Source organism: Dermacentor andersoni, chromosome 9 (genome assembly GCF_023375885.2).
Source record: "Dermacentor andersoni chromosome 9, qqDerAnde1_hic_scaffold, whole genome shotgun sequence".
Lineage (NCBI taxonomy): Eukaryota > Metazoa > Arthropoda > Arachnida > Ixodida > Ixodidae > Dermacentor > Dermacentor andersoni.
Genome location: NC_092822.1, coordinates 8198670 through 8270758, shown reverse-complemented (window position 1 = coordinate 8270758; position 72089 = coordinate 8198670). Strand labels below are relative to the sequence as shown.

The window sequence follows — 72089 nt, the reverse complement described above, 5'->3', positions numbered from 1 at the left end:
ACTAAAAATTGGCTAAAATCGCAAATGTTCATAAAACGAAGCTATCAAGTTTAGAGCTCTGTAACTCAGCAATAAAAAATTATATCAGAGTTCTGTGAATTGCATCCAATAGCACATATAACGCGGACACAACTGATATGTTACACACGAATCCCAGAAAATTTATTAATATGGAAATACAAGTTTTGTAGAATCCTTGAACACAACGTAAAAAAATCATGTTATATATAAATTGACATATTAAATTTGTCCGCTTTGAATGATTTAATGGACGCCGTTTACAGAATCGCGATATCTGAGCTATTAATTTGTAAACTTCGTGCTTCTATTTTTTTCGAACTTTCGAATTTTTGAAAATTCTTTGAACAATATTCAGGCCCTAAATCGAAAATACGCTTCCAGCAGTCACTAGAATTTAGCTTTATCTCTAAAATGCAACAAATGTTATTAAAATCGGTTCAGGGGTTACCTCAGAAAAGCGTTTTTCCGCGTTTTACATGTAGTTGGGCCAGAGCCCACAATTCGGCTCCATCAACTGTAGGCAGAAATACAGAATGACTGCTAGCGAATGCAGTGTTTGGGAGATTACTGGTGTGCCCACATTTGTGATGTTATTTACCGACTCTATAAAGTGGTTGTTAAAATCATTCGCTATCTGGGCAGTGGGTGACTGGGGAAAGGCGTTCGTAAGCATACCATCTATACTCCTCTTTGTAGGTCTCCCTATTATAGAGTTAACCAAATTCCATGTTTTACCGGCATTACTACTACAAGCTGTAATTTTGCTCGTGTGGTAGCGCTTCCTAGCTAGACGTATTTTAGTGTTCACTTTGTTTCTCATTTGCCTAAATTCTTATCTTGCAAGAGTTTCCCCGGGTTTGCTTTGACATTTTCTAAGAAGTTTATTTTTAACACAACAGAGCTCCATTATTTCATTATCGATCCACGGGCCATTTCTATTTCTTCTTTTAAGCTTTCTTTTCTTTTGGGAGTAATGGTAGATCTCGTTAAATGCCTCTGAGAACAGTTCGCAAGCCTTTAGGTGGCTGTGTCATGTTAGATTATCCCAGTTAAAAGCTTTCACACGTTTATGTACTTCATGCGATGCACAATTTGACATTCGAGCTTACGTAATTATGCAAGTAATTTTAAATTCAGGCAGTTTATTTTTGCTAAGTAACTAATCAACGATAACCGAAAAATTCGCCAGTATGCGCAAGGTGATATTGCTAAAATATCGTTCGTCACATCGTCGTATCCCGTGGCCTTTTTCTTTTTTCTTCTTTTTTCAGCTGGAACACACGATGTGATTTATAGCGCTGTACGAACACGACTTGCGAGGCAAACGGACGTTCGTGTCGAGGCTCCCCAGTCGGCTTAGCTTTCGCAGCGCCGCGACGGCAGCAACCGGAATTAAGCCGGAACGAGCTGTCTGGAAGCGACCTACTCCACGAGCGAAGGGGGGGGGGGGGGGGGGGAGAGGCACCCTTTCAGGCCCGGCTCAGCGACGCCGCGCCGTCCTCCCCCCCACCGTGCAACGGTACCCCACCCACTGCATCCGGTCCTGCGGGTGCGTCGGATGCCTCGTTTCTGCCGCGGCCTGATTGGAGGGCGGCGAGGGGACGACGACGTAGGGCTCGCTCGTCCAACAACGCAGCGACGAAAGAGGAGATTCCGGACAGCGTCCGTCCAAAACAAAAGGAGCGCAAGACGAGCCCCGTCACCGCAGCGTCAATTGTGGACGCACTGACTGCTCCGCTGTAAGACATCCGGTACTTGGGCGCATTGCCTCCTCCAGGGCTGACACGCGAGCGAACGGAAATTCCTTGACATTGTTTAAACGAGAGAAGACCGAGGGGCTCGATTTTGTTAATTGTGACCGTATATCGCCAACAGCCAAAAGCAACGGGAAAATTAACTGCGGTTGAAATTGAAATGTAGAAAACACCAAAGGGGGAGGGAAATGAAAGGGGGGATGGAAATGAAAGTGAACGAAAACATGACGCCTCACCGGTGGGAGCCGAACCCACAACCTCCGCATTACCCGTGCGTTGCACTACAAATCGTGCTTGCAATTTGAGGCATTATACGGTATACGTTTGGGGTATCGGAGGGTATGGGTGCTCGCCTGCCTGCATGTGCGCGCGTGCGTGTTTGTGCGTAAGTTCTCCCTATAGCTTTTGATAGAAACATTCTTTTCAATTCTTAAAAACGGTATGGATTCCGTATAAGTTCCTTAGCATTCTTATGCGAACAAAACGGAAACGCAAAGTTATTCGATAGTATACAGAATGTTTCAAAAGACAATCAAGTATGTATACTTACTTTTCTCTTTCCTGCATGCAATCTACGTTTCAGTCGTCAAGCGGCAGTGACACGCAGATATATCAGGTGCGGATCCAGCGTCCTCTCGGAACGTGTTGGCCAGCTCGAATAGGAAGGCTGTAACGTTTCTGACGCGTTTTGTGCCTTGAGACGACTTCGGCTTCTTTTTATTTTTTTCCCCAAGTTTGCAGACAGACCAGTAATGCTTCCACAGCTTAGATCTGGGAAATCAAAATGAGAAGAAAAAATTATGTTGATATGATCTGAGTGCTCCAAACAGAATTCTGACATGCAACCTCGTCCATTTCTGAAAAAAAAGGAAAAGAAATAGAAAACTGTTTAGGATTGCCAAATTTGAATACCTCGAGAAGGCGAGCTCAAGAAGGCTCAAAGTAAACGTGATAAGTGCGTATTTATTTATTTATTTATTTATTTATTTATTTATTTATTTATTTATTTTGCACATACTTCACAGGCTATAACTGGAGTATTGCGTGAAGGGGGTAAGAAAAACAACATTGCAGGTTATTAATTTCAAGAATGCGGCTTGCAAGTTCGTTTCAAGCTGCTATTGCCCGAGGCAATGCAGATTTATTAAATGCGTTTGTGCGGCCGAACACACCTGCGAAGCTGCGTGTGTTATACAAGCGGCGCGATGTACGAAATGGTCGGGAAAGTGGTAGTGCAGTTGCGTGTTGACTGTGAGTGATTTTATGCAGTAAGCAGGGCAGGGCTACCGTTCTTCGTGAGACGGGAATTATAGTGATTTCCTTACAGCAGTAACACTAGAATGCCTGCTGTAATGTTTGGCGATGGAACGTGCAGCCCGGTTTTGAACAGATTCGAGCGAATAGATTAAACATTCCTGATGTGGTAACCAGATCGCGCATGCGAATTCGAGCTGTGGACGAACTGTACGCTCTTTCACGAGTGGTTGAAAGGGTTTCACGTAGGTTTCGTTTTAGGTAACCAAGTGTGCTAGATGCTTTTGCTGTAACATGTTTCATATGCGCCTTCCACGATAAGTTTGTTGTAATATGGATACCGAGATATTTGTACAAGGGGGCGACAGTGAGAGCACTGTTATTGAGCGAGTAAGTGTAAAAAGAGTCTGCTTGCTTTCGCCTGATGGTCATTAATTTGCATTTTTCTGTATTTAGTGAGTTTTGCCATAGCGTGCACCAGTTTATAATTTCATTTATATCGTTTTGAAGACCGAAGTGATCGTCGGGTGTTATAATTTTGTAATAAATTGCGCAATCGGCGGCAAATATTTTGATTGTGGATGTAATGTTGGGCGGAAAATTATTGATGTAGATGAGAAACAATAGCGGACCCAGCACGCTACCTCGAGGTACACCAGATGTCACCTCGGCCAAGGAAGATGAATTATTTTCAGCAAACGTAAACTGTTTTCGGGATGTGAGAAAGTTCCTTATCCAGGTTTTGCAAGGCTGTATAAATGTAATGATGATAGTTTGCTATCAATCTAAAGTGGGGAACGCGATCAAAGGCTTAGGCAAACTCAATAAAGGTGCTATCAATCTGGAATCCATAGTCTATATATGTCACCTAACATAAATATACAATGCCGCCTACGTAACATACATAGACAATGCCACATAGGCAATGCCAATGCCACCTAACAGTCACTTTAATGGGCAACAAATCCACAAATAACGTTACAGTTCACCTGAAATCGTAAACGGTATTTTCAGGGGTATTAATAATGGTACATTGTCCAGCCAAACCTGACACGTAGTTGTTATTTGCCTTCTTGAATGCCGTGATTCGTGCCCAATTCCAATATGTGTTTTTCTTATAAACGTATCGCAATGTTTGACATTTATGACCGCTGAAAACTTAGGACCACAGTAATGGCTCTTATTCTTTCTATTCCTTCACCTTTTTTTTTCTATTTATAAATTCACTCAGCGGTAGCTGATGCCGGGAATAAGCGAAAAAAAATGGTAGGAGACTCCAATCTATGATTTAGGTATCTTTTAGTGGCACTCGCCCCTCGGCCTTAGTGTTCTTTCGATTAAGTGAGCGAACGATTTCGAAGTGAGCGATTTGTTCGATACGCGCTCTGTTCGGTTGCTGCAACGTCACACAGTGGCAATATGCAAAATTTCTGCGAACGGGGCGGAGAGAGCAGCCAATCAGCAAGCAGTGAACTCCCTGGAAGTTTACTTCCCTCCTTTGTCGTCTGCTTGCAGACAGTATATTACAAAACGAAATGTTTCTCGTCTCCCAATTAATGAAATCTTTATCTAAAAAAAGTATTTTTCTTCTTCTCAAGCTTAAACACGTTTTCAAATAGTAATACATGTGACTACTACAATTTATAAGTATTAGTCTCTCCGCGTCGTCCCTAGGTGGTGTCGCGCATTGGGAGAAAAAAAAAAAAGAAAGAAGAAACGATGGGAAGATTGGCACAATTTTCAAGAGGCAGCAGCAACATTCCAGCGGCTCGCTGGCACCTGATTATGGGGTCGATTTCTCTGTACAACCAACGCACTATTTGTTTCGAGAAACGAAAGCGACGCCGTAATTCGCGCTCTGCCATTTTTTCAAACGCGTTTCGCAGCTCCACCCGCTCTCTTCCTCCTCAAGCAACCCCAGCGCAATCAACCGAAGTTCCTAACGCCAGCGCCATTTTTCTTGAATTAAACTACGGATTGGATCCGAACGTGTTAATCAGCTGCCGAAGCCGCCGTTTGGATCCAATCCAATCCACCAGACGCGCCATGCGAAGCCGGTTTCGTAACGAGCGATGATCGCTCCAAACTTCTCAACTCCCGTCGCGTTCGGCGCCTAGCAGACGACATGCTCGGTGGGAGAATGATTGACAGGAGCGTGTCGTCATTTTGACGTCACCAAAAACGTGGCCGCGCCCCGCGGCTGGCGACGTCGGCGCGGAGTAGGCCAATCGCGCGCGCCGGTAACCGAACGAACGCGCCGAACAACCATCCCGGATCGCGCCCCAGTTGAGCGCCGGGAGAGGAGAAGCGAGAGAGGAAGGAGTGACGTCGCATCCGCTCTGCTAGGCAGATGTTCAGTCTATGTCAGGCAACAGTTTTCAATTAATTAGTCGGTTAAATATAATGCCACCTTCTTGTGTGTGACACCATTAGTGAAATAATTACTTCTGCTTTCTACTTCCCGATTTCCAAGAATTTCGCCAAAGTCTTGCTCACGTGGCGGGTCCCTAAAATTTGCGATTCTATGCATTGGTGGGGGGTAATCAGTGATTTCTAATAATTTCTTATTACTCGGGACACTTCAGCAACTCGACTTGTAATTAAACTTACGCTCTGGTATCGTATCTATAATGAAACCCATGAACTTTGTACTGTACTATATTTTTGATTTTTTTCTCATTTATTTTGAATCTCGTTCCTGGTAGTCTCAGGAGGTGAATCGGAAGTGCTGCGCAAGAAGCAAGAGCGTCACTCGACGCTCGTGCCACTAAAAACACGTGCGCAAAGGAAGAGGAGAATTAAGAGCCCAGCGGCAGCCTTATAAGAGCCTTTCTGTTTTATCCACGTGTATGATTAGAAAAGTAGGAGTCCGCCTCAAAACTGTAGATCATAACGGAAATGGCAACTTTAATCGCCGGATTTTCATCAAAATTTGATTATGAAAAGCTTCCGCCAACGTGTATGCTTGTTAAGTGGCAGGACGCGCGTAACTACACTGTTGGCGCATATGCACGTGCTTTTGTAAATGCTGCGAGTGAAAAGGACGCGTGTCGCCTCTTTTTTCTTTCGTCGTCCGTGTGCTTCTGCGGTACTGCGTAAATATTGCCATGCCAACTAGCCCAACAGTCCGTCCTTCTGAAAGAAAAAAAATCGCCGCCCCTTCAAGTCCGTGAAGCTGGTCGAAGAGCGAAGCTGTGTTAGTTACACCGAGTGTTACAACATGCAAATCAAACTTCGCAAGCAGTCTATATGGTAAACCTTGTTTTGCACCATTCTTTCCCCTCAGTTGGGATGGAATGTACGGAACCACTAATACAAAGCTCCATCTATTGGGCGCAAGGCGCACCACTGGAGATGAGGGCGCTGCAACCGTTTTGACGATTGCTTGGATTGGTTTGACGGTTGACGTCAGGCAAGCACCCAGGATTTTTTTCGGGGGAGGGAGGGCAACCCAAGGTAATTTTTCAATGTAAATGAGGGGAGGGGGGGTACCTTTACTAGTACAAATATGAATCACGCCCGTCACTCGCCATAAAGACGCGTAAACCCGCAAAAAAGAAATGAAATAAGGTGAATCTCACAGGTACGCCTGTGAGACAGGTACGCCTGTGATGTGGTACGCCTGTGTACTTGGCAAACAAGGAACCACATCAAATGGACTCGCGCAGGAAAGAAGCGCAGGAAGAACACTGCCAAGAACAATTAAAAAAGCGAAAGTGTAAAATGAAGATTTCCATGGTAGCATACAACTTTAAAAATAACAGCAGTTGGGAACCAAGGCACACGGACCGCGCGGAGTTGTGTTAGTCCTCCAGTCAATCACAGAAGCAAACAAAACCGTCGTCTTGTGGCCTTTTCAAAATGGCGCCGTATACCCCCGGAGCGCCTGCTGTTCTTGAAGAGTGTTTTCATCGACGGAAGCAATGAGGTGTGCAACAGAGTGTATACAAAGTGTATGGAGTCTGAGCATTTCACTCTTTGAAAGTCTACCTGCCGTGGTTGCTTAGTGGATATGGTGTTGGGCTGCTTAGCACGAGGTAGCAGGATCAAATCCCGGCCACGGCAGCCGCATTTTCGATGGGGGCGAAATGCGAAAACACCCATGTACTTAGATTTAGGCGCACGTTAAAGAACCCCAGTTGGTCGAAATTTTCGGAGTCCCCCACCATGGTGTACCTCATAATCTGATCGTGGTTTTGGCATGTAAAACTCCATAATTAATTAATTGAATCTTCAAAAGTCTGCGGTACAGTTCATTTCACTGCTGAACCCGTTTTACTCATAAATTTAACTGCCAACTCAAGTGAAACTTGACAATAAGTAGTTGCAGCGATGCAAGCATTATATTTCAGTTCAATAAAGAATTAGGCTTTCGCCATTCCACTATAATAGGCGAAGGAAAACGTATAAAATTAAGCGCTAATAATTTTATTTTTGTGGTTACCACCTTATTGGAGCAACGGGAAAAGTTTGAAGTACGAATTATTTGCAGCCTCGCTAAGGAACATTGGCTAGTGGTTATGAGGGCGTGGGCGTGGCTTCACTGCAGGCTTAAGTTGTATCCGACTATAGTAGCGTTTTTGAATATTAGCTCTGGAAGAATTATAGAGAACTATATATTTGCGGAACAATCACAGTTGCTTTGGATCCCTCGTTTACTGCTCTATCAAGTGCCAAAACCGACTCGTATCGTTATTTGGGAAATTGCGTAACGATGTGTGGACGCCAGTCCCGTGCAGCCCCGTAGAGCACAGTTCGCTGCGGTTCTAGACGTACTGCGCTCGTCGCGGAAGGTTAGAAAAAACACCTATACATAGGCACAGCAGAGAAGTGGCTACGTCAGGCGGCTCAACTGATAAATATAAACGCGTCATTCAAAACACACAACTATATTCCCCCCCTCCGGTGGCGTTTTCTCTACTTCCTTTAAAAAAAAGAAAAGATGTTGATCCGTAAATATTTTCATAAACAATGGTTAAATTTGTTAATTTTCGCTTTCCCTCTCTGTTTGGCTGTTGCCCTGGCTCTCTCCCTTAGTATATTGCCTAATTTCTCAACTGCTTGCGACTATTGTTTCCAGTTGCCAATTTTGCACGAAAAGTGCTGTACAGTTAGGGAAAAACCAGACGAAGCAACAGGTGACAATCATATTGCTCATGGGTTTAAGGGTTATTGCAGGGTTTGATGATGGACGCTCTTTCGCATTATAATAATTTGCACTTTATTTAACCCATATCGCGTGTATGTGGTTCCGACGATCTGCCAGCGTCGCGGCGAACTGTCACTCGAGGAAATAATGAAGCAAAAGGAAAAGTTAAACGCAACTGGTGCTTTCTCCTATCGCAACTGGTTCCTCGAGCATACAGACCAGCTGACTACGAGCCGAATCCCTTTCCTGGTTCGTGGATCAGTCGAAACAAATCATGTTGAACTAACGAAGCAACAGCGATGCGCGTGACCGTTGAATAGGTGGCGACAACTGAACGCATCTCGAGTTAATCGCGCGGGCACCGAGTCGATGAGAAAACTGGCCTTTACATCCCAGGACATGCCGATAACTACCGCCATCCAGAAGGAGTGAAAAGGGCAGCAAAATGTTCACCGCCGAATAGCTGTCACGTCTGAACATTGATTTGACGGCGCTTTAGGAATGTGTGTGAGGAGTGGTGGCGTGGACACAAAGGGGGGGGGGGGGGACGCCCCCCCTCCCCTCCCCCTGGTTACGTGCCTGGTTGACGTCTTTATGTTTCTTAATGAGGTGACACACACGTTTGGCTGCGATGGAGAGAACGACGTCAGTGACGGTATGCCCGCAGTCCGCAGTTGTCGATTGCGTTCGACGTGTCGCGTTTGATCGGTGGCGTGGTTAGCAGCATCCGCTGGTATTGTCGCTTGCGATTCTTCAAAATTAAATTGCTTCAAAATTAAGTCTGTCCGTTACGTAAGACAATTACGTCCTTAAGCACTGGCTCATCATACCCCCGTAAGCGCGGCCTCCCATGACAACGGCAAAAGCGAAATGCTACGCTGGAATGACGAGAGGCACCTACTAGCCAGCTGTGGAAGAAGACGGCGATGCCCTAGCCATTGCTGATGATGATAGTTTTAGCGGACTCCGACAACGACGGCAGAGGGTCCGCGTAAACAGCTTCGCTGCAAAAGGCTCTTCCGATGGCTCAAGCATGACCAAGACCGAAAGTACCTTACAGCAAGAAAGAGAACTGAGAACCAGACAGCACGTGCGTCCGTGTTGTGATCCAAGCGTGGCTTAGTGCTTGTTCTTCTTTCCCAATTGCTTGCGTGGGCTTTATGCGATAAGGAGAGCGAGCGATTCATATTCAAGGAGTATGATAGAGCAAAGAATGAAAACAGAGTACTCATTCACACTCGTGTTTCTCCTGTGATGACGTATACTGATGGATTTCGGACAATATGCAGAAATGCAGAGAAACAGAATCGATGCCTTCTATATCTGATGTTGGCGCAGGTAGAGAGAAAGAAAACATACTTATTGAGCAGTTCAGTGGATTTTTATTCCCGGTAGCCCTGGGCTCTCTTGGCTTGACCGGCCCTCTCGACCAACAGGAGTTGATTTTGAGTTATGGAGCTGCACAGCAGTATCTCCCAACGCTGAGGGTGGTAAGCCTAGGTTGTTCACACACTCCCATGTGTTGTATCTGAGTATACCTGGGTAATTGCACCATATACATTGGGCGTTGAATTGCGTGCGAAGTAGCAGGTGCATCCTGATTGAATAGGGAAATGTGTTAGTCTGTAATAATCTGAGTGCGGTTTCCTGGGTCTTTGTGAGGTTTGGGTGAGTTGCTGGGAATGTTTTCCTACTGAGCCTGTAGTGTTGTGTAATTTCTTGGTAGATCGTGAAGGGTGTGGGTTCCGGTATCCCCTGCTTCCAGGAAACGAACCAATCGATTAATCTGATCAAACATAACATTGGAAATGTAGTCGACCGGAACAAAATTTACAACAGAAGCTTCCTTGGCTTTCGTCGTACAAAACACGTTACTAATTCAGCCTACAATAATAAATTGTTGCCTGGCAATTTCAGTGAAAGTGCAAACGAGTACGCTAATGCAGAGAAGTGTATCTCGCGCAGAGTTCTTTTCATTCCCCGGTGGTGTTATGACTTACAAAGCAGGGACTCCATCAAACGGGCAGTAATTACTTGATGCCTGTAGACTGGAACAGGACACGTGATATGTGAGTGAGTGAATAAACTTTTGTTGGGTCCCGCAAAACGCGATGAAAAGCGCACCCGGCTAATCCCACGATGGGACTGACAGGTCTAGCCTGCCGGCCCGATCGCGGGCGCGCTGGACGGCCAGGATTCGGTCTTCAAAGACGGGACTTCGCAGGAGCGCGTCCCACTCGTCCTTGGTGAACTCGGAGCCCAACGACCGGCACTCGCAGAGCACGTGAGACAAAGTAGCAGCCTCACCACAGGCCACACAAGAAAAATTCGGGTAAATCTCAGCATATATGCTGTTAAGGGAAGCCGGATTTGGGTAGGAGTTAGTTTGCAAGAGTCTGAGCGTGACCACCTGCGGCCTGCTTAGCTTGGAGTGAGGGGGCGGGAAAACCCTTCTCTCTAAGTAAAAGAATTTAGTAAGTTCATTGTGCGTGATAGAGGCGTCTCTGTGTCCGGGGAGAGAGTCGCCCAATCCGAGGGCAGTGCGGTCGGTAAAGCCACGCGCAGCCTCGTGGGCAGACTCGTGGAGGTTCAGAGGAATCCCCCCCTCCCTCCCCCCCCCCACCCAATCGCCCAGACGTGGGCAGGGAACCAAAGGATGGAGTGTATGGAGCTGTCGCCGAGTTTGGCGCCTGTGCCGAATAGCTTGTATTCGTTCGGCAGAAATGTCGAGCTCTATTTTTCTGGTGTTTCCTGTGATGCCGCGACTCGCTCACGGAGGCGTATGCATGCATTCATCAAATTAGTTGCAGCCTTGATTTCGAGTTATTGCCGGTGCGGATGACATAAAGATATTCAAATAAATTCGCAGCCTTCGGCACTGCAATCTGCTTCGACAGAACATATCCACTTTTGCCAACTGGTGGGTGCAGAAAAAATAAAGAAAAAAGAAAAAACGGGTGTTAAACGGCCGAAAGACGAAAGTGGCATCATATACACGCAAGACAGATATCTGAGTTCCGTTTCTCTTACCACCTGGGCTAAGCCACTTTCTCTCGCGAGTGCGAAGTTACTGACCTTCGAATGATCTTTGATTCCAAGCTCACCTTCTCGGCCCATCTTGGAATGCGTCACTAAACGCGGCCTGCGCACCCTGGGCACAGCAAGTCGAATCTCGAGGAGGTTCAGAAACACAGGTGTATTTGTTAAGCTGCACAAAGCCATCTGCGTATACCTCTGCTGGAATATGCTGCTGTCGTTTGGAACAGCACCTGCCGTTCTAACAAAGATCGAGTAGACAGGTATCGGAAGAAATTTGTCTTTATGCACATCGGAGCTCCAGGCAGGTCGGCCACGAACAGCATCCTCGCTCTCACCCTTTGCTTGGTCTAGAAGACTTGGACTGCATTCTCGTCAAAGCTGACTTAACCTATTTATTCAGACTTGTAAATTGGATAACGTAAATATCACAAGTTCAAAAAAGAAAAGATATAACTACGGTGTCAAAACCTTTTCATTTATCTCCTTCCGGCGTCTCAAAGAATCCTTTGGTCACGATGTTGCGGGCCTGCGACGAGCACTCGCACGAAATTGAGATATTTCACAAACATTTGCCCACTTTACAAGCAGCACTCAAGTCCATTTCACAACCTATTCCCAGAAATTTCGATATTCTTTTTGGATGGTATATGGTAAACTGTTATCGTATAACACGAGTATTCTTTCTCCCTGCTTGTTGGTGTATACACTGGGTATCCCACGTAACTTGAGACAAAATTAAAAATAATATGCAAGTGCCGTGTAGCTGGACAGAACAAAGGTAATGTAACCAATGTAACCAGTGCAACCAATGTTGTTTGTCGTCGTTTAGAGGAAGTCAGACTATTTTTTTTGTATTTCGCCTAATTATACGTGACTAGTTATTATTAATTCATCAACTGCTCAAATATTATATTGAGAGCAAGTGCTAATGAAAAAATTGTCGACATGCCTGAAAAATTCCCGATCCAGCTTTTTGTTGCTTAGTACGTGCTACATAAATGTTTTTTCCAAGCCTGAAAGAAAGTTCGCAAAAATACGAAAAAAGTACCTAAAGATGAAGGGGAAGCGGAATGCATTTCATTATTTAAATATAGATCACTTTGGGGCTATGATACGTGCGAGGTAGTCCGAGTTATGCGGAGAGGGAGTAATGGTGCCGGCGCGAACGTTCGCAGATGCAATTCTGTGCTTAAAACCAGAGATCTTGTCGCGATTGGAAGTTAACTGAATGTCGGTGGGCCGATTGGCATTGAGGGCCCACGATAAAACTGCAAATGACGCAGTGCAGAGTGACGTGGGTTTCTTTTGAAGTCAGAGAAGCACAGGACAAGATTATTTAAAGAAAAAAAAAAACACAAAGACGGAAATATAGCTGAAAAGAAATGGGCGGCTAAAGTGAACAAATATGTGTACTTCAAGAGCGTAGAGAAATGGAGGAATGGGTCAAGAAAATTGGCAAACGAATTCAATGTAATTGAAAGTGTAAATAGACAACCAGGAGTCATCAAAAAATTTGAGAAACAGAGATGGTAAATTGGATGCATAGAATGGAAAAAAAAAGAGATGGAGATTTACAAAAACAGAAAGAAAAATAATCAGGAAGGAAGATGTGTACGATAACACAAAAGGGAGTACCTTGCCATTTGAAACCCGAGCTGGTTGCCTGAGGGCAACAATTTGGCAGACTCAAACGTAATGGACGTCTACGTAATACGTCGTCTACGTCGTTGGTTCCAGCCAGATTTTCGTTCGGCTAGTCTTTGCTAATCAGTATGTGCCCACGTGTGATTGACAACGCTGTCATTGTGTTGCAAATTATGACATTATGGGGTTTTAGAACTAGCGTCCCCCCAAGTGGATTTGCCTATACCGCAAAACTCATACTCCTTTATACGCCTGTTTGACTTTTTTTGTTTATTCTGTAGTGTTATGTAACGCCAGTTTCATGACATTCGAAGGACTTCCCTCATGCCGTGCCCTGTAGAAGCCGGTGCAGGGCCTGTTCCGCGTGTACTATCGGCGAGCGTGAATTCGCTAACACTTGCATCAGCGCTCGTACGATCCAATCACGGCGCGAGCGTATGTAGAGATCGGGTTCTCAGAAGATGTGTGACCGAGCGTACAGAGACGTGTGGTGTGGAAGACCCCTTCCTTAAAGTTAGTGGTGTTGATTCGAAACGCTTCCACGAAGTAAGTCCTCGCTACGCCGCTATTACCGACTGGAGTGAATCTAATGGGATGCGCAGTGTGAGGGACCCCAATCAGTGATTGAAGTAATAATTAATCTAACCGAATTAACAAGTATAGGCGTGTTAATTTGAACAACGTTAGCGAGGCCGTATCTTTCTGCAGTTGCAATGGACAGAGACAGGTCGTTGTACAAAGCCCAAATCATGCAGCGGCTTTCGAGTCATTTTCAAGTGGTCGGCGCTCAGCCTTTCTCGTAAACCGCACAGTTCTCTCAGCAGAGCCAGTGGGTCAGGGGTGACCCCCCCATGCAGGGTCACTGTGCGTGCCACTCCTAGAGCGTGCAAGGCAGCACTCGGAAAGGTGAAGTTGGTAGAATGCTGCAAGGGGCGCTGTTGCAACCTTCTCTGGTTGTTGGAAATACGTGAGAAAAAGGCTGCAGATAGAATATCTTAGAAGCACATAAAATTATTAGGCAGGAAGTCTGGGAGAATACAACATATGCTGGACGAAGATGGAAACAAACTAGAAGGGGACGCGGCATTAAATTACATCCTAAAAACAACAGCCGAATCTTTCCAAGGCGATGACGAGGTTGTATTTGAGGGGAAAAAAGAGCATGAAAGAGAACCACATTGGAAAGGAGCTGGTACGGACGAGCGTCAACTGGAGGAAAGCCGAAGAGAAAATTCCGAAGCGCACAGCCGCAGGGCTGGGCGAGGTTCCCGTTAGGCTGATTGATGAACTAGGTCCAAAAAGTAAAGCTCTGTTGAAAACGGTAGGAAAAAAAGTTAAAGGACAGACGAATACTGGACAGTTGGCAAGAAAGTAGAATGAATTTAATTTATAAAAGTAAGGGGGAGAAAGATAGAATTCCCTCGTATAGACCGTTGACCATTACATTGGTAATATGCAGGTTAGCAATGCAGGCAATCAAATTAAAGCTGCAAGCATGGGCAGAGAATAATGGCATTTTGAGAGAACTTCAGAATGGCTTCAGAATAGGTAGGCGTTTGGATGATAACTTATTTGTTCTTACTCAGTGTATTGAAATATCCAGAGTAGAAAGGAGACCGTCATGTTTGGCCTCTTTAGACATTACAGGAGCGTATGACAACGTAGGCCGCACCATTTTGTGGGATATTCTGGAAGGGGAAGGCTTACGTAACGATTGTCTACAGCTTTTGAGAGAGATTTACCTAGAAAATACTGTTTGCGTTGAATGGGAAGGGATGAGGAGCGATGAGAAAGTTGATATCAACAAGGGACTGAGGCAGGGGTGCTCTTTATCCCCACTGCTGTTTATGATTTACATGGTGAGGATGGAAAGGGCGCTAGAGGGTATTAATATCGGATTTAATCTCTCATACAAACAGGCGGGTACAGTAATAGAGCAGCAACTCCCAGGTTTGTTTTATGCGGACGACATTGTGTTGCTAGCTAATAAGCAATGTGATATGCAACGTCTGGCTAATATCTGTGGGCAGGAATGTGAGAATTTAGGTCTGAAATTTAGCATTAAAAATCAGGGGCTATGGTATTCAATGAAAGCAGTGAACAGACAGTGTCACTAAAGGGCCAGGAAATACCTCGCATGAAAGAATATAGATATCTTGGTATATGAATAAAGGAAGGCCATAGATATATGGAAACAGGAAAAAGCAGTAACAGTAAAGGGGAAGAGAAATGCCGCCGTAATGAAACACAGAGCACTGTGGGGATACAATAAGTACGAGGTACTCCGGGGTATGTGGAAAGGTGTAATGTTTCCAGGACTTACATTTGGAAATGCGGTTGTTTGCTTGAAATCAGGGGTACAATTAGGACTCGATGGCAACAAAAGGTCAGTGGGACGCCTCGCATTCGGCGCTCTCAGGAAGACTACAAATGAGGCTGAACAGGTTGATATCAACCTGTTCAGCCTTTTGGGCTGGACAGAGAGAGAGAAAGCACTTTATTTACACCCGTCAGAGAGTATGGGTGATCGGGGTGAGACGCAGCTCCCCCTTTCACCGTCTACCTCCCCCCTAGACGTCGGCCGGAATTAGTTGGCTTCCGGCGGCGGCCTGGGCTTGAGCGATGACTTATTTTTGGGCTTGTTCTTCCTGGCTACGGAGGGAGGATTCCCATGACTCTTTATTTCCATATAGACCGTTTGTGCTGGGCAAGCCCAGAGCATGTGATTTAGGGTCGCTATGCCTTAACAGTTTTTGCATTTGGAAGAGTGCACCCCAGGATGCCATTTGTGTAGGATATACGGGTTTGGGAAGGTACCCGTCTGCAGTTTTCGCCAGATTAATTCTTCCTTCTTTGTGAGAGATCTATGGGGGGGAGGGAGGGTTCTCCTGCCCATTCTATAGTGCTCTAGAATTTCTGTGTATGTGGTTAGGCCTCGCTTTTTGGACAGGGAGTAGTCTGCCTGGGCTGGGGCCCGGTGGCTGGACAAGTTTTGAAGTGAGGGAAGCTCACAATAAGATGTATTATGAAGAACGACTGAGGAATATGGAACAAAGTAAATAGGCTGGGAGAGTGTTCAGATATTTGTGCAGGAAAAACATTGATTCACAGTGGAGGAAAAGAACTAGGAAGCTTACTAGCAAGTATGCGACTGGTACGGTCAGCAGCATGTCTACAAAGAAAGAGGCCGAGATAATCTCATAAGTGGCGGCAATGGAAAATAAACCTGCTATGAGTAACTACTCAAGAGGAGAAAACGAAATCAAGAAAGGGACAATTTATGATAGCTCAAAGGGAAGCCCTTTACTCGTCAAAGCGAGATCAGGATGCCTTAGGAAACTCACTTATAAAGAGAGATACAACAGGAAAGGAGAAGCATGTGCTTGCTGCTGTAAAGCTAGAGAAACGATGGAGCCGCTCGAAGAAAGACCCTTCGAGCGGCCGGACGTTCGAAGAAGAATCCCTGCGCCATACGGTGCCCACCCAGGGTTCCGTGAGCAGTCTTACCGTGCCTGGTCTGGATTCCATCCGCGTTTGCAGACAAGTAGCCGGCGGTTATCTTTATTTTGTTAACTTTATTGTTTCTTTCTTATTCCTTTTATTGAAAGTGGTGGTTATTGACAAGGTGATGTCAGTTTCATCTCCGGGCCAGGGGGCTACTTTCTTGTCTGCTTCCAATTTCCCGCAGGATCTACCAGTGGACTTGTTCCTTCGCAGTGGAACCAGTAGCGTCCCTGTGGCTTTGGTACCTACGAATGGAGGAGCTATTCGTATGAAGAATCCCAAGGCCATTCAAACAGAGCTTCGCGCAATCTCGTCGCACTTCCAGCACATAACTGTGGTCCGACAGTTTCGACGTGGGGGGATCCTCTGTTGTTCACCAGACCAAGCCTGTGTTCAGGATCTGCTGAAATGCACCAACTCTGCCTCGCAGCCGGTGAGCTTCTTCATCCCTCCTCGCCTAGGTTGCTGCGAGGGCCTAGTACGCGGTGTAGACATAAGCTTAAGTCCGTCAGGAATATTAGAGATACTTTCTGCAGCAGGTTTAGTTTCCGTGTATCGCTGTACCAGGCTTGTAAATAATAAACGGGTCTCTAAGCAACAATCATAGCAACATTTGCAGGGACGGTTCACCCATCAGAGATAAAGGCGTTGCCATTAATCTACGGAGTGGAACCCTTAGCTCCACGACCACTACAATGCCTCAAGTGCTGGTGGTACAGACACAGCGCTAATAGCTGTCGATCAAGTACTCATTGCCGTTTATGCGGGAAAGGCCATCTTGCCAGCGATTGCAAGTCTCAGGCTCAGTCATGCTGTTTGTGCAATTCAAGGCATGCTGCTGACTACTCCAACTGCCCTGCAAGGTCGAAAGAGATCCAAGTAATCGAAATCATTGAGAGGAGGCAGTGTTCTCGTCGAGAAGCCCTTGCAGAAGTTCAGAGCAGGACCCAGGGTTATGCTGGTGTAGCAGGCGGTCAATCACTTGGCACGGACTCGCCTAATTTCTCAGAAAATGACAACAGTGATAAAAAAAGGATGGAAAAAGCATTAAAAATGATTCTACTAAAGCTATCTTGACTGTTTGGCTACAGTAATATCCACGCAATTGTCTGGTATGTCTCAGACAATAACAAACAGCGTGCAAAATTCGGCCACCTTATTTACAAAGTCCCCTGAGTGTCAGACTGGTCTTCCCTCTGCAGTGGAGGTTTATCAAGACCTTCGACTTCAAAACACGTTGATCAGGAATGCCATTCTGATTAAGACTCCCTAGGTAATAGAGATGTGAATATGGACACTCGAATTCTTAAACGCACAAGATCGCCTAACAACAAGCTGCCTAATTCTCCTAACTCTAAAACAAAAAAGTGTCCGAAAGAATCACTTACGAGGACTGACTTTCTAAAAGGTAGTATTCTGTACCAAGCAGTTGCGGCTGCTTGTCTACCGTCAACATAGGGTGCGTAAGAATACTGCAGTGGAACTGCCGATCAACACTTTCTGCAGCTACATATGTTTTATATTTAATCTCCCAACAATCTCCAGACGTTATACTATATGGGGACACCGGCCGCATGGCGGCACAGCGGTGCCGTCATCATCATCATCGGAGTGGGGCTCCCGGGCCACGCGCAGGGAGGCTGGCTCGGCGACTGCAGGAAGCTGGGGCTCAGCTGGCCTGCGCTCCGGGCAGCAGAGGTTGTCCTTTGCCCTCTCAGAGAGGCTCTCAGAGAGTGTACTCTCTGAGAGTCTCGGCTGGCCACTGACTCTGAAGCCACGGCCCTGAGACCACATTGCACAAATTTGGCGCCCAACGTGGGGCGCCAATGTGGGAACGGCGCGGTCCCTCAGACCACGCCAGCCGGCCTCAGTCCTGGCCGGCCGCGCCCAAGAGCGCCCAGCCGAGCCACGAACCACCGCTCGCGCTGACGAGTCACTTTGTCCTCCACACCAACTGCTGGCTCCGATGCCCGGGTTCTCATAACTATTAGAAGAAACTCGTTTGTCCGCTGACCAAGACGTTCATTTAAACGACAAGTGTTTTCGATTGGATAGACCATCCCGAGGTGGTGGATTAGCTTTTTCAATTTCGTCTAAATTCTGTCATAAAGCAAAAATTTTATATCATACTCTATCACCTTATTGTGAAATCTTAATATTAGAAATTACTATTCCGGGTTGCACCCCGCTCTCTATAATTAACTCCTACTTTACCGCTGGGGTGCAAGACGTACGCTCGATCGCTTGACGGTCGCAGTGGCCTATTGCAAAAAGAACATATTATTTGCGGGAGATTTTAAGTCCCATCATGTGTCATGGATATTCCGCACTGACACGTCTGGAAAACCTTTATACGATTTGACTAATATTAACAATTCGACGTGTTTAAATGCAAAGTTGCCACTTTCGTGCGTTCGCAGTCGTGATCTGGCCTAGATTTGACATTTGCTACCTCAGACGTCTCCATCTCTTCTTGGGCTGTGGTCGATGCCACCACTAGTGGTGACCACCGCGCGATTGTCAGTGATATTAACAACCCCCTGATTTCCTTAAATGAACATGCGCAGACTCTTGTGGACTATCCAAATTTAAACATAATTTACTGCCAACTGCGTCTTCTTTGACAAGTATGGAAATAGATATTAAAGCGACGAGCCTTTGTGCAATATTTAAAGGCACCATTAAAAATCTGAGTTTGTAGTCACATCAACAAAAGGGAGCACTGATTGTCCATGGTGGAATAGTGATTGCGCACGAGATTACAGAAGCCTAAAAGCTACATGGAAGAAACTTATTTTCAATCAGTGCCCTACTCATTGGAGTTACTATACGTATGCTACTGCTATGTTTAAAATAATAATTTCATTAGCGAAGGATAAATATGATGAAAAACGGCATAATTCTTTATCGAAAAGCGGTGACAAAAAAAGCACTGTCTAGGTTTCTCCACTCTCGCAAGGCCGTTCCAGTACCCATAAACATTGATTCAGTTGTTCTGTCACCAAACGAATTGTTAGAATAATTAGATAAAATTGGTAAAGATTTAGAACAGCGCTTTACAACTCAGCTGCAGGTAAACTTCGTAGGGTCTCTGCCAGGGGATGATTTCGTAGAGGAAACAATGGAAGAGCTTCAGCACGTTGTTCGGCTGCTCCCTGGCACAGCTCCGGGTCCAGATGGCGTTACATCAGGCATGTTGAAAATATTGCTTGACCTCTCCCCGCAACACCTCTCTAATATAGGTAATTACTCCCTCACGAACGCATGAATACCTCCTGACTGGAAACTCGCAAAAATAATCCCCCTGCTTAAAGATCAAGGAGCGGGAGTGCCTATATATAATATAAAGCCAATCGCACTAACTTCGACTATTATACAATTAATAGAAAGGGTATTGCACATTCGTATCATGAAATTTTTAAGTGATAACACACTATTGAGCCCATGTCAGATTGGGTTTAGACCTGGATGCTCGATATGGTGCGCACATGTCGATTTAGAGGGACGCATTAAGCTTGCTCGACACAGGCGGCAATATATACACAGCTTTAGTGACCCTTCATTTTGCTAAAGCATACGACAGCGTAGAGCATGCTTTAAATAGTGTGGGTTTTCCTCGATATATTGTAAATCGGATATATGAATTTTTAAAGAATATAATATTTTATTGTTCCCAACGTGGCTTGTGGACGAAAAAAAATATAATCAGCCAGGAGGAGTTCCCCAGGGATCCGTCCTATCTCCTATTTTGCTTAACATTTTATTAAGCTCAATACCATTGTACGATACCGTACAAGTATATGTCTATGCAGACAACATATCATTCTTTGAATCTGCGAGTGATATTCACTCATTACAAAGAACACTGAAATCATACTTAGGAACGCTTGAACCTTGGTTTGCGGATATTCGAATGTTGCTTAATGTCAACAAAAATTCCTTGATTGTGTTTCCATTGAATGTACCGGTTAATATCTCCCTCCAATACCGTCAGGCAATAATTCCGCAAGTTGACTTTATCAAATATCTAGGTGTAATATGCGACGAAATACTGAGCTGGCGAAACCACATTGATTACGTTAAATCTAGGGCAGCAGGGGCTGTTGGCATGATAACAAACTTGGCCGACATCGCACTGGGCTACGTATGGATACTCTAATAATGATGTATCGCCTGTACGTTCGACCGATACTGGAATTTGGGTGCGTGCTATTATCTGGTGGGCCAGCATACAAAATTAACCCCCTGGTCCTTCTAGAGCGGGAGGCTCCCCAGAATTATCTCGATTTACCAAAATTTGCAGCTGACAATGTTTTATATCAAGAAGCACGACTGCCTACTCTTCCCTGTCGATTCCGCATTATAACAGTAAAGATGTCTTTAAACATTTAATATTCTTCTTTGAGACGATCACAATTTGTATTTATTAGGGAAATGAGGGCATATTTCGATGAGCATTGGTCTCGCTTATATAGACCTCAGGTTATGTTTGCACAAGCTGAGCTAGATCCACTAAACGTTAATATACGCGAATATTACGCCTATACGCGTTAATATACGCGAATATACGCCGTTACGCCTATTTCGGCTCATGTCACTGCGGCTAGGTTTAGAAAACTTTCTCTTTTCCAACATTCTACACAATTGAAAATCCCAATGTCAGAATTTAACCATTTGTCCTTTTCATGGGACAATAAATGGTGTCCCACACGTAAATTAGAATCTCCATAACAAAATTACGATGCTGCATTTCACCATAAAATATTTACCTGTACAGGTTGGTATGGCGCCGTCCCCTCTGTGTCCAACCTGCCAGGAATCCGAAAACCGATCACTTTTTAGTAGCATGCCGTCGATTTAGAAATCAGAGGAATAAATTAGAATTTTCATTGCGAATACTGGGTATTTCTTTAAATACTCATAATATATCCTCTCCTTCGGGGCTTCTTCATTGGGCTTTAGCCACAGGAACATCTGCGTGGCCATTTGCGACTATATCTATGACACAAAAAGGCTACTATGTTAATTCTCGAAATCAGTAATTGGTTAGATAATTAAGTCCCTAATTGTGTCTTCGAAATTATTCTAATACCAGCCGACAAAGAATACAAGATTTCTTGTTTATATATAATTTTAAAATATTTCTATATCTGCTACGTAAATCTATTTTTAATTAACATGAACGGTATGCTTCACCCCTATTCAATTTTACGTTTAATTTTTTTCTCTCTCCCCTTCCCTATAACTTTTGACCTTTAACCACGGGCTTCTTGGCCAATCCCCATTAGTGGGTAAGTGCCACAATTGAGGAGCGAGCGAGCGAGCGAGCCAGTGAGCAAGCAAGCAAGCAAGCAAGCAAGCAAAAGCAAGCAAGCAAGCAAGCTAGCTTTGTTAGAATGTGAAGATATCTGCCCAGCGGTCGATTTAGGCACCTCTGGCCTCCTTGAAGCCCTTGGGTTCAGCGAGTGCTGGGGGAAGGTAAACATGTCCGCAATAGAGATTAGTAAGAGGTGATTGGAAGATTGGTGGAAGAAAAGTAGGCAAACGACAAACAACGGAGGCGTACAAAAACAAAGTTCCCAATAGGGGTTCAGAAAGTTTGGTGATGGGAATTCTGCGCGGGTTTTTTTTTTTCGTTTTCTTTTTTCTCTTTTTTTGACATAGTTAGGACATGAGGCAATATAATGAGAAGAGGTTGGTGACGCAACCCACCGCCCCGTTCCAAAGGGGGCGCTCATAGCATGCATCAGTCCGTCCGTCCGTCCGTCCGTCCGTCCGTCCGTCCGTCCGTCCGTCCGTCCATCCATCCATCCATCCATCCATCCATCCGTCCGTCCGTACGTCCGTCTGTCCGTCCGTCCGTCCGTCCATCCGTCCGTCCGTCCGTCCGTCCGTCCGTCCGTCCGTCCGTCCGTCTGTCTGTCTGTCTGTCCGTCCGTCCGTCCGTCCGTCCGTCCGTCCATCCATCCGTCCATCCATCCATCCATCCATCCATCCGTCCGTCCGTCCGTCCGTCCGTCCGTCCGTCCGTCCGTCCGTCCGTCCGTCCATCCATCCATCCATCCATCTTCCATCCATCCATCCATCCATCCATCCATCCATCCATCCATCCATCCATCCATCCATCCATCCATCCATCCATCCATCCATCCATCCATCCATCGCGAAAGCGGCCTCTGTCAACGATTAGAGGAGGGTACTTAGATTTAGGTGCACGTTAAAGAACCCCAGGTGGTCGAAATTTCCGGAGTTCTCCACTACGGCGTGCCTCATAATCAGAAAGTGGTTTTGGCACGTAAATCCCCATAATTTATTTATAACGATTAGAGGCATGGTGAATGAAAGCGTGCGTAGAAAAAAGAAATATAGCAGAAAGACGGAAAGAAAGAGTGAGAGACAGGCTAAAACAAATTCTGCCATGAAAATAAAGCTGCAATTTAGGCCAGTTGCGTAAAGATTGTTTTTGATAAACGCGCTGTTTTGCGCCAAACTAACAGGACACACACATGCTAGCTGTGCGCGCGCAACTTTTTCTGCAAAACGGAGCGTTTTCCCGAAACAATCGGTCGTGAAGGTTTTCCGTCTGTCGAAGGAAGGCGAGCGTATAACCTCACACTGCTAGCGGTTCCGTTAGGGGTGAAGGTTTATTCAAACGTGAACACTTTTTATAACCTCTCGCAGAGTGTTCGGCGCACCTTAAGAAACTGTAGCTGGTCAAGGGTGATTCACTCTGATTCACAGTGCGAATCTGTGATACACAGATTCACACACTGCGTATCACAGCCCTGGTGAAACTTTAGCCCTTCTAACATCATCAAAAATATTATTTTCGAATATTTATACAAAAGTCTTCGATACTTGTAAAGTTGATATTCTGCGAACCGATGACTGTGAAATTGGGAGTGGGGTAACCAGAGTGGTAATCAAACAGATCAACGAGCAGTTGATCTGCGGCTTGGACATCGGTGACTATTATTGCGCTCCTTGTAGCAGATTGTTGTGTAGTTTTGGCTCCACCTATAACTTCAGACAGAGCTTAAGACTTGCCAATGCCACTTGACTCATAAGTTAGAGTTTGCGTGACTTAACTCGATTGTTTGTTCAATGCAGCACGGTGTTTATCGTCTTCTCTGAGGGAGAATAGTGTTTGACGCGTTTTCTGTGTAGGAACATTCTACACAGTGGTCTAAACTGCTGTTCTGAAGGCGTTTGGTAACAACATCGTGTATTGGGGTGCGACAGGGTATAAGCTTGTAACTACGTTTCTTTTCCGTACACGCCCATGCAGTGTGGTGAGGCATTACGAGGCCAGAATTTGGGCATTGGTCTCTTTTTTTGTCTCATCTTACCTCGACGTTATCATTCTAGAATGCAGGGTCAACTAACTTGATCACCTGCATTTGCTCAATTCCATCACCCTCTCCCGAACGGTCAAAGTGAGAAAGGTGAGGGACACACTCACGATATTGTACAGCGAGTGCTAGACGGCGCTTCTCGTGCTCTCGTTTGACGAGCAGCGCGATGGAACCGGCGCCGCTTGTGCAGTGCAGCCAATTGTCGGGCGCTGGCCGCACTGCGGCGGCGCTTTGCGGCGGGCGCAGCGCGTGGTCGAATGCGAGGCAAACACGATGCTTGGCACGCGACTCCAGTCACAGACTTGGTGCGCAATCTCCGTGATGTAAATCGCGAGCGCTGCGGTTATACGACGTGGCCTGCGTGTTGTCCGATCTGCATGCATCGCGCGAAATCACCAGCGGACGGTGTGCGTAACCCCGCAGCGTCTGCGTGCCGTAATCAGTTTAAATACGCGCCCCTCAAGCGGCCCGTTCGAGCTGCTTTCCGTGTGTACGTAAAACACAAACCGAGCCAAGTGTAATAATGTCCCGCACTGTGCGGGCATGTCCACTTTATAATGCCATCGCTGAGAACGAAGCGCTGCGCCACTCTTTAGTCGCGTGCATTTGAGGCGTGGCTTCTGTTACCGACGTCGCGAAATATTATCGCGTTCAAACGCTGCTTACCTTCCCGCGATTCATGTAAGAGAAACCGAGAGCAAGCGAAACACTATTCTCCCAAGTGGCCTGGCGAACTAGAGTGGAAGAGACATAAGCGGCATGCAGGTTACGATGCTATGCTATATATGAGGCTATATATAGTGTTTGTCTATTGTCTTTTAATATAACATGTCTTAAGAACGAGCGATAACGTTGGGTTCTAGGTGTCGATAACTGACCAAGTCCCTTGTTTCGAAGAGCAGCACGGGATGTTTCATTTTGCCTTCAAGAAAATTTATCCTGTTCATCAATGACGTGGTCCAAACACGGCATGGTGTGGTGGTGCTTTGTATTCGCGGTAAAGAAGGAGAAGCATTGTCATTGAGCCGAAAGTAGCGCGAAGACGCAAAGGCAACCCACTGAAGTGCTACTGTACATTCAGTTTTTCATCAGAACGACGGCTTTTTTTTTTTCATTACTTGGATTTTTTTCTACCTTGCGGATTTCTGAAGACCACCCCCTCCCTGTGGTTTGCAGCCCCGTGTTTTATGTATATTTCTTCTTTCTTTACGAATGGTCGTGCACAGCGTTGTCCCACATCATATGTTTCACGCTCAGCGTTCTTTATATCTTGTCGATAATTCCGTCTCATCAGAATTCTAGAGATGTATATATGAAGACTGAATGTACTGTCTAAATTTCATAGAGACCGCCTACAAACATTCTACAGATTTCGTCTATGTAGGGCCATTAGTTATAGACCATAGAGAAATGATTTATGGTTTTACGATCTTTCACTTTCACTAAGCCATTGGTTATAAGGTGTTTAGAGGATATGCGCCGGTAAAACGTCCGCAGAGAGCACGATAACTTATATGCGGAAAGAATGTAGGTAGTCCAAATTTAAATTTAAGGGCACAGTCATAGGTATAGTTCCGAAGTGTGCTAAATTATACATTGGCGTATCATTTAATTTTTGTCCCTTAAGTGCGCAGGGAAAGCTTTTGAGAAAATCATAACTGAAACGCCAATTTTCGAAAGCCGGTTGGTCTGTTGTCTAATGAGGACGTACCTGCGTTTCTCGCGTATCTCGGAGCAAGGGGCCTGCAGCAGAAGTCGCATCTTGGTCCCACGAGTATCGTTTCAAGTGAATCCCGTCGTACCGGTAACGTAAGCTCTTTCCGCCGTCACCAAGTTGTAGCTGGACATCGGATCCGCCTGCAGGTTAGCTTATTTCTTTTTTTCTCCAGCTGTCCGCTGGTGAGCTACACTGAGTTGAACTGTAGCTCTGTGTGCACGTGCCTTTATGCGACGTGTGCCATCGGAGTAGCGTGTTAGGCAAAAGGATGCGGCACTCAAAAGTGGCAAAGCGCGCGATGGCAACAGCCGCTCTCTGAGATGTACTGGTCAGCTCTTTCGAGCACACGTGCGAGCTCGGCTTAATTCTCGCAACGATTAAGCGGGAAGGCTGACCGCCGCCGACTTTCTCAGCGCAATCCTATAAGCAACATTGCCGAGCAGCTTAAAAGTGCCACCTGCTAAAATGAAGGCAAGGAGCGTCGTTTCTTACGTTAACAATTCATCCCACAAGGTCAAGAAAATGGCACAAAAATGTAGACTTTAATCTGTTTTTCAGGCTTTCGCAGGCGCATAGAATCTAGGAAAATCCCAGCACTGGAGAAATGTGAAGGTCACACCAGACCAGACAGCTTGAAAAGTATCACAACTTGTTGCTGCGCTAGTTGGTTCATGCTTTTGTCGACGTTTGGAACGTGAACTATAAAGGAAACTGTATATATTTTTGTAACACCCGTGTACTTAGATTTAGGTGCACGTTAAAGAACCCCAGGTGGTCCGAATGTCAGGAGGTTCCCACTACGGCGTGCCTCACAGTCAGAAAGTAGTTTTGGCGCGTAAAACCCCATAATTAATTATATGCCCCATTATGCGAAAATCCAGTTTTGTACTCGGCGGCGTGACCGAAGGATGATAGCAAAAATATCCGACAGCGCAAGGAGTGAAAACGCGTCAAAAATGCTCGGGTTGACGTCAAATTTCTCGGAGAGGTTCCCGTAAATAAAGTAAATAAATGCCTTTGAAAACAACATTAGGTAAATTTCGGTCTGGGTGGGAATCGAACCCGGGCTTCCGGGGCGCGAGACGCACGCTTAGCCGACGCCACGGCGGCTCCACGGTTCTGCCCCCACTAAAGGTGCGCTTCTATACACACCGTGAATTCTAAGCGCGCCGCCATATTGATGAGCGCTGGTCGCGCCATCTATCCTAAGCGCCGCGAAGTAGCAGGCCTGGGCTGCCACGCTGGGAGATGCGACCCGGCGCGAAAGCGAAACTTGGGCTTTTTAGCTGGGCGGAAGGCGTGTTTCGCGTTTTTTCTAACCTATCATTTTCGCTGTCTCGATTCAATCAAACTTCAAAACCTCATGCAAGTCCGCAATGGTCACACTGAGTGCTGTGCAGACTGCAGAAGCGAATATATCGGATAAGTACGCTATTACATTTGTACAAACCGCGCGCTATATGCTAGAACACGTGTGAGCTTTTTGGAACGTAACCTGTGAAGGATTTTACAGCACTGTGTTGGTGCCACATTTTATTAAAGCACGCAGAACATTGTCCTCTGCACTTTCAGTTTGGTCTTGTTTGTCATGGTCATTACTGGGTTGGCCGCGTTTGGCAACCAACTGGCGAGGTCGTTTGACTGCCTGATTAGCAGACGCCTGCCCTTCACCACCTGCACATTGAAAACAAAATAGATGTTATAGTAAGAAGGGCTGTAGTTCTTTCCCATGCCATCACTGTTGCGAAGATATAAAGTCCTCTCAAAATGAAATAGAAAATACACCAGGCCAATTGTATCGTACAACCACTTAAGAGTACAACATTCAGAACACAAGCCTACAGCACTCGAACAAGTAGCACATGATGCTAAACCTGCACTCATTGGAAAATGAGGAACTACAGTAGTTATAATGTTCAACTACATGTGCAGTCAAAGCCCGTTTAACAGGGCGAGCATGACAGATGCAGGTGTTGTACAGTTGCACAAACCATGACAGGGCACATAAAATTACCAGCCCTACTTAAAGCTGCATCATCAGGGACCCGTTTGGTACAAAACAACCGCACCTGCATTCCAAAAAATTAGCCCCACCAACTGCAGCTACCTGGTATCAGACCTGTTTCGCTTGCGCGAGGCCATATCGGATTGTTGGCGTTCCCTTAGAAAAACCAGTAAAAAAAAAAAAAACGGTGAGAACGACCAAAATTTTGTTACAAAAAACAACAATGATTAAGTACCTTATTTTCCTCGCCAAGCAGCCCGCACGCAGTTTAGAGCTCAGGAGGCTCAAATGAATTCGTTACGAATGACACCTGCAACACTGCAGCTCGTAAAGACAGGCGCGCTGCAAGAACACCTTCGGCTACGAGCAGTCGTCGTTTACGTTTTTGTCGACGCATGCTAGGTGACGAGCGGACTTCGGTTTACTTTCATTAGCAATAACGCTCACCAGCAGGGCAACATACTATTGCCTACAACTTGTCGTTCACGCTTAATGGTCATGCCGTGCACCAGCTGCAAGTATCGCTAACCGAAAACTCATCTGTTCCGCTTAACCGTCGGGAGCTCTGCCTGAATGAAAACACGAAAAGGCTTGCCTTCTTATTATAGCCAGCCAAGGCGAAGCACCGGCGCGGGATTCTGCTCTGTAGGCTTGTCCAGAAAGTGCTCGGAGCAAACCTGCGTGTTACACATATTACGTTCGTAGGGCGCAAAGTTGAACGTGGCACCAAAATATACACAGATCGAATACTCACTCGTGCATTTTCACTGGGTTGGTAGTTCTTCCTATTCACTGCAGCTATCCACCGGTGGCGCAGCTTGTCATTCTTCGTTGCGGATGGAAATTGGTGCAGGCTGAAAACACCGCACCGGCACGATTCCCTACGTGTATTGTGCTCTTCGCAAAGAGCGCTAAGCAACATGCTCATTTTCCGCTGGTTATTTTGGCATCCAAACACGACGCAATGATGCCCAGATGACTTCTCGTACTTTGAATCCACGTGAACGGGCACATTTCCGCACTTTGGAGTCCTAGAGCTGGCGCTTGCCATGTCTACTGGTCGCCGGCGAACACACTTTGGCAGCCCAGTACAATATGGCGCTGGTCGACCGGGCAATCCGGGTGCGAGAGTATGCGTTCGGTTAGTCTGGGTGCGAGGCTAGCGTATTCTAGTCTATAGTGCGTGCGTCAATGCACACGTCACGTCAACGCTATCTGGCTGACTAAAGGCGCGGCCTAGGTTGTGCGTCATTGGGCACAAGACGGCTCAGCCAGTGTGGAGGAGGGGTCGCCACGTCATGAGTGTATAAAATGAGCGCGTTCATGACGTTCCGAGGTCTAAAAACGGTATAATGCTTTCGCATTCCCACGCGTAAGAAGTCTTAAGTGTATCTGCCGAATTTATTTGTGTGTGTACGTGTCCGTAAAATTGCGTCTGTTTGTGCGCGTGAGAGGTTGTTGCGACGCCTATTTCTCGAAGCTCGACCGGCGTTACTATTGGGTAGCGTGGCATTGTCGGCGGGGCTGCAGGCGTCGCTGCCTGGTCGTCATGGTCTACCGGACGCCTGCAGCCCGCCGACAACGCCACGCTATACCCAAGAGTAACGCCGGTCGAAGTTAGAAAAACAGGCGTCGCAACAACTGGTGGCAGCGCTGGGATCTTTTTCCTGTTCGGCAATCAATGTGGCAGGGCTTACACTCAATAACTTTCTTCTGCATTCTGCCTCTCGAGGTGCAATTTGAGTTTGTTGCCGGCCGGCCGTTGCTCTTGCCTCATTTGGTGCACCTGATAAACACGCAGCCTCAGTTGGTTTTTGTGACACTGGCTATCTCGTTCTTGGTTCCAGCCTTTAAGCATAGATCCGTTCTTCCAATGAATCACCAGTCGACAGTCAGCGCTCGTGTTCTCAATTTCTCGCGAGGTTTCCACTATTTGCAAGTTGTCGGGCCCTCGGCGAGGCAAGCGTCTTCCGAGGCCATTACGAAATCAAGAGTTTGACGGAAACCCGTCTGGTCTGGAAGAGACATTGTAATTAGTTGAAATAAAGAGCGTTGTGTCAAACGCATTGGCTGAACACGCAGAAACGACCAATCATGGAATCGATTGGGACAATGTAAGAATCATTGACAAAGAAAAGAATTTCTCTTCGCGACTTGATCTTGCAAATCTTTGATCATCTAGACAACTGAGCGCACACTCAGTCGCAACGACGCCAACTTTCCACGCGTCTTGAGACGTACATAACCAGATTTTCGTCTCGCTCATCCTCTCGTAAACAAGGCTCCCGTGTGGGCGCCGAAACGTCTTCTTTATTTCCAAGTTTTATGGTCGGCGTCCAAATTCCGACTGTACTTCCAAGGACCATCGTGAAGAACGTGTCGCGCTGGTAAGATCCACGCGGCTTCCGACGTTCACGGGGCAGGCGACCACTTGTCGCCGGCGCGAATCAGTGTACAACTGGACCAAACAAGCGCGGTTTCGCCGGGGCCCGCGACCGGAAATTGGCAACGCCGTAGATTGAATCCGCCGCCGCCACGGCGCCTAGATTAGGCTGAGCCGGAAAGGCCCGGCTGAGCAGCGACCGTGGCACAGCGGATGCAGCTATGGATCTCTATGAGCGTCAAGGCAAATCACATCACGGACAGCTCGGTTGCCGAGAGGTGCCTGGATTGGGTCCGCGAACGACGCTGCGGCCGCGGGGGCACGCCACTCGCGACGCTCGCTGTTGGCCCGAAGCGCGCGCTCGGCGGCGTGACACGCAGTCGCCGCCGAACCGATCGAGTTGGTTGTGGCGCGTGTACGATGAAACGTTAAATTCAGCCAACACTCGGAAGCCGAGCTTCTGTAGAGAACATCGATTATATTACCAAAGATCGCCTGAAATTTGTAATCTATTAAGCATTTGAAGCGTACCAGTTTACGGCTTCAGCGAAGCTGTTAACTCCCGCTAGTCTTTCAAATGTTGTATTCATGGCATATATGATTATGGCATGTGTGAATTTCTTCCAATTTGAATAACTTACGCAGCTCACACTGCATGTTGTGACATCTTTTTCATTGCGATGTTTTCGTGGTTTTTTCTTTTTTTTTTTTTTTTTACTCTGATGTACGGCTGTTCTTTTTTGCCAAATATATGGAGATTTAATAAGTTATCGTAAGTTCCTTTTCATTTCATCAAACCTCATAAAAGCCGGTTCAGTGATACTGACTCAAAATATTTTTTTTTTTTTCTATTTTCTTGTGCATTCCAGCTAGTATACGCCAGAGCAGCTCTTTCACAGCCGGGGGTGCTCCATGCGGCGGGCACAAAAGCAGCGCTCGGACATAGAAGCGAGCGCGACGCCACAAATTCGGCACCTTCGAACGCGTTTTATTCATAGCACGGCCCCACCTAAATTTCGTTCATTTATTATGGATCCCAGGGAACTGAGAAATTCATCTTAATGAAACAGCTGATTCGCTTGCGCGCGCCTCCTTAATTAAATGGTGCGGTGGTCTCTGTGCGGCCGGCTGCTGCTCATATCACTGCTGCTATAGACTTGATCGGATGCAGAAAAAGCATCTCATCCATGGAAGACTTCGCATCTAAATTACTCTTGGAACCGTCAGTGGTGTCCTGTACCTGACAATTCCAAGTTCTATTTACAAGTCTGCGTGACCGTATTACAGCGCTTAAAGTTTACTTGCACAGATCTGGTCTGGCGGTATCCCCTTTATGCTGTCTCTGCAATGAGGCGGAATCAATCGATCGCTTTCAATCAATAGAAGTCAACGACAACGATGGTTGGAAGTTCCGCTTGCTAATCTTGGACTGACGTTATGCGCTACTCTTCTACTCTCACTTGAAGCATAAGTATACAGCCACAGAAACGTTTGGCGAGTCATTTATATACAGGAGGTTTCCGCGAAGACTAAGCAATATTTAAAAATAGCTGTTTTGAAATAAAACGACGGTTCCTTCGGAGACAGGCTGTCAGTGTGGCGGGTGATACGCTACCACTGATACGCCACCACGGGGTGACGGGTGATACGGGGTAATTAGTCATTAATCAATAAAGATATATTAATTAACTTCTATACATTTAGTTTCAGAGTGCTCATCATAATTCCGAAATCGAGGCGAGCTCTCCGTACACGCCTTATGAACTTTTGTATCTGGAAAAATGCAATTACCCGCGTAACTGTGGACGAATTTCGGCTATCAGAGCGCGCGAAACCGAAACTGGGAGGGTGTACAGCAAGCGCAGAGCCGCCTCATCCCGCCCCCCCCCCCCTTGCCCCCCCCCCCCCCACCTCGAGGTGACGTTCTGCTTACGTCACCCGGAAGCGGGTGTAGACACACACACACTACAGTGCAGTCAGCAGAAATTTATTTCGTTCCATTTTTATTCAATAATAACAGGCACTTGCCACTACTACAGTTTTTTGTGTTCATTCCGATCGGTTCAGCGGTTGCCTTCTCTTCATTTATTGTGCGTTGAAGTAAGGCATCGGAGTTTTGTTCCGAGATGAAACTTCACTTAACTCCCACCGTGCGTATAAATCGTAGGGCGTTACAGAGTTGGACAGGTCGCAAATGTGTACGAGTTGGTTTTTTGTTGAGACATGAAAGAGCAACACCGAATTAGTTCATTCCGATGTAGGGTTTTTCATAGTTATTATTATTATTATTATTATGTTTAGTCACATTTATATTGCGGAAAAGAGGACTAGAATAGAAATTTCGATGGGGCCACGTGCCCGATGTGGCGTAGCCCCTCTGGCTACGCCACTGGGAACTCTAACGCGGGGGGGGGGGGGGGGGCAGCAGTTGTTCTCGTGCCTTGTCTGGCTTACCAAAGCTCCGCTTGCAGCAACAACACGTACAACCAAAAAGTGTAGTTTGCCGACTCGGCCTAATTCGCTATTCCGATGTATTGTCCTTTCACACAGGGCGCAGAATAAAAACGGAGGAGAGCTGTGTTCCCAGCAGCTGGGAGGCAGAGCCTCTTTCGTTTCGAAACTCCGTGCGCTTGGTGACACAACGTGTGGCGAGCTCGCACGACGGCCGAGTGATCCACCACCGGAAGGCGCTGCTGCGATTACACACGGCGCGGTGTCGCCGCTCGCGCGGCTCACACGAGCCGCTACATGTTGTCCGCGAGGGAAGACAAAGGACGCCGCCCCGCTGCGCAAGACGACGCGCCTCCAATGGCATCTCGCAGGCCTTTTCCTTCCTTTCACTGAACGCACGAGAAGTGGTACGGCAGGGCACGCATTCCACGACAAGTGTCCCGAATTCTCGGGACATTCTTCGGGAAGCTTTCCCTCTCGTATAAAGCAGCGAGCCAGATTTATCATTTCAATTCCCCAGCGCTCCAGTGTGTGGGATGTATAGTGTTAGTCTTGAAAAAGAAAATTATAATCCACTCGAACGTAGCACAAAGCTACGAAGGAAACCCACAAATGCTCACTCACACGCCGGCCCGACACCGATTTCGGATTGCCGACTGTCGGTGGCAGCGTTTTTTGCCTTCGTGTCGGCGCACTGCACACACACTGCACCGGCGCCGACAATCTGCCGACGGTCGGCGGAAAGCTTGGCGTCGGTACAAAGTGTCGGAGGCGCCGACACGAAGGAAAAAAACGCTGCCACCGACAGTCGGCAATCCGAAATCGGTGTCGGGCCGGCCTATAGTGTGAGTGAGCCTTAAGGATTTCTCTGAAAGTGCCATTCAGAGAAACCCGTTTATATAGATGCGTGCTACGTTGGGCTAGAAGACGCGAACCTTCCTTCAACTTGCGGGATTCCGCAGAACTGATTTTCCAATAGTCTGCCTTCTAAGCAAGTGCGCTGTTGTTGAAATGACCAACCAACTAACCCACCAATACGTCCTGAGCAGTTTCTTTTTGTTTTGTTTTTGTTAACCTCGCTGCTTTTCTTTCTTCGTGTCTCTGGTTAAAGATTAGGACTGTCAGACTTTAGAAAGAGCACGTAATTGATCTTTGCCATCAGAACCCGAAGCAGCTGCGAAAAGGGATAATACTGCTCGATGTTGTTACGCCGCTTAGAATGAAGGTAACACCCTTATTATGTACAAGTTGTGCACGCTACGTACGTGCACCGAGGTGCCAAACGACGCCTCGCGAGCCTCAAAGGAACGTAGTCAAGCAACCAAAAGAAAGAAAGAAATAAAGAGAAAGAACACAAGGCAAGTAGCACACATGCCGCTGCGGGGGCAAGAAAAAAAAGGTGGCTGTCATTCTTCTTTATATGCATAGGCTGTCACATAACTCGAAAATATTCCCGCAAAGATCGAATGACATTCAGGGTAGTGTTTTCTGCACCTATAAAACTGAGCTGTATTTACCGTTTGACTAGCCCATCTAATGCAATGCTTCCGGAAACAGAATGCGAAAAGAAACATAGACTGCATTAGAAATGTAGTGTATAAAATTTCCTTGACGTTTGGAAAGCATTATATTGGACAAACGGGTCGCTGCGCCAGCGCGATAGATTGAAGGACCACGACTACTACAGTGTAAGGCGCGCACCGGAAGGATCGCTGGCTGTCCACTCCAGGTCGCGCAATTGCTCGACCGTGGTTAATAAACGCACTGTTGTGAGCAAGGGATCGCCCTACAAGTGGAATAATTGAAGCGGGGAAAGAAATTATCGGCCGATATGCCATGTCACGGGTAACTTTGGTGGTGTCCTTTTAACGGCAGGCTTGAGAGTCACTTCCTGCTGATGCATCCTTGCGTCATGTAACGCCGAGATTGTGCTAATCTGGTGTCACCAAGTGTAAATATATTTGCTGCGCGTCATTTTTCGAATAAGATATGTTGAGAGTCAGCGCTATGTGTGTCTTTTTCTGTCCTTCCTGTCCACTTCGTGCTGTACGTATACAGAGTATAGAGTATGTTGCTCGCCGACCTCGAAGCTAACGCATGTGTGCCCCCCAGACAAAGTAAAGAGTTTCGACTGGGTTCACTATAGCCTCGCAGTTTGATTATTCCTTTCTGTTTCTTATAGTCTGCCATTTTACGCTTTGCAAGATGTCCATTGAAAGAACAAGCTCCACCATCTGGAAGTGTCTCGAGACGACATTTTCGCGTATGAATCGGGATACACAGGGCCTCCATATCACTAATGCGCGCTCATCCAGCCCTGTCAGCAGCCGACTTAACTGGTAGCGAAGCATGCAAGCGCTGTTCCCGCCGATAATTTTGCGCTGTCATCAGATGATCGCAAACCAATTGCGTCAGATTATTGCTATATGTTGCGCCAAGGCATGTCGGAGACGCAGTCGTGTTCGTTTCGGTCGCCGTGGGAGCCCGATGGACATATGACTTTGCGCTGCTGAGCTCGAGGGTTGAATCTTTGTACGCTCGTCTACGCTTGGATTCAGGTGCACTCCAGGAGGTCAGAATTAATCCGGGGAGCACCACCCACTCGCTTGCAGCGTACCTCAAAATGAAATCAAGGTTCTGGCCCGTAAAACCCAAGAATATCCCTTCCTCCCCCCCCCCCCCCCCTTTTGTTTAACAACTCACTGTCCGGCCGTGCAATTGTATTTTCTTCTATAGTTTCCATAGCGTGGCGAGGTCCCTCGATAACATTGCTGCTTGCTCGGTAAGTTGGTTCGTATTCATTGAACGCAATTGATGCGCGTGAACTAAAGACGAATACTTTGTTAGAAACAGGCAGGCAAGACAAACGATATGTTACGGCATAGGAAGTGTTCACATTTCTGTGTGTTTGTCTGTGTTTGTGTTACTCTCGGTGGAATATTTAAATACCAAAGGAGCAGCCACTGATAAGCGTATAGCTTACAGACACCGAATTCTTGCTCGTCTCTGCGCAACTGCCAGATAATTGTGCCGAACAAGGATCAGTCGAAGCACGCGGACCACTGTTCGCGGTTCTTGGGAGCCGCAAATGCACACAGCGTTCAGAGGACGGGAGCGCGCCGTTTACATAGACTTGGACGTCAAGAATGTACTCGAAACCCGAAACAACGGGTCCACGTCACGGACCGTCAAGCGATTACTTAAAAGCTGTCGCCGCGCGTGACGCGTGTGCCGGCCAGGTGTGTGCCTTATCGTCGATTGGGGCCCGATAGAGCGGCCTTGAAACCCGAGATAGGCAGCTCTGCTCGGCGGCGTCCACCACCACCAGCGGCGGCACCAGCGAAGCCGGTCAACGTCCGGCCTTCCTTCCCGGCGGCCGTTGCACTCGTTTTCAATGCCAGGTGAACGTCCTCGGCGGCGGCAAACACAAGGAGCCGTTCCGGATTTCTGGGCAATGGGGTCAGCCGCGTTTCTCCGGTGCCAGTGACCCAGTGCGCATCCTGCGCGGTCATCGCTCTCGCGCTGCGACGCCGCCGGACGGGACCCGGGCCCGGGAGTTGGTCTCTCTCCCTCTCTCATAGCGAGAGGGGGGAGAGAGAAGGGGGTAGCCCCGGTCTAAACTTGAAAGTTTCGGGAGTGGAGAGGGCCTTCTTCAGGGCAGTGGGAAAGCCGGGCGGCCCGGATGGAGCGGGTCAAGTCGCGGGAAGGAAAGCGCAGCAGCGCCCTTTCTCCGCCCGGCGGCCCGTTGGCCCCGATGTACCGTTAGTCGCGCTCAGTCCGTCGAACGGGACGACCGCGCGCCAGGACTGCTCCTGCTTCTCACGGCGCAGCACTGGCAAGGTTCAGGCACCTGCTGCAGCGCTCCATGGCGGCGGCGGCCGGCCCCGGGCCCGAAGCCCAGACGCCGGAGCCGCCCTCGGAGTCGCCGCCCAACAACGACCACGAGTCGACTGCCACGGTGACGCCGCCGACGGACGAAGAGGACGAGGGCCCTCCCCCGGCGGCGGTGCCCGAGCCCCCTCCGCAGCCCCAGCAGCAGCAGGCGCACCATCGCGCAGGTGAGCCCCGGCCTCCGGCGCCGGGCGCTGGCAATTGGCCGCTTCCCGAGCTGGGCCGTTTCCTGCTTGCGGGGCCGCCCAGCAGCAACGAGCAGCTTCCTGCCGGCCGCGGCTCCTCTTGTCGGGCAGCAGCCGCAGCCATGGAGAGCAACATCACGCTGTGGCAGTTCCTGCTCGAGCTGCTGCTTAGCCAGCGCTACAGCCACATGATCACCTGGACCAACGAGGACGGCGAGTTCAAGCTGGTCAACGCCGAAGAGGTGGCGCGCCTGTGGGGGCTCCGCAAGAACAAGCACAACATGAACTACGACAAGCTGAGCCGGGCGCTCCGCTACTACTACGACAAGAACATCATCAAGAAAGTACTGGGCCAGAAGTTCGTCTACCGTTTCGTCTCGTTCCCGGAGATCGTCAAGACGGAGAACAAGATCCCGTTCCACGTCAAGATGGAGAGCATGGCGCAGGCGCCGCAAGACCTCAGCGTCAAAGGTCGTGAGCGCAAGCGCTCGCTCTCTGACGAGGACGAGCCGGCGGCCGACGACGTCTCGTCCACGAGCAGCGGAGGGGGCAAGCGGGCGAGGCCCGAGTCCGACACCGACTCGTGCCCGTCGCCCGGCAGCGGAGCCGGTGCCCCGTGCCTTTCCCCGTTCCTGGCGGCGGCCGCCGCTCACCATCGCGGCAAGTTGACGCTGCCCTTGTACCCTCCGTTCACGGCGACGCGTCCCTTCACCCTGCCGCCGTTCCCGCCGCTGGGGCCGTTCGTCCCATACTCGCCGTTCGAGCCGCAGCTCGTCTTCTCGCCCGCCGCAAAGTCCATCTCAGTGCTGCAGTGACACCCAAACCCGAGCGCTGGACGCCGGGCAGTGCTGCCGCCGAACTATCATCCCCGTTTTTTTTTTTTTTTCTTGCCGTGTACAGTTTATTCATGTGTGTGGCTTCCGCTCTGTAGTGCAGACGCCGCGGAAAATAAAAGCTATAAAGGGGCGCGCCCCCTGTCGGAGCTCATGTCCAGCTCATCTACCGCGCCTCCTCAGCATTTGCCCGCCGCGGCAGGCCAAGTGCAATGGCAGTGATGGCGAACAGGGCCAGTGGATCAAGGTCCGCGACGGCGGGCGCTCTCGCAACGACGCTGCTCTTCTCCGTTCTCGTTCTGTACGCTGTGAAGCCGGACACCTGGCGTGAGTACGTGTGTGTGCGTTGCTTCCTCAGCTCCGTCGCTGCTGCCCCGCGGCAACCGATCGGCGCTCGGTGGCTCGGTTCGCTGTCACTGTTTTCGCTCGCCACGCGTAGATGGCGCCGGCGGTACAGGGAGTTTAAAAAAAAGGTGAAAAGGCGGTCGCTCGACTGCTGTGCGCGATGCTTCAGCTTTCGTTGTCGAACGGCTGTGCTTTCTTTGCGGCGATTATTTATGCTCGCAGAGACAGGTCAAGAGGCCTCGAATGCTACAAGCAATGTCGCGAGAGCAGCTGCACATCAGAGAACCGGGCCATGCTTTACAAGCGAATAAGAGATGATACGAGTGTGAGAACTTTCCTATGAATGTCGGACACTTCCCTGTTTTGAAGTGAGCACCATTAACACGAAGTAGTATTCGAAAAATAAATGAGCCGCTAAGGCCGCGTTTATCGTTTCTGCAAGAAGAAAAAAAAAAAAACGGAATATTGTACCACGAACGAATAGGCAGGCGCCACATCACCATGCACAACAGCCATACGCACTCAAATATTGTAGGCCGCTCTTTCGTACGAGGCTTTCCTGACTTGGCGGGAGGGGGCGCACGTCTCCTAAGTAGTCCGAATCTCTTTTAACTGGAACCATAGCACTCATTATTTGGATGCAGCCTCCTTGAGCCTCTTAATTCACATTGAGCCACGCGTGTTCGTTATGTTCCTGGCCTTTTGGTTTGCCATTAACGTTTGTAGCGTAACTTGACATGTCAGAATTATTGACCTGCGTGCTTCGATAGCAGATTGGTGCTTGACTGTAAGCGTGTAAGAAAAAAAAAAGAAAAGCTTTGTTCTAATTTAAAGAGTCACTGACTAGTACTGATACGAGCTGGCGCCCTCTCGGATTAGTCGCGACGCGTCACGAGCAAATGCGGAATCGCGTGGCGACGCCTGCGCCGTGTCAACGCCCTTCAACACTGGCCACGATCTGGAAGGTTCCTCGCCTGTACGCGCACGCACGCACGCACACACACACACGCACACACACACACACGCGCACGCACGCACACCATGACAAGAAGGAAACGTTACAGTGCGGCGTCTACAGGGGCGAACTTGCGGTACCGCATTTGATGCAGTGAGGTCATAGAGTAAGTGCACTGCACATACCATCTCCGTTTCGGCAAGTGCAGTTCGTTGCAAGTCCAGCCCTTTTGGCTTCCCGAAATAGGGAAACTCTTCGGCTATGGTCTGCACACCTGCTGGCCACCATCCATCGAAGAAGCATTTGAGACGCCTGGCGAGTCAACTGTCATGATCAATTTGTGGAGTCCTTCAGATCGATGTTCACCAAATAAAAGAAATTGGAAGCAGGGAAACAGGGTTGACTTTCAACCGGACTTGGTGCTTCGGCTTTCTATGAAAGAATCTGATATCATCATCTTTGCTTCCTGTCAGCTGTATCTTCCTCAAATTTTTCATTGACAGTATACCTGTAATGTTATGTAAGTATAACCCAAGAGCCTAATGCTTTTAGATTAAAATTGTAAAAGCCCTATAGGAATCGTACAAAAATGGTGCTCAGCTTGCGGGGTGCGCATCATTTACATGCAAATAACCACCAAACATGCGCAGTTATGAGAATTCATGCGAAAAGGTTTCACTAGAGACGGCTTTAGTTATGGCAGCAGCGTAATGTAACGTCAAGGTTTATAGCATGCAAATAAATCGTCAAGGTGCTCATGTAGGATTTCTGTGAGAAGTGTAGGATTTCTGTGGGGGGGACGTGTTGGATAAATGTATTGAAGGTCGAAAACCGCTGCCTTTGCCCATCTGCACTTTCGCATTGGCTGATACATTTCATTCTGTTTATTCAACTCTAGCATACGTATGTGCAAGACTGTGGCATGTTTTCTGCACTGTGTGCAAGAAACGAACGAACAAATACGTGAAAGCCAGCCGCTCCGATAGCGGAGCGGGCCAAGCCCGAAGCATTCTTCAACTGATCGGGTGGGAGCCGCTTCCCCTCCTCCTCTTTTGCTGCTTGAGTAGTGTGTAGTAGTGAGTCAGGCGAAGTTTAGCCTTTTGTTCATTTTGGGCAACATTTTATTTGCGATCTCGCAGGCCTCTATGCTTGACGAAAAATTGGGCTCTCAGCGACAACGCATACGCAACGCTTCTTCGCTATTAGAAAAATAAAAAAGATCGAGGGGGGGGGGGGGGGGGGGGGGCAGAAGCGAGACTTTAATGATTTCTTCCTTGAGGTAGGAGGGGAGGGTGTTCGAAATTGTTTGTTACAGCATAAATAAGTCGCCACTTTGCCTTTGCGATTTTGTGCAAATCTTGCACTATGTCCGCAATATTTTGCGAATCTTGTTCCAAGATACACCTTCTCTAGCACTGTCTTGTTGCACGCTATCCTGCAGAACCTCTGCGCACAATTCAGCCACCCAGCTACTTTATGTCGATCTTGTTCCTGCAACATTTATTACAGCCATATATGCTGTTTCCAGTCCGAGCCAAAGAATAACGAATTAAGTTACTCCCCGCTCATGCTTTCTAACCTCACTTTGGATTTTGGAGAACCGGAAGGCATGAGTTGGCGCGCTTCCGCTGTCGCGTGTCAAGAATGCTAGCGTTATAAGCACAAAAAGTGCTGTGTGCGTCTGTTTCAGGTAGGAGCTAAAACCTGAATCTGCGCTAATCTATCCGTACGTTAGCATCGATTGTGCCATTGCAGCAAATCCACGTGGCTTTGTTGCGATGGCACAATCGATGTGGCTTTGCTGCGATGGCACAATTGATGCTAAAATACGGATGGATTAGCGCAGACTCAGTTTTTAGCTCCTACCTGAAACAGACGCACACAGCACTTTTTGTGCTTATAACGCTAGCATTCCTGATATCCTTGCGGGAGACGATGGTTTGAGAGCAGAGGAGGCGCTGCGAATTCCCTCGGCAATCCGTGGTCGGCACCTATACCTAACCTTCCTCCCACTCGGCTCCATCCGGGTGGGAGGGAGGTTAGGTAGGTGCCACTTTAGCGGCCACAGACCAAAAAACGATGACACGTTCTTTTATTTAATGTGTTAATGACATGTTGATTTGTTGGAAAATATTAATTGGAGGTTATACGGAAGTTCACGTTCACGACTGGGCAGATAATGCATACTCAGAGCGGGCCCAGGTGGAACGTATACTGAAATGTTCGCCTCCCTTGCGGATTACCCGATTGCAATTGCAATAAAAAAGACTGAAAAATGCGTCATTGAACTTTATCTTCCTCATCGACAGATCTAGTTTTCAATCGTACATTATGAACCATTACAGAAGCTTAACACTTAACTTAACATTACAGAAGCAGTGGAACACTTGAAAGGCAAGCATCACATGTCTATGGGCTGTCCGTGACGTCCGCGTGACGTCAGGAATACAGGGACCCGGTGCATTGACTCGGTGCGCCGATGCTGTTTTTGGGGCGCGAGTGAGAACGAGTAAAAATGCGAGAGGGAACCCCTCCCTCTCTCTCTGTCTCTCTCTCTCCGAATCTGGAAGCATCCAGTAGGAGAAAAAGTGGAACTCGATGACGTCAACCTCCTTCGCTCGCGGCCTCTCGTTTCGACGGCCTTATTTTCTGAGGTTACCGTTGCCTTCGTATTCATATACCATGAAACGCAAAATTTCTCTCACTTTCTCACCAATAAGTCAATATGAAGGAAATGTGCTGTATATGAGTAAGGCGTGCAAACCTATAGGGGCTGTCAGGAGGTCTGAAAACTTTAAAAGAATTGAAGCATCAGTATTACAAATCTAACTCCACACTAAATACAGACGTCGCGCTTATGTAAACTGCATCATTTAGGACGCAGCGGCAAAACTGTGACTTGTCAGTTTTCTGCACGGTTTCGTGTGCATAACTTGGAGCATAAGGACCTCTGCTTAACTTCTTACAAACGTGCTGAGTGGTTTCGCAGCGCAATTAGGGCACTTATCGTTAACTTTCAGTCGGTGCATTTATGTGCGTTATCCTGGTACATTTCGTGTACTTCACTTGGAGATGTCGAGTGGCTGCACGAAACGTACCACTTTGTGCACTTCTGGCGGACGTTCGGGCACTACTCTTCGCGTACTCCTCGGGCACCCTTCTCGGGCACTTCTTGGGAACTTTTCGTGTAAACTTTCGGCACGCCACGAGCACTTCTCTCCCTCTCAGTGAAGCAATGAAAGTTGTCGAGTGGTCCGAGCACGTGGCCTGACGGCAGGATTCTGTAACGCGCTCAATGGCTTGGAAACATTTGACAAGGATTGCAACACGCAAGAAAATAAGGGCCTGCCGACCGGCGACAATTGTAGCAACGCTGCAACGAAAATAGATATCGCATGTCCGTATCAGCAGTATTTCAAAAGCGGTACAATTTTGCTTTATAATATGCTGAGCGTCGAAATTCAAGAGAAGGATTCTACATGCAGGGCGGCGGATCTTGTCTCTCGCGGAGTGGCTTTCCACACAGACTCTGCATTGACGACGAATAGCGGATGATCTTGTGCGAAATGTCTGTTGAAGCATGATTCATACCAACACATTATTATTATTATTATTATTATTATTATTATTATTATTATTATTATTATTATTATTATTATTATTATTATTATTATTATTGTTGTTGTTGTTGTTGTTGTTGTTATTATTATTATTATTATAATTAATCCAAGCTTGATAAGCTTATCGTTTTGTTTGACTGGACGTACATACTTAACCAAACAAGATTCGTCGGGCAATGTGTATGAAACGTTCTCTACGCAACTGAAAAAATTTGAATTACATTGCATTTGGCTGATAGCTAAGCCGATAAGAAAGGGTCACTGCTGGATGAACACAGAAATTCTTGCTTCTATTTCGTATCGAGACACCTTGTGGACACGCTGCAAAAGAAATCTGAGAAACCAAGCACTGCCCTTAGTATACAAGTCGGCAAGAAATAGAGTTCTCGCTCTTCTGCATGGCGCCAAACGCCGTTACCTTTATTTATAAATTCCAACAATCTTCAAATATTGCAAGAAAAACTTGGTCTTTGGTAAATCATGTCAGAGGAGTGAGTTCCAGTAAACAGTCTGTTTTCGGTGCTTTTCAGCAACCCCCCACAGAAGTGGCTGGTGCTTTCGACAGGCAATTGTAAGAGTGTCCCAAAGAGCTGTCTCTCCATCCACAAACACGCGGTCGTTAGGGCAATCCGTTTCTGCGTCAGCTTTTCTTCCGAGAATTTCGAGGGGTGATCTGGAAGAAATTTTCAGTTTCCGTCCTAACAAACCCACTGGATATGGTGAAATATCCTTACACACCATCAGAAGGAATTTCAATGCGCTGTCAGATATTATCCTGTATATACTGCATGGTTTTTCGGAAGGTGACGAAATTCCGGAACGCCTAAAAACTCCAGTTGCTTTGTCACTACACAAGTCAGGGAAGAAAGATAATATTGAAAACTATCGGCCAATTTCTATATTGCCGGTTATTGCTCAGGTCTTAGAAAAATTTCTTTTCCACGCTATGTCTTTCTTTCCTAACAAATTTTCTATCCTGACTGATCGGCAGTTTGTCTTTGTTTCAGGGCGTGGTACTCAGGCACTGCTTGAGGAATATTTAGATGAATTGTTCTCGGCATTCGATCAGAATCTTTTCACGTGTGCCCTGTTCTTAGATCCCTGAATCAACAAATCTTGTTAAGTAAACTGTATTTTTGGAGATTTCGTGGGCCTTTTTACAACATTTTCAAAAATCACTTGAGCAACAGATTTCAAGTGGTCGATACCGATGATGAGGGCGTTTTTAGTTGTAAGCTGTTGAAAGCTGAAGTTCCTCAGGGGCCCATTTTATCGCCATTGTTGTTTAACATCTTCGTTAATGACTTCCCTTGGGCAATTTCCATATGTTTCGTGTTCCAGTATGCTGGCGACCCTCTGTTACTGGCAAAACATCTTTCTTACGAAATGTCCGCTGAAATGTTGCAAAATGACGTGTACAAGGCACTGCTTTGGTTCACTAATAATGGAATTGTTGTTAATGCCCCCAAAAAAACACAACTTGCTTGTTTTCGCTCTCCACTCAAGACTACTGTAATTAACATGCCTCTCTACTTACATGAGTCGAACTATGTTTCTTGCAAACTTGCGCCAATTTATACACGGATTCTGTGAAATATCTGGAAATATCTTTCTATATTAACTTATCGTGGCAACATCACTTATCACTTATTTGTTCTAAACTGAGGTCAATCGCTTGGCTGTTGTTTAATATCAAAAGTATTGCACGCTTGTCTGTAAAAAAAGATTATTGTACGTGCACTCGGTTACAGCGTGTTGAGATACGGCATTACAGTCTTCGGCTTCTATTCGGATCGTTGGAGATGCAGGGTAGACAGGATTATAAAAAATATTCTTTAAAATGTTGTCTAAAATTTCCCAATAGTAGCAGCTGCAAATATCCTCCGTGAACTTGGCCTACTGAATTTTCAATCATTGCTTATAGAAACAGTTGTCGAACATTTTTGGAATTCCGCATTCAAACAGAAAAGTGCCGTCACAATGAGAGAACTTAGAGGAAACATCCGTTATGCAGTTCCTCGTTCAACCACAAGGTATGGTGCGGCCAGACGCTGTGCAATATATGCCGGACATATTTAAGTTACCAGAGGAAATCTTTAACGCGTCATCGAAAAGCACGCTGAAAGATTTATTAAAGGAGCTATTGTGAAATTAACCTCCAGAACATTTTTCAATCATAATATATACTTCATCAGTTTCCTTTGTTTTAAGTAGAATAAGCAAATGTTATCTTGTTCTTTTCCATTTTTTTGTAATTCGTTTTATCTTCATTCTACATGTCATCAATTTATGTATTTCTTTTTCGCCATGTGTATCGTATTCATGGCACGGTCTTACAAGCCAACTGAGGCTTAGACCGGCCTGTTTGTGTTCTTTCGCATTTTTGGTGGCAATAAACATTATTATTATTATTATTATTATTATTATTATTATTATTATTATTATTATTATTATTATTATTATTATTATTATTATTAAAATTGTGATGTCTCGGGCACTACTGACGCCTTTACCTCTGATGGCATCTCTGCCGCACTGGTTAAGACTTACGGCAGCATACCAGTCTACTACGCTTCCTAGGCCTTGGAACGTAGCGCCAGTAGTGCCCTTACACAAACTGGGTGCTAGGAGTGCTGTCACTAAATATCGACCTATATCTATCCTCTGCGCTGCATAAAAAGTGTTTGAATCTGTATAGCATTCCCTGCTTTCTGTTATTACTAAGAACATTTTAATAGATGAACAGCGTGGCTTTATGCCATGGCGCTCCACAACAACAAACTTGGTAACATTTATGACCCATGCTTCCAGAGTGGTACATATTAAGGGCCAATCAGACACTATTTACTTTGGCGTGAATAAAGCACTTGATGTAGTTTGTCATATAAGCTCATTAAAAAGCTCACGAAAATGCACATACCTTCTTCCATCACTGCCCTGATGTCACATTACCTGAGCAATAGATCGTGCTTCGTTGGCATTAATGGACAGAGCGCTGTTAGCGATGAAGTCACTAGCGGAGGAGTTCCTCATGGAATCTGTTCTTGGCTCTCTTCTCTTCCTGTTGTTCATAAATGACATTTCGTTAGCAATTCAAGACTCTTCATTTTTTTTTGTATGCTCATCACACTTAAAACTATTTAAGATTGTCAACGGTGTTGACGACTGCATTGTATAACCTCCAAAAAGACGTTTTTTTTTTTTCGCTTTCAATCGGTTGCAGAGACAATGAGCTACTCTTAAAACTGTGGCATTAAGTTATGCACGGGAAATACAATTGCAATTGGATGCGCAATTGGATGCTCCACTGCCTAGGGATGATGAAGTGAAAATTGCTGGTGTGTACTACGACAAAACGCTAAGCTTCTCTTCACACGCTAAATATTCGAAACAACGTGCCCTTCGCGCTCTTAGTATTGTTTATTGCATGTCTCCCGCTCCCCTGTAGTTTTTTTGAAATTATGTTCTACTATGTGCCTTCCACTACTAGAGTAGGCCTTTGTATATAGCTTGGGGCGCAAACTGCAAATCTAATTATTACCTGATTGAACGCGTCCAGAGTAAAATTATAGCTATTTTTAAGCACCGCTTTTGCCGTTCTGGCGATTATAGTTCAAACCTCTCGAATATACACCAACTCAGACCTCTAAAATCAAGACGTACTAAGTCAGACCTATTCCACTATAAGGTGGTCCATAGCATTGCACATTGCTCAGAGCTTCTTGATCACGTGCAATTTTCCGTGCCGCAATAATATACAAGACAGCAATCCGCGTTTTCTGTGCGGCTTGTTGCATTAGAGATTGTGCTATGGCTCGACTCGAAAAAACATGCAGTAAGCACTCTGATTGTATTAATATATTTCAGAGTTCATTTGCTGTGTTTTTCATATATGTAAACAGTCATGTTGTATGATTAACTAACTTTTACGCCCTCCTCCTCGTTTTGTGATTTGCTATTTGTTTCTGTATCTCATTGTTTTGTCAACCACATTTGTCTTCTGTGTACATTTTGTCTCGCTTGTTGTTTTATAAATGCACCAGCAAGAACACTTCGTAGCTGTTCCCGATCACTATAATGAACATTTGATTATTTGACTGGTTATAATTGCAATAGAGTACGTTAAATAATATATGGACTGTGGCAGACTTAGCGCAATTTCATTCCTTCGAATGAAAAGCTAGTGATTCGAACATTACTTACATGACAAATATCAGTGTTCAGTTAGGTAATTAAGAATGTCACTTTTTAACCTGCAAATAAATAACATTAGGCCACTTACTACAATTGCAAAAGATGTGCCAAATATTAACGGATTCGCTCAGCAGTAATTCGAAGCTGGAGCCAGTCTCGTCGTGTGCGTCCCCAAATCTTGCTGAATTATTGCACTGGTGTTGCCCATAGTTTTGTCTCTGAAAGCACGAATGATTTTATGCCTAGTTATCGCCTGGAACACCTATACTATGTAGGAAATTTGGGGGAACTTGTTTTTCGATCGAAGCAGGTTTTGTGAAAGGACTTATGCTAAGATATGGCTTCGCTGCATATAAAAAAAATTAGTGATTCGCTATAATTGAGTATTCGTGAATTAGTTCAAAGTAGCATACAGTCATTAAACACGTGCACAGGAAATGAGGACACAGCTGTTCGTGTTTGTGCTCATTTCTTGTGTCCGTCTATTTAGCGAGGCTTCATTAATAACTCCGGCCCCCAATTCCACAAGTTCACCATCAATCAGTCAGTTAATTGCCCATCTGATTACCTTTCGTGCGTGCTGGTGTGCGCCTCTTCAAGTCAGTCCGATCTAAAGAGGTCGAATTGCGTAGATGCAACAGGTGATCTTTCAAAAATCAGTTCAAAGTAAAAAGACGCGTGGAAGAAAATAACCGCAGTCGCATGTTGTTTCCAAATGCCGCTCTCGTTACGACATCGCATCCCGGCACAAAATACAAGCAGAGAGAAAGCAAAACAGAGTGGTTCGAGCGACTGTTCGCCACATCCGATTTAACAAGCAGCCGAACTTTAGTTGCCGATTGTGAGTCGATTTCGAATACTTGCAGGCTTCTTGTTCCCATGGCACCCGACGCTCGCGGTGTTGGCGGTAAGTGTCTTTCTGCACAGCCTGCATGAAACATTCCTTTGTAGACGTGTTTTATGTTTGTAAGCGGTGCGGGTGCATGCTACCACGCTTGGTGTTAAAAAAAAAATGAAAAAGTCCCAGTTTCGCCGGAAAGGGGAAGCACCGATTGCGATAGCAAATTAGTGGATAGCTGTGCGAAGTAAGGATAGTAGCTTTAGCCGCCTTATAAGCATTCGCTTACTAACTAAATTAACAATAGAATGGGTAAGCGTCACGGAACGAGGACGTAGGAAGAAGCAGACACAGAGAGACAGCGCTGTTTTTGCGTGTCTGCTTCTTTCTACGTCCTTGTTCAGTCGCGCTTACGCATTCTGTCATACATTCAAACCAGCCCGCCAACGTGTTTTAACTAAATTGACAAGCACGGTGTCACGCGCGCAAAGCACATGAACGCATCTCCCTCGATGAGCGCGGGAACTCGCTGTCAAAATGCTGGAGTTAGGAATCGCGGCAGCAGCAAGCGAGTTGACCTGCTCGCATCTCTCGCTTAACGCGAACGAGACGCCGAAAGCACATCGCATTCGAAGCTGCCGTCGCTACGAGATGAGGCCTGCGCGGACGCGCACTTGGGCCACGTCGCAGATCGCGTTCACGACGCACGAGCGCCGGCCACGCGTCCCATCACGACGTCCGCCAAAGGCGTCTATGCTACGGCGTTGGCCACGCGAATCGCGGACGCCGGCGGTGGGTTGTACCACCAAGCTCTTGTCACTGTATTGCTTAATGTCCCAACTATGTTAAAAAAAGAGAAAAAAAAAAAAAAACCGGCGAAGAATTCCCATCACCAAACTTTCTGAACCCCTACTGCGAACTTTTGTTTTTGTACTTCTCCTTTGGATGGATGGATGCATAGAGTTTCCTACAAGAATTACTAGAGGGAACTCTGGCGCTAGTGTCTACGGGAGCTGCAATGGGAGCGGTTGTCCCAGCCATAGAGTTTCTCACTACATAGAGGGAAATCTGGCGCTCCTGCGCTGTGGTATGCATGGGAATGCCGGTATATTGTGGATTCGGATTGGCATCGTTCTTGTAGAGACAGGACACCTTGAAGACGCGCTTGGCAAGTACCATTCCGTCTGTCACAATGATTCATTCTCTACTAGAACAGCACGTGAAAAGCTGTTTTAGCTTTATTATTACGCGAAAACATGTTTTGTTTAACTATGAGAACTTGTTATTGTGTGTACGACTACATGTTACGTAAAAAGTATCAGCGGGCCGCTAAAGTTGGAGGACAGACGCCAAGGTTCGCGCTCGCTTTGAAACAGTTGGTCGTCCTGTTCTTGCTTTTCTTCGCTTGGTCATGCATCGTGGGTGAGTAAAGATGTAATATGTGTGAATGGAAACATTTTATGAAGATTTTACTTTGAAAACGCGTTATTTGCGTAGCCATATCCACGTTTTAGACGAAGCCTCTTACAACACCAGCCAACACGAGCCTCGCAGACACATAGACCGTCATTCCCATGACGGCACGGTGCCCCCTTAAGAAACTCCCATAGACGGTGGCGCCAGATTACCCTCTAGGTGTTATAGTGAGAAAAACTCTATGGTCCCAGCCATAGAGTTTCCTACAAGAATATTGTAGGAAACTCTGGTCCCAGCATGGGAATTAGGGGAAGTACATGAATTTGCCTAAACTTCGTCCTTTTGGCTTCAAACGGCTTTGTGACTTTGTAAACTCGTCATTTTCAACAGTATATTGCGCAATAAATAATTAAATAGACATAATTAAAATTGCCCGACCGCAGGATTCGAACCATAGAGTTTCCTACAAAATTACTAGAGGGAACTCTGGCGCTGCAGTCGTTGTCCTACCGTGGGAATGATGGGAAGTACATGGATTTGTCTGATCTTCGTGCTTGTGGATTCAGACGTTCTTGTGGCTTTGTATATTACTCTATATAAATATTATTGTCGGATATTTCGGCGCAATCTATATTCTTCGAAGTGCAGAAGACGCCGGGAACGCGTACAATTGCTATTAATTGCAACGATTGAGCTTGTCCAGGTGGCCAAATCGAAACGCGCCAAGCGTCTCAAGGCACTGGCATGCCCGCGATAAATTCATAAGGGCGTTTCATTCGCTTGTCGATACGTACGTCCGTGGCTTAATGGTTTCAATATCAGGCTTCTGTGCTAAAGTCCCTGTGTTCGAATCCTGCCGTCGGGCAATTTTAATGTTGTTTATTTAATTATTTATTCCGCAATATACTGTTGAAAATGACGAGTTAACAAAGTCACAATGCCGTTTGAAGCCAAAAGGACGAAGTTTAGGCAAATCCATGTACTTCCCATAATTCCCATGCTGGGACAACCGCTCCCATTGAAGCTCCCGTAGACACTAGCGCCAGAGTTCCCTCTAGTAATTCTTGTAGGAAACTCTATGATTCGAACACAGGGACTCTAGCACAGAAGCCTGATATTGAAACCATTAAGCCACGGACGCATGTATCGACAAGCGAATGGAAACGCTTTTATGAATTTATCGCGGGCATGCCAGTGCCTTGAGACGCTTGGCGCGTTTCGATTTGGCCACCTGGACAAGCTCAATCGTTGCAATTAATAGCAATTGTACGCGTTCCCGGCGTCTTCTGCACTTCGAAGAATATAGATTGCGCCGAAATATACGACAATAAGATTTATATAGCGTAATATACAAAGCCACAAGAACGTCTGAATCCACAAGCACGAAGATCAGACAAATCCATCTACTTCCCATCATTCCCATGGTAGGACAACGACTGCAGCGCCAGAGTTCCCTCTAGTAATTTTTGTAGGAAACTCTATGGATGGATGTTATGAGCGTCCCCTTTGGTACGGGGCGGTGGGTTGCGCCACCAAGCTCTTGCTATTATACTGCCTAATGTCCTACCTAGGTTAAAGAAAAAAAAAAAGAAAAAGAAAAACACGATGAATTCTCATAACCAAATTTTCTGACCCCCTATTGGGAGCTTTGTTTTTTTACGTCCCCGTTTTTGTCGTTTCCCTACTTCCACCTCTCTTCCAACCGCCCCTTACTAATCTCTATTGTGGACATGTTTACTTCATTAATAAGTTTCATGCTGTTCGTGGAGGCGAGCGCCATTAGGAGGTTTTACAAGGAACCGGGCGCGTCGCTCGATCAATGGTCGAAACGCTAGAAAATCGGTTTGTGTTTGAGTTTGCGCGTAAAATAACTATGTATTCTGGTATATTCAAATTACAATCCGACGCTATCGTGTCTGTAGGTTGTTTGTAAGTCGTACTATACGATTTTTCTGACGCAGTTTACTTTTAGAAATTCAATTAGTTCAGTAACTTCTCTGCGCCTGCGCGGTTGGGTATATGCGATGTTCGAAAGGACCTTTCGCGTGAGGATGGTCAACGTTGGGCGCGGGAAGCTGGTCGCCGACGCCGGATATTCTGCGATACGGGACACTTAACGCTTTCGCGTTAAAAACTTCCTTTTAATTGCTTGACTAGATAAAGCCGAAGAGGGGCTTCAGCGTGCTCAAACGCATTAGCCATCGAATATATATAAGAAGAAAAAAGATTCTTAACGCCATTCTAATAATTGCTATCCGAATAACTGCGTAAGTTACTCTTTACCTAGAGGGCCACCACTCTGGATACTCGAATAGCAACCATAACGCCACCGTGAGTTATTCTGGCCTAACTTTAAAATTATTGTCCACCTAAATATACACCGCGTGTATTTTCTCGAGTCCTTTTCAGTTCGTTCAAGCCGCCTCGCTCTGTCACGTTGTGTCATTTGTGCGAGTGTGTTCACACTGACTGCTTCTTTGTCCTTTTCCTTTTTCTCATCTGTCTTTTCTCCCTCCCCGAGTGTAGGTCAGCCGACTGCGGTTGGTTAATTCCCTTACAAAAACGGATTTAGACAGGTTATATAGACTCTCGATAAACCATTCTGTAGTGTCTATACATATTCTGTAAATAATAGTCAATAAAAGGTGTGGCATGATGTATATAAAGAATATAAGAGCTTCTCTAGACATCTGTTGTATATAAATATTCAGTAGAATACAGTCGATAAAATTGTAAGGCAATACACTGTTAGACTGTCTATAGAATAAAAGTTGTCTAAAGACATATTATAGACAATGCTCGATGAAACGGGTAAGGCCATAAGTACTTCCACAGACTAGCCTATACAGAATGTATAGAATGTGTCTGTAGAAGTCCATAGATTTTGTTTACAGACAGTCTATCATACATTTAAGCAAATGTCAATGAAATGTCTATAGATTTTCTAAAAAAATGTTGTAGGAAAGCCTCCCTTCGCCATTGTTTCTGTCTTTGTTTTGTGCCTTATATACACGCCGTTTCGCTTCGCTTTTCGACATAAGCGATTGTACTCGTACATCTACTAGGGGGATTCAATGGTTGCTGTGTTCTGCTGTAAAACGCTCACCGAAGAACCGCCCACCAAAGAAACCCAGGTGGTCGACATTAATCGTACTGCGCGTCTCTCCTGTCATTGATTTGGAACGTTATCCCAGTGGTGCCCAAACACACTCACACATGAAGGAGAATTAGAACTGGTTGTTCAGCTTTATTTGTAACTATGGAAACTGAATTTCTGCAATGAAAAAAAAAAGGATCGAGTGTTATTTGCGTTAAGATCAATTTAGTATAATAATTAGTCATTTGTTTGCAGCACTGTTCACAATTGTAAACTCGCTCCAGCGTATCACAAACGCTAGTGTATACGACATGCGCTATAAATGAGGATTTTGAGGCACCGGACTCGGCGTATAGCACAAGCGATAGGCCGGGCGATCGCTCCACGCTTGCCCCGCCTCTGCGCAGTACGGCCTGATCACCCAGCCGGCCGTGCTGCTGGTGCGCCTCGGCCGCACCCGGCTCCACTGGGCGCTGCAGGCGGCGTCCACGGCGTGCGCCGTGCTCGGCTGCTGGGCCGCGTTCGTCCACAAGGCGGCGCTGGGCAAGCCGCACTTCGCCACGTGGCACTCGTGGGCGGGACTCGGCGCCCTGCTGCTCACCCTGCTCGAGGCGGCCGTCGGAGTGGGCGCCATGACGCTCCGCACTTCCATGGTGACAGCTCCGTTCTTCCCAATTAAGCACTGTTCGTCCTCTAGGGCATAGAAGAAAATTAACGGGGACACTATTCGACAGTGCGCTCGAGACTTGATAACGGTTGTCGTTGTGACACAAAGTGTTTAGCGCTTAGGAAGTTTTAGCTCGGATGATCCTATCTAAACACATGCAAGATGAGGATTCGTTTTTCTCGGCAACCACTGCACCAAACTTGACCAGGTTTGTTGCAGTTAAAAGAAAAACCTCAAATCTAGTGACTGTTGGTTTCGAATTTTTGATTCAGGTCGTTAATTTTTAGTAAAAAATTCATGAAAAACGCAAATTTTAGAAAACGAAACTATTAAGTTTACAGCTCCGTATCTCAGCAATAAAAATGATATCACAATTATGCGAGTTGCATTTCATATATCTAAAGCGGACAAAATTGATATGTTACACATGGATATAAAAAAAATGAGTAATGTGTAAATACAGATTTTGCGAAACTCTTGTACGCAACGTAACAAATTCACGTAATATATAGATTGACATACATAATTTGTCCGCTTTTAGTGATCTAATGGATGCCGTTTACGAAACAGCGATATCTATTCTTGACGGAGAGCTAGTAATTAGTAAACTTCGTGCTTCTATATTTTCGGACTTTCAAATTCTTGAATATTTTTACGATAACATGAAGGCCCTATATCGAAATTCCGCTTTCAACAGTCGCTAGAATTTAACTTTCTCCTTCAAATGCAGCAAATTTCAATAAAATCGGTCGAGGGGTTATCTCAGGAAAACATTTTTGCGTTTTACATGTATTTGAATAGGCCGCGTCGGAGTTGGGCCCGAGCTGAAGCTTCCTCTTAAGCGTAGCTTGCTGAGGACTAACGGCGGAGGCCTTGTTCTGATGGTGGCGAAAAAAGAAAATCTCTTCGCATCTGCTGTAAGTTTTCGCAAACCACGAACACTTCACCGAGTGATACGGTGTAAAACTGGGCGAGAGTGAATTGATGCATTCTCTGCATCAGCGCTGTCGAACTCTTCCTTATGTCTAACACGTTAGACTGCGCTCGTCCTGTGTCCTTCTTTCTTGTGTTGCCATCGTTTTCCGCGCTGATCGAATTCATTCAATTTACCGATTGCACTGTAAACCGATTTGCACGGTTCAGGGTCTATGATTCGCACCGTTGCACACTTTAAAGGTGTAGGGCTGTCAGTTAAAGACCTTTTTCACGGCGATTCCGCGGGCGCCGCCATGCTTGATCACTTGGCGGCGCGTCCATTGCATGCCTCAGCTGTCTCTAACGCGTTTTCAATGGATGGGAATGGCGGCCCAGCGCGTCTCAGCGAACCACTGTTTCAGCGTATATCGTAGACGGTGACTGGGTTGACCATAAGAGTTTCATACAATAATTACTAGAGGGAACTCTGGCGCTATTGTCTACGGGAGCTGCAATGGGAGCGGTTGTCCCATCATGGGAATTGTGGGAAGTGCATGGATTTGCCTAAACTTTGTTTGTTTGGCTTCAAACGGCTTTGTGACTTTGTAAACGCGTCGTTTTCAACAAAGTACCGCGTAATAAATAAACATAATTAAAATTGCCCGACGGCAAGATTCGAACACAGGAACTCTAGCACAGAAGCCTGATATTGAAACCATTAAGCCACAGCCGCATGTATCGACAAGCGAATAAAACGCCCTTATGAATTTATCGCGGGCATGCCAGTGCCTTGAGACGCTTGGCGCGTTTCGATTTGGCCACCTGGACAAGCTCAATCGTTGCAATTAATAGCAATTGTGCGTGTTCGCGGCGTCTTCTGCACTTCGAAGAGCATAGATTGCGCTGAAATTTACGACAATAAGATTTATATAGTTATTATAGAAAGCCACAAGAACGTCTGAATCCACAAGCACGAAGATCAGACAAATACATGTACTTCCCATCATTCCCATGGTGGTGCAACGACTGCAGCGCCAGAGTTCCCTCTAGTAATTATTGTAGGAAACTCTATGGGGTAGACGACACGAAGCTTTGGCCACAGCTTCAGAGGCCATGTACGCGCTTTCAGAGCCCATTAAGCCGAGACCACACGTACGCCTGCGCACGCGCGCAAGCTCGCGTCCGCGGGCCCAGCGCTTGCCGCGAGGAATGGCGGTTTTCATCCACAAAGACGCGCCGACGCGACGCAACCCAAGCGCGCGATAAGAGAGAGGAGCATAGAGGTGCTGTTCGCCGAGATCAAGCCGCGTTTTCGACGCGTACGAGCCATGCCGCATCGTCTGCGCATGCGTGGGCGCGCGGACACACGAGCTTGCGCGCGTCCGCAAGCGTACGTGTGGTCTGGGCTTTACGCCTTGTCCAAACGGCGCGAGCAGTGTTTACGGTGCTATCACTAGAAGCGGAGCTAAAAATGTATTGCAAGCTGTCCAAACTTTCCGCTTGTAGATTAAATCAAAATCAGTGCAATTTGCTCATCGTTCTTTATTTGGCTAACACTTTGAAGCAGAAGCTTGTCATGTTTCTGACTCAGTCAAGTCCATCAGGGCTATCACTAGCTGGTTGTTTATTTTCTGCCTATTCTATCGCGGGTGTTCTCAGTTCTGATAGATTTGTTATTGATTCGCACGAGATTGGAAAGTAGATGTTCTGTATTTCGTAATAGCTTGTAGCAAAGATGTCTTATCGCCAGTCACTCGCTTACTGTCTGGACCGTTACGAAACGTTCAGCATCGAACATTATTGTGATGTCAGCGTAGTCGCCGTCACCGATGCTTCAGCGTGTTATATCAAGTGTGCGCCCATTCGCTTATTCTTGATACGTTGGCGATAGAGTGGGCGTAAGCTTGAGTGCGAGTTCGGGCAGATGCGTGTGGATAATATGCGACAAATTTACTATTCCAGGAAGCGGTGCTACTCCCCTTGTCACTGTAACGAGCGGTACTCATTCGATCTTGGCGACGTTCCTGGGTTGAAGTTACTTTTTTGGAGGTTAGCGAAGCAGCACTAACGGATGAATGATTTGTTTTGTCCTCGAGGCATGCCATGCATCGCGAAAGGCCGGATGCACAGTCAGTCCTTACGTACAGCAGCGGTCCGGGGACTTGTTCATGCAGATGCATTCAATTCCTTAATATGCCAGTCACTATTTTTGCAGCCAACTACTGCGCACGCCTTCCTTTTACCATTCCGCATTCTGCAGCATGAATGGATAGCAGTGCGTCAGCGAACACTCAGCTGCATTTACGACAGCTGACCGCAAAAGGCAGAGGCGGTAATTTTTTCGTACGTATTCCTGCGGCTTTCTCTCCGGCAAGCGCCATCTTGTTCCTTTTCGCGTTGCAGTTTGCTCCGCGAGAAGGGCCTATATGGACCGATTTGCACCCTCAAGGACTCTAATGCCCCGTTCACACTGAGAAATGTTTGATCGGCGACAACATCGGCGACCTCGTCGCGCCGATGTGTTCGAGACCGATTTTCGTCGCTGGAAAAAAAAAAAAAAGAAGAAGGAGAGCATCGCTTGTCGCAAGCCAATCAGAGCGCGGGATTGCGAGAGAACGGAGGGTATAGGGGCGCAAGCTGCCCTCGTTGTTATTATCGGTTGTTATCCGGTCAGCTATTTTGCAAATTGTGCATGCATGGCCGGTTACGTCGTTGTTGGCAAGTATATTTGAGTGTTTCGTGCATTTGTTGGCGCGCTTCGTGTGAAGTCTCCAGGACGAGTGCACTCTGTAGTAGATGGACGTTATGTGCATTAGGATACCTATAGCTGTGGATTAACCGAGCGTGTGTGTTTCCCACGTTGGCACGAGCCGAATCCGGCTTTCGCCGTGAACATCTAATGGCATCTGGATAGCGCAGCAAAGCACGGACGCAAGAAGAAACGAAGACGAAGACAAGCGCTCACTATCAACAACGAAATTTATTTCCGGGATTGGTCGTACTTATACTACCCTCCCCCCCCCCCCCCCCCCCGAAAAAAAAAAAAAAAAAAAACACGTGCATGGCAATATCAACCTTAAAGATGCGTGCATGACGGCTTGAAAACAATCTAAAACCGGTACATCAAGAAAGCAGAAAGAAAACGAAAATTATACGTTGCAAATGCAGTCAGCTTTCATGGCATGCGCAAATAATCCAACTCACTCGCGGACAATGACAGTAGCAGTTTGCTGATGCATTGTTCAGCGGCCGAGAGGATTTGCTCAGTCGCTAGTATTAATCTCACACGTACACTCGCGCTTATCCCTGGATATAACAGCAGTGTCTTTTACAAGAAGGCGACATGTACACATTTTGCAATGAAGAGCAAGAAAACCGGCACCTGATGCACTGTGATACTTATTTCCGTGCTCTCTTAAACGCTCATTGATGCATCTTCTGGTTGCATCAATATAAGACTAATGGAGCATGCCAATTCATTAGACAAAAAAGACACTAACCTGGCAAAGCATTGCAGTATTTGTAAATGCGTACCTTTCTTTGACGATACAAAATTGTTATTTTTTCATAGTGACAAGACTACCAGAGAAGTCGCTGAAGCATTTCATATCATCAGAAAATCTAATAGTTGCGTTAGCAAAACATCTTTAATCTTGTCAGCGAAAGTAATGGCATTGCTGCATAAAGGGTAGATTGCTAGGCAGGTACAACGCGTGCGAATGTTGGCTGTCCGATGTTTGTATCTTCATCGATGTATGACCGGGCGCATGCGTGCCGAGTTTTGTACGTATATATGTTGACTTTTTACTTCAAATAAATCAGTTGTAAGTTCAGCGCCGTGTTTGTCTCCTCCTCATTCTATTCCTGTCGTTTAGCGCTGTTTGAATTTATAGTTACCATGCAACACCAACTCGCCCAATCCGCTGCCCTTCTTCTGGTTTGACCTATGAAACATTTACCGCATGCAAGCGGAATACGATAGACCACCCACGGCACATTCCACGGACTGATCTATGATTCTTATCACACACCGGCTTTTTAGTTCTCATTGGGTTGGTGGTTTCACACAAGGTACTTAGTTTATTGGGAGCTGAAAAAAACAACCAGCACGTTACCTCGACTTCCTATCTTTTTCAGACTATGCGATACCTGGCGTACGTGCGGAATCACGACGGTTTTTGCCTGGTTACGCCGGTAGCTCTCGCATTCTCACGGGGGAATTTTGACGCACGTTCGTGTTTGAACAGCCTTTCCGCCGCCGACACCAAAGCATGGTTGGGTTAACCAGCGTCCTTAAGACGCGCAGACTGTCGCTGGGTAATAACGTTCATTAGGTGTGGGCATTATTTGTTAAGGACGTTTTTGAAACACATGTTAGTTGTGCACTTCTTCACTAACTTCGAATGCGATGAATGAAAGTGGAGAAGCTCGAGGGCTGTAAGCACAGCAAGTGAAGTTGAGTTCTTGACGTTCAGTTCAACTCCACTGATAGTAGGATTTCCTGGGCTTACAACTCACGAGCTAACAAACGACTGCAATTTCAGCCGGCGTGTGATAAGAATCATAAATCAGTCCGTCGGATATCTCGTAGGGGTGGTCTATCGTATTCCGCTTTCATGCGGTAAATGTTACATAAGTCAAACAGGAAGATACATCAATGAACGCTTAAGAGAGCACAGAAACGAGTATCAAGGTGCATGAGGTGACGGTTTTCTTGCTCTTCATTGCAAAACGTGTACATATCGCCTTCTTGTAAAAGACACTGCTGTTATAGCAAGAGATAAGCGTGAGTGTGTGAGATTAATAATAGCGACCGAGCAAATTCTTTCGACCGCTGACCAATGCATCAGCAAACTGTCACTGTCATTGCCCTCGAGTGAGTTACATTATTTGCGCATGCCATGAAAGCTGACTGCATTTGCAATGTATCCTTTGGGTTTTCTTTCTGCTTTCTTGATGTACCGGTTTTATATTGTTTTCAAGCCGTCATGTATAGCCGTGAGCAAAAGTACACGGACCAGGGATTGCGCGATAAAATTCAATTTCTCCTCTGTCTGTGAAGGCAACTTGAAATTAAAGACAGCAGTCTAAACTTGGCATTACGAATTGTCTAGTGCACTTGTCAGTTTCCGTTTATGCATGTTCATTACGATAAGATTCTGTTTTTTCGGCGACTTTGTGGTCCCTATACTTTTGCTCACGGGTGTACGTATGTCTAAGGTTGATATCGACTTGCACGTGTTTTTTTTTTTTTTTTCGGGGGGGGGGGGGGGGTATAAGTACGACCGATCCCGGAAATAACTTTCGTTGTTGACAGCGCTCGTCTTGGTCTTCGTTTCTTCTTGTGTCCGCGTCTTGCCGCGCTATCCAGATGTCATTCCATGATGACCGACCAACCAGCCCATATCACCACCCTCGTCGATTTCACCGTGAGTACGTAGCATACTTTTTTTTTTTTCACTGCACTGTTGCGTTGGAGAAAATTAACGTGATCGTTCCAGCCCGTTACAAAATTCATTGCTCCGCGAAGTAAGGACGTGGCTTATCCTGCGCTCTGCATATGCGAGTATGGTGCGATGCAACTGGTGAGCGCTAACGACGTTTTTCCCTGCGTAGCGCGTAGTCGAGGCCGATGCAGTACAGTCATGCACGCGCACTATCGACACGAAGTCGTTCGATGTAGCGTGCCATCGCTGTATAGCTATACTGCGAGTGTTCGCGATGCTGAAGCGACGCGGAGCCAAAGGCGACGTGAGTGCCATTCGCGATTTGCCTGCAAGCTCGTTGCGGTATTAGCCCGCGTAATATATTGTCTGCGTTTGTTGTGTGTTCAGTGGATTTCGTTTATATAGATTCATGGGAAAAGCACTAACCGCGAATTCGGAACAAACCTGCGAGAGCTGGCGGGCGGCAACGAGCGTTCCGTCGCGCTTGACGGAGGATGCGCTCTGAACGCGGCCATTTTGTCGCCCACTTTCGCGTGGCGGCGGCGCCTCGTGCGATGCAAAGCGTCTGGGTGAGAACGCGACGTTAAGCTTTTCGTCCTCTCATTTCTTTCCGATCCCTTATTTTCTAAATGCTGACACTAAAAATCGACGTCGAGCTGCAGATTGATCGACGCGATGCGTGATCACCTGTACAATCACGTCCAGAAGATGTTTGTTCTATCGAAAACATCACCGAGTCACGTAGTCAACGTACCATACGAGGCTCATACAAAGGACCTGTCTTTAAAATATAACACACTTTTTTTACGACTGTTGTACGACTTCGGACAACTAATAAAACATAAGGAGCCTGAAGCAAAACCATCAAATATTTGTTACATTATGTAATTTAACAGAACCGTCCTAACACTCAGAAATAGAAGCACGCGGCTGATTGAGTTCTCGAGAGCATGTCATGGAAGCGACGGGTTAAAATCTCGCATGGCTACTCCATTGAATAACCTAGTAAATTAGGCGTGCCTAACTTACCATGCGGGAGACTCATTCATACTGTAGCACCGGTGCCACGCATATGGCGGCGGCCACGCGAATGCCACACTCTGCAGCGCTGCATCACGCGCGTGTTGCGCTGTTCGGGGAGTGAAATGCAGCGACCAGACGCTGTAGTGTGTGCAGACGCGAGCGCTGCTCCTCAACGCGCCAACCTCCTCGCGGTCTTTTAACACCGCGGTCACCCGCAGTTTTGAAAAGAAAGACGCCTTTGGCGGTAACCGCAGCTGTTCCGCATTTGTCGGAAAGCCAACTTTTGCATATAACTTGCGCAGAATGACAGGAGAAGAATGTCCTGACAAGCCGAGATCCGGAAAAGAAGCGTCGCAAAAGCAGTTGAACGTACTTCGCAGGGTGACAAAACGTCCGTCATACTGAGTGAAACTTTGCAGCGGTACCGTGTCCGCCTCCCACGAGAGAACTGTGGGTTCGATTCCCGTTGTCGATGCTCTCATTTTCTTTTTCTTTTCGTGTGATTTTTAAGATTCTAGACAGAGGACGCGTTATAAATAGCCAGTTTCACCACATTCACAAGTTAGCGGCAGCGCTTTATTTTTGCCACTGACTTCTACAAAGAAATCTTACGTGCGTAGCATATAAATAATCGTAATCCTACGTATTATGAGATATTTACGCGTTATCAGGTAATTATCAAACCGAAATAATACCGGGAACAGCTACTTTGTGCTTCATGCGGCCGCATTCGTCTCTTTTCGCTTCGTGCATATAGAGCAAAGCAGCAAACTTTTAGTGCCGCCGCGCCTCCATTCGCTGGGCTCAGTTCTTCAAATTTCGCTCCGTGTTGGCCAAGTTTAACGAGCAAAACTGCGTACTCGGAAGCGCACTCGGTTCAAATCGTCCGGACGTCCACGACACTTGTGTCAATTCGCTTTAGGGATCGAGGCGGGACCACGGGTGCGGGACCTGGCGATATGACCGCACGGGGGCAACGTCGCGACTGGAGGGTAACCACTCGTGCCGGCGTAGTGCGCTGACACGAAATTCCTGCGGAAAGGCGCATTCCTCGAGAGACACCCTCCGGTCAAGCGTTACAACAACAACCGTTTCAAGGACGATTTAAGTGTTGTTGTGCTGTTCTCGCCCTACGCGCAATCCGCATGTTGCGTACATTTTGGTTCACGTTGCCCGCGCGCACACAGTACAAACAGAAATTTGTGCACTTGTGTGCGACAGGTGCAGTTTTGTGCACTTCCGCACGCGTGCGGAATGCCATGTATCGGCCCTTGTTTTTGCTTCCGTAAACATGGTTTCCGACGGTTTCATTTGATGTGCCTTCCTTTTTTCTTGCGTGTCCGTTTGATATGTGAAATAATTGTTTTTTGTCGCTCAAATATATTTTTACGTGTCTCCTGTCCCTTTTGAATATCTTGTTTGTTAAGCTCCCTTAATTATCGCGTGTACCGTTTAACCTCACGCGGTCTCATATTAACAGCTCTGTTTGCTTTGCAGATGAGTAAACAGTATACCTATATATACAGTTATTGCACCGTGATTTATTGCTTGATTACGAAGAACAGACACGCGCTCGCTTACATTGCTGTATGGGTAAAAATGCCGCGATATATATATATATATATATATATATATATATATATATATATATATATATATATTGTCCCGAACAGTGGCAAAGACAAAGACGAACTGTAGTGAGGCTGGGTCAGAGTCTCTCCTGTCGCACTGGAATACCCTGCGTGCCATGTGCAGTGTTGACTAGCCAAGTGCTTGCGGTTTACTGTTGAGCAAATACTCCCCGTAACCATATGAACAAGGCCGGTTTGCCCGGGCTGGCATCGCAGCGTGAGCGATGTTTTCCGATTCTCTGTTGCGCTATGTCTAGTGCTGGCCTCGCACGAAGAAAGTAGCCAGCAAAAGGTTGCGAATTCTCCAACTGATGGGTATAGTAAAAACAAAAGCAAATAAATAAACGTCCACGGACTTGATTATCCCATTATTTTCCGTTACCCGCTTGCAATGTCCGCTATACATGTCAGGTAAGAAAAAATGACCGCACCTCACCGGACGCCGTGAGAGCGGCAGAAATACCCGGATCCTGTGACACCGTCAAGACGAGATCGCGTGAGTGCAGCTTGCAGGCGCTTGTCGTCTGCTGCGTGCAGTCTGCGCTATTACTTCGAGAAATTCTTGCGGCAGAATGCCCCCTCGCTTGAGGGCGATCTTCCGAAGGGGCCTAAAAACCTGAGTAGTTTGTTTGTTTGTTTTTTAAGAGCCTCATCAGGCTCCTTAAAATTTAGTAGGAAGAAAGCAAACAAACCAGAGCTCGGGTTTTTTATTATACTGTCTTGCGGACTAGTTTGTGCATACTTTAATTATTAACGTGCTGTACAAAGTCCACAAGAAAATAAAAGACAGGACAGAGCGCAGACTCCCAACATTATTTCATGAAACGCCAGAAGGTCTTGATATATAGGCAGCCTAATCACATGCGCCACCCGGATGCTCAAAAACTAGATAATCATATTGTTCCCACTAACACGAAGGGCGCACGCTATTTTTCACTGGCGAAAAAAATGATGCGACATGAAAGAGCTCATCGTTAAGAGCAAGGTTTTGCTCGGATGGTCCTACCTAAATACATGTAAAAGGAAAATTCTTTTTTCTCGGCAACTACTGCACCATACTTGACGAGGTTTGTTCCATTTAAAAGAAACTTAAAATATAGTGACTGTTGGTGTCGAATTTTTTATTTAGGTCGTCAATTTTTTTACTAAAAGTAGCAGAAATCGCAAATTTTCGGGAAACGAAACTAGGAAGCTTACAACTCCGTAACCCAGCAATGAGAGATGATATCACAATTCTGTGAATTGCATCTCATAGCACATCAAAAGTGGACAAAATTGATATGCTACACAAGAATCTAAAAAAAATTTCGTAATGTGTAAATACACATTTTGCAGAACCCTTGTACACAACGTAACAAATCCGCGTAATATATGAATGGACATATCGAATTTGCCCGCTTTGAATGATCTCATGGAGGCCGTTTACATTGAGAACCGCGATATCTGTTCTGGACTCAGAGCTATTAATTTGTAAACTTCGTACTTTTATTTTTTTTTTGAACTTTCGAATCTTTGAAGATTATTTCAACAAAATTCAGGCCCTAAATCAATATTCCGCTTCCTTAGCGATCACTAGAATTCAACTTCTCTCCTCAAATTCAACACATTTCATTAAAATCGGTCCAGGGGTTATCTCGGAAAAGTGTTTTTGCTTTTTACATGTATTTGAATAGGCCGCGTCGGAGTTGGGCCCGAGCAAACGCTTCCTCTTAAGTCCATTTAGAAACAACAGAAAAACCGAAAAAAGAGGACTACCGAAAACAACAGATACAGTAAAAACGAAAGAAGCTATAAAAAAAATCGGCAGACACGCCTAAGACTGCTTACGCGTGGGAATGCGAAAGCATTATACCGTTTGTAGACCTTAGAACGACATGAACGCGCTCATTCTATACACTCATGACGTGGCGCCACCTACTTCCTATTGGCTGCGCCGTCACGTGCCCAAATGACGCACTCACTAGGCCACACCTTTGGCCAGCCAGAAACGTGCAGCCGCCGTAATTTCATGCAGCAAAGAGAGAGCCGCTGTGGCGTCGAGGAAGCGTGCTCGTCTGGCACCCCGGAGGCACGGGTTCGATAGCGAGGCTGAAATGTGCCAAATTTTCTTTTCAGAGCGATTAATTTACTTTGTCTACAGGAAACTTCCCTGAGAAATTTTACGTCAATCCCAGCATTTGTTGAGGTGTTCTTACTCTTTGCGCCGTCGTCCATTTTTGGTACCATCTTTCGCTCCCGCTGACGGATTTTCACGTAATGGAGCATAGAATGCTTTCGTATGAAATACAATTGACAAAAAAGCATATTTGAATGCAAGAAACTTTGAAACGCTTATATGGCCATCGAGAAAAGCAACTTCCCTGTCTGAGAGTAAAATCAAAGGAGAGCTTACGCACTTGTCTCTATGTTGCCCTGATGAAGAAAGCTTAAATAATTTTCATATCTGCCTACACGATGGCGTCTCGAAAACACACAGCGACATCCTGAGTCACTACAGACTGGGTAGGAGGACCTACCCTCCCCCGCATCCCAAGCTGACTAGAGAAGAGGCGGTGATGTTTCGAAAACTACAGACTGGCACATCCCCGCACGTCACCCTGCTGCACGCCATGCATCCTGCGAGCTACACTCAAAAGTGCGCCTTCTGCTCTGCGCCCATTAGCCTCTGCTACATGGTAAGGGAGTGCGGACACAACCCTTCGACACCACACGTAACCAGACCAGCCATCGAGCAGTGGGAGGCCCAGCTGACAAGCCCGAGCCCTGAAGACCTTGTCTCGTGAGCAAGGCCAAGCTATCGGCTGAGGCCCACGGCATGTTGCAGTAGGGACGCCGCCCACCTCGGACGACTCCACCGTCAGCTCATTTTTTACAAATAAAATTTATTCCTCCTCCTGCCTTATCACGCACTTTTTTCCATGACCCTGATTTGATTGGACTGCGTTGAGCAGCCGCAACTCTTGCAACCGAAAGCTAAATGTCCGCCATTGTTACTCCTTACAGCCAGACTGTGTTGTCGCGTGCGATCACTAAGGTAGCGCCCCGTTTGCCCGATGTACACTCTCCCACAAGATAAAGGAACACGGTAAACAACAGCGAAGACACAATTCGAGAAAATATTTTTTCCATGCTTTTTCGCACGCTCCGACTTTTACAGTGGAGCTGTTAAAACGTCGGTGGTTTTCTCTCGGCGTGCGCAGCTTCGCCTAGCTGGAGGTGAGAGGTCTGAGTGAAACTGAGAGCATAGCATCACGCAGCATAGCGACGCGGCGAGGGTGGGTGGAGCCTAGCAGGGGAGAAGTAGTGGCGCGGAGGGGGGGGGGGGGGCGCAGGTGGTGTGACGTCATTGCTCTCCGATAAAAACCCGCGCGCTCGCTTCGGCGGTCCTCTTTCTCGCAGTGGAAAAAAAAATTATGCGTGGCTCTGCTATCGCAAACACCAGAGACCAGCGGAGCTGTGGGAAGCCCAGCAAAAGTTAGACTAAGTGTGCGGTTTGGCACTACTTTACTGGCCTTCCCCCAGCTCCGCTGGTGTCTGGTGTTTGCGATAGCAGAGCCACGCATAATTTTTTTTCTGTTCGGACGTCAGCGAGCAAATCTTTCCCAACCTGCAAGGCACTGAAAACACTACGTTCACGCCGTACCTACTCGCGACCTTCTTGACATTGTGCGATATGTTGTGCGCGTAACGGGTACCTTGAAGTGGCTCCTCATCCTTCGCCTTGGGGCTGCATTTCTTGCAATTTTGAAGCAAACTGGATGCACTGGATCTGTTGTGTTTAAAATGGACTTGAGGATGACCGTTTCTCTGTCGTATCAATCTTTTTCGCCAGTGAAAGATATTGTGTACACTTCGTATTGGCGGTGGCAATATGATATTATAGTTTTTGCGCAGCCGGGTGGTGCACCTGATTAGGCTGCCTATATATAAGGGCTTTCTGTCGTTTCATGAAACAATATTAGCAGTCTGCGCTCTGGGGTCCTGTCCCCTTTTTCTTGCGCGCCTCGCACAGCGGGATCGGGCGAGGAGGATAGGGCGCGCGGAGAGCCTTTCCTCCTCTCTGGTTTGGGCGATCCGGCGCGGCGCTGCTTGAAAGTATTGCTGTCGCGTGCTGCGGAACGATTTCGAGATGTTTTAAATCTTACTTTGTGAAATTTACGCAATGTCCGTTCATATAAGGTCGTCAGGGAAGCCTTTCGGTGCATCGGTAACTACTGTAGGCAGGAATATGTCTTGAGGGCGCAAAAATGTGACGTGCATAATCAGCCGTGGTGTACGCGCATTATCAGTCGCGGTGCGTGTATGTGTTGTTTACTATTTTGCTTATATCGATTTTAATTCAACAGTCAAAACCGGCGTATCTGTATTACCAGCATTAAATGGTAAATCAGCTCACACTGTCTGATCGATTGGCGTAGGGAGTAAAACATAAAACATAAGAGCGCATGCTCGTGCACGGCCAACCTAAGGCAACCACAAAACATCTGAGCGGCAGGCGCTATCAAATATTTGTGATACACTGGCATCGTTCTCACGCATTTCAAGTTTAGTATGCTTGAAATTACCATATATCTACGCTAGCCTTGCTGCAGGGGGCCCATGGCGCTGCTCAACACAGCGATCATTGTGGCTGGTGAGCCAGCACGACACATATATATGCTGTGTGCTAGGGAATTGCCTTTTTGGCCTGTATACAGCCATATATGAGAGGGTTCGCATAAAAAGAATGCGATGGCTATTTCTGAGCGCAAAATTTCCGTAATACGTGTGAGTGCGTCGTAGAGAACTGAACGAACACAACTAAAAAAAAAATTCGGTTATCATCCTCTTTCTCTAAAAAGCAAGAGAAAACGGGCTAACGCCGCACAACGTTTATAAATATATAACCGTTGATGCCGTATGCTTGGACCATGCGCTATATAGAACAAAGATATCTGTAATCCAGCACCTACTACTGCTTAGGACGCTCGCGCAGTTCGTAAACTGTCGCTTTGCTGGACAAGCTTAATTCAGACTGTAGGATATGCTGCTATTACTAGCCAAAACTATTTTACTCATGGGTGGAAACCTCATCCATCCAACCAAGTAGTCACGCAATGTAACCTGCAGCGAACAGTTTGAACGCTTGTCAAACAGCACAGCTCCTATCGTAGCAGAACGCTACCCACGCTGTTAGGATCGTCGCGTATGTTTCATGGCTCCTAAACCGCAGCTTAGAAATAGAGGATAATACTGCAATAAGGTCACATTAGTGATTGGAACATTCAGAAATACACAGTTGATCTCCGAGGCTGATTGTATATAGGCTCAAATATGCGCTCACACATCGCACTGCGTGTTCCGTCCACCTCAACGCCAGCAGAAATTCCGGCCATGACGCCTTAGACCACTCAGCACGTCTCGCAGAACCGTTTACCACGTAGAAGATGCACGTCATACTAAACAGACCGCACGACCACGAAAACAAACGGCAGAACCTACCGCCGAGCGTATACCTGCCATGCAAAAAACCGCTTTCACCCAAGCCAGTATGGCGCTGCTCATAGGCGGCGCCACTGCGTTCACAATATGGCGGCGCCTACGAAAAAACGGTCTATAGAGAGTTTTAGTTTAGGGGACGCAAGCGGCTTGCGTACTCAAAAACTAGGGGCCACGGTACTGCGCATGCGCAGTACCATCGCCCCTAATTCTTGCGTACGCAAGCCTCTTGCGTCCCCTAAACTAAAACTCTCTAATACCTCGTGTTTTCATTTGCGTCAGAGACAAGAGCGCTGTTCCACCCGTGTGCCGCAGGTGGGCAAGCAGCACCCGTGGCTGAAGTACACCGCGCTGCGGCGCGTCCACCGCGCGCTGGGCCTGTCGGCGCACGGTTTGGCCACTGCCGCCATGGTGCTGGGGCTGCGCTCGCACTACGGCCGCGAGACCCTGGCCAAGGCGCTGCCCCTGGGCGACGCCCTCACCGTGCAGCTGGCCGTCCAGGCGCTGGCCGCGGCGCCGTTCACAGCCGTCGGGCACCAGCTGTGGAGGCGCTACGGCGCCGACAAGTCTCGCAAATAAAGGCATCTTTCACGGCCGCGGACCCAGTGTTGTGCTCGTTCAGCAGACGCTCGCTTTGGAAGTTTTCGAATCCGGGAAAGCTCGGAAGGTTTGAGCAATCAACGTCTTCGCCGCGGGTTCCAAGCCTGCGCTCTTCACAAGTTCCGTTGCAACGCTCAAGAATGACTTGCGTACGTTTTAGGTTGTGGTTATTCACTATGTTGATTTGCTGCTGGGTACGTAATTTTTGCAGCATGCACTACCCTCTTTAACGCCCGCTACAGACACTGAGAGTTTGAATGAATGAATGAATGAATGAATGAATGAATGAATGAATGAATGAATGAATGAATGAATGAATGAATGAATGAATGAATGAATGAGCAATCGTCCTGCAATTATGCTCTAACGAAGAAATTGCTGAGAACCGGGGTGAATTCATGAAAATACGTCGCCGGGGCAGGCGGTGCTTCCGTTTGGTTTGACAGTAAGCGGGATCGGCCAAGAATCAAGTTGGATTAGAAAAATAAATTTAGTCTTGCATAGAAACCAAATGACTAACGCACGCAATCGCTGTACAGACGCGAGAAGAGGCGCACGGGCACGTGGTGAACCGTCCGAGAGCATTGTACACGTGTCGCGTTTCATGTTGTGCTGTCTCGTCAGTGCAAAGTGCTTTGCAACTACCCAGCCGTGAGCGACTGCGTTATGCGCAGTTCGAATGTTTTGAGAATCGTGTCGGCCTTATGCCCTCCCTGTGCACTAAGGCCCTTGTCAAAACGTTGGCCCTTTAGCCTGATAGATCCAAATCTTGTTCTACCGCTGTTGATCACTCCAAGTTTCCGCCCATCTCTGAACCTTGGTTGCGATCCCTGTGCTAAAGCCATAGGGCGCGGTAAGCAGTTGGCGGAAGTGCGGATACCGTGTCTAGGACTGGGGTTCCAGTTGATTTCTAGCAGTGCGCTCAACCAGCGGTAATGTGGTGGACAAGGCGAAGCGGCGCGTCTTTGTGAACACCACTTGTGCTGCCATTGTCCGAGGTTATATGCGCGGGGGGGGGGGGGGGGTGCTTGTGCGCGCTGCACAGCGACGGACGAGCTTGTCGTGGGAACGGAGCGGTTTCAGCGCAGCGCGTGCACCCTTCGTGTGCCTCATTTCCTACGTTGCTTAATTATAAACTCGCCGTCACCATGAAAACGCGCTTTATCCCCTCTTATACAGACATAAATGTTTCCAAAATCAAACGGAATGTGTGAGGCTGGCTTCGCCTCAGAAAGCATATTGTTGTGGGCAAGCTAACGTTAGGAGCGAGCGCTAGTTCTTTTTTTATTATTATTTTCTGTTTTCTATTCAAGTGAATGTGAAAGTAGAAATGCTTTTCTTATACAACAGGTTAACTGAATTGAATGAGTGATGGTGCGATTACATTAAATATGCCAATTATAGAGCCATGTAAAGTGCGATTGTTATGCGCTGAACAGTTGACGCAAGCAGTTTACATGTTCGTAACTCTGCGCAATGAAATTAAATATGCCAATTCTCTGAACAGTAACTAATTAAGGCTGACATCCGTAATATATTGCTTCGACATCGCAACAGGTATTTGCGGCTGTTCACTGCGGCCTGACGCTTACCGCGAGTGTCTAAAACATTCAGTTAAAAGACAAAAAGGTCGGCACTCTCGTGCAAGTCCACTCCGGCGCCGGTAGCGGTGGCACTTGATCAGAATCTCGCGTCTCCTTTGCGTGTTTTGCAATATACCAGTGATTCCCATGGGGATTAATCTCTGTGAAACCCTAGTTTTGGTATGCCGGTTATTGTTACCTTCCGGTTACATCTGTTCTTGCACGCTACTGGGATGGACCTGCTTAATTCTTGTGCGTTGATCCCAATTCTTCGGTAATGATTAAGTACATCACTACTGTTTATTCAAGTTTATTCTTGATGTGTGTATTCTTTCTTTACTCATATTCACTCCGGATGCTTTTGTTATCATTATCCCGTTGTAACAGCTGGTGCGATCCAGTCAAGCGGGGCAGGCTTCAGTGCAGCTTTTTCTCTCATCATCCCTCGGAAATTCAAGCTTCACGCAGACACAACTGCCCCTGCGCACAAACTTGGCCGCTGATCTAGATGCCGTTTGAACACCTACTCCACCAACCCGAGCCAGGAGGAAGCACACGTAACAGTTGTTACTCGTGAACAGCATCTATAACAAACCAGATTTTGCTTTTTTTTTTTCAAAGCCACAACGATAACCCGAACACCTTATCTGGCCCTCACTTACCTTTATAGGGGTGAAGGCGTTCACCTGTTCCCCTTCATCTCGGCTTTTTAGTACACACTTACACTCACCTAAACCGGGGTAGCGAACCAGAGGTTTTCTTGCTGATATTTCTGTCATTTGATATAAGGTGCCTATTTTTTTGTATAATGTTATAAGCAGGTGACATATGTGCATCATCTGCTTGAGCGCCGACACGTAGGGTGGCAAGTCAGTGCGACAGTGGATGATAGCTGCTTATCTAGCCGATCGTAGTGTCTCAAGTTTCTACTGCAACATCGGTTATCAGCTGGAGCATAGGTGAACGTGTACGTCAGTTCGCGAGAATTTTGAACCGTTCTCGCACAACAAAGAAAAAAAATGAAATGGCTAGGTTGTGTGGGAAGTCGAGGCATCGCGTGTGCGTCTTCGTGCCGATCGCTCTAACCTGTCGTCAGGGTCCGCCTTAGCTTTAGCGATCAACCGTCACGGGCTGGTGTGTGCGTGTGTGCGCGTGCGCGCGTGTGTGTGTGTGTGCGTGCGTGTGCGTGGTTAGTTCGTTGCCACACTAGATATTTCTTCAGCTGACATTGTAGTGTTATTTCCAGCGAATCTAAGCGCGCAACCCCCGTGCTTTTGATTGCACCAGACAGCCGGATAAGCGAAACAAGAACAAGGTTAGTAAGGTTTAAAAAGAGATGCAGGGACGTCTGTGTATACGGCTTTTTTTTCTTTCTCCTCCATGTAAGAACGGGCTCTTGCATTTCTTCTACCTGTCTCTGTGTCGACCATGGCATTCTTTTGCTCCCGAACATCGTTGGTTGCAAGTGTGCTCTGGCAAATATATTTTTCTACCTTCCTATCGTGATGCGTCAGTGCTTGCTGCTGACGTACGTATACACGACCCGATGGTGGGCCCACGTCACGTCCCTTCGAGATTACTCTCCAACACCGCCGCGTCCGTGGCGGAGCTCTAGTACTCGACGGTGACGCACTTGAGCTGCAGGTAGTCCTTGAGCGCCTCATGACCCAAGTCCTTGCCGTAGCCGGACTGCTTGAAGCCGCCGAAAGGCGCCGCCACGTCCGTCTTGTTGTAGCAGTTGATGAAGCACGTCCCGGCCTGCAGCGCGTCCGCCACGCGCAAGGCCTTGCTGAGGTCGCGCGTGAAGACTCCCGACGCGAGCCCGTACTCCGTGGCGTTCGCGCGCCTCAGCACACCCTCGACGTCTCCGTCCGGGAAGCGCGAGACGAGCATGATCGGGCCGAACGACTCCTCCTTGGCGGCCGCCATGTGGTCCTGCACGTCCACGATGACAGTCGGCTCGAGGAAGAGACCCGGCCTCGGAAGCCTCCTGCCTCCGTGGGCCAGCGTGGCGCCGTCGGCCACGGCTCGCTGGACGTAGTCCAGGAGCTTGTCCAGGTGCTGCTTGTGGTTCTGCGGACCGTGCCAGGTGCTGCGCTCGAGCGGGTCTCCCGTGACGATCTTGCGGGTCTCGGCGACGACGCGCTCGACGAAGCGGTCGTGCAGCGACTCCTCGACGAACAGGCGGCCCGCGGCGATGCAGTTCTCGCCCTTGTTGAAGAACACGCTGTTCAGGCCCTGGCGCACGGCGAGGTCCAGGTCGCAGTCGGCGAATATGATGAGCGGCGACTTCCCGCCCAGTTCCAGCGAGACGCGCTTCAGGCACGGTGCGGCACAGCTCGACATGATGGTACGGCCCACCTCCGTGGAGCCCGTGAACGCCACCTTGAGAAGAGACACGGGAAGAAACACAATTGCAAAGATAGAGGCTATGTATGCATGCACAATGGGTGCGCCTACTTACTTGGAATTGTGCGAACGCAAATCGCATCAAAGTACGCGGATGTGACGAATCAATTTGGCTTGGCAAGCCACGTAATCGAATTGAATGCCTTAGCCTGCAAAGTTTGCAGAAATTTAAGAAACGTTATTCCCGAGTATAGAACCTCAAGACATGAACAACGAAGCCCGCTAGAAGTGGCGAGCAAGAATAGACGCATTCACGTGCATTTATCGCGCGCCAGTTGAACACGACTAGTTGAATGCGTGAGCCAGTAACGTCCGCTTTTGTGCTCCCGGGCACTGTTGCGCCTAATGAAAAGCGAATATAGTCATTGCTTAGTTTGCACTGTTCGCTTCAGAACCGAAATACTTCTTCGCGCACCGTTCCTGCATGATTTACGCGCTGCCCAAAGTTGCTCAAATCTGCTTTAATTTCTCCCTACACCTTTATCCAGCGAGAAAACTTCACAAAGTAAAAAAAAATATGTACACGTGCATGGTGCTTGTTTCTCCCATTAAGCGATTGTGCCAACCTAGCCCACATGTGCCAACGGTGGCGGGTCATGCTCAACACGTTACCCTTAAGAGCTCGAATCGGTGATGCGCACAGGTGATGTTATGCTTTTTGGCGACTTCTTGTGGTGGTATGTTTT

General features: G+C 47.0%; 3 protein-coding genes across 4 annotated transcripts in view; 2 read left to right on the top strand and 1 right to left on the bottom strand.

Moving 5' to 3' along the window:
* Positions 1-35867: 35867 nt before the first annotated feature.
* Positions 35868-37334, top strand: LOC126526972 (uncharacterized). The gene has a single exon (XM_050174679.3). It carries the CDS (start codon positions 36142-36144, stop codon positions 37165-37167), a length of 1026 nt encoding a protein of 341 aa, XP_050030636.1. The 5' UTR covers positions 35868-36141; the 3' UTR covers positions 37168-37334.
* Positions 37335-37397: 63 nt separating this feature from the next.
* Positions 37398-67412, top strand: LOC126526973 (transmembrane reductase CYB561D2-like). Its single transcript, XM_050174680.2, has 4 exons — positions 37398-37512; positions 47166-47206; positions 52058-52303; positions 67127-67412. Exons 1-4 carry the CDS (start codon positions 37398-37400, stop codon positions 67388-67390), a joined length of 666 nt encoding a protein of 221 aa, XP_050030637.1. The 3' UTR covers positions 67391-67412.
* Positions 67413-70341: 2929 nt separating this feature from the next.
* Positions 70342-72089, bottom strand: part of LOC126526970 (cytosolic 10-formyltetrahydrofolate dehydrogenase) — a 41310-nt gene continuing 39562 nt past the window's right edge. For both annotated transcript variants that reach the window (XM_050174678.3, XM_055068480.2), the window contains one exon: positions 70342-71379. In XM_050174678.3, the coding sequence (XP_050030635.1) occupies positions 70606-71379 (774 nt within the window). In that variant the 3' untranslated portion in view covers positions 70342-70605. The remainder of the gene's footprint in view (positions 71380-72089) is intronic.

Coding starts and splice junctions, on each gene's coding strand:
- LOC126526972 (XM_050174679.3), top strand. CDS start 36,142: ATGGCGGCGGCGGCCGGCCCCGGGCCCGAAGCCCAGACGCCGGAGCCG.
- LOC126526973 (XM_050174680.2), top strand. CDS start 37,398: ATGGCAGTGATGGCGAACAGGGCCAGTGGATCAAGGTCCGCGACGGCG. Junction 37,513..47,165: donor TGTGAAGCCGGACACCTGGC/GTGAGTACGTGT, acceptor GAATACTTGCAG/GCTTCTTGTTCCCATGGCAC. Junction 52,304..67,126: donor TGACGCTCCGCACTTCCATG/GTGACAGCTCCG, acceptor CGTGTGCCGCAG/GTGGGCAAGCAGCACCCGTG.